General features: G+C 44.1%; 2 protein-coding genes across 2 annotated transcripts; one reads left to right on the forward strand and one right to left on the reverse strand.

The window, feature by feature from the left end:
- Positions 1 to 7676: 7676 nt before the first annotated feature.
- On the reverse strand, positions 7677 to 12695 carry LOC113461818 (probable leucine-rich repeat receptor-like protein kinase At1g35710). Its single transcript, XM_026801860.2, has 2 exons — positions 9569 to 12695; positions 7677 to 9020 (listed from the first exon to the last, which is right to left on the reverse strand). The coding sequence occupies exon 1, from the start codon at positions 12582 to 12584 to the stop codon at positions 9873 to 9875; it is 2712 nt and encodes a 903-aa protein (XP_026657661.2). The 5' UTR covers positions 12585 to 12695; the 3' UTR covers positions 7677 to 9020; positions 9569 to 9872.
- A 6277-nt stretch (positions 12696 to 18972) lies between these two features.
- LOC120106741 (L-ascorbate oxidase-like) lies at positions 18973 to 34836 on the forward strand. The gene is made up of 5 exons (XM_039119798.1): positions 18973 to 19335; positions 33383 to 33475; positions 33572 to 33784; positions 34122 to 34295; positions 34690 to 34836. The coding sequence occupies exons 1-5, from the start codon at positions 19048 to 19050 to the stop codon at positions 34834 to 34836; spliced, it is 915 nt and encodes a 304-aa protein (XP_038975726.1). The 5' UTR covers positions 18973 to 19047.
- Positions 34837 to 72089: the final 37253 nt, after the last annotated feature.

Genomic DNA, 72089 nt, shown 5'->3' on the forward strand with positions numbered 1-72089 from the left:
GGAGTCGACCTACCAACCATCGGAGTCGACTCGCATTCCACTGGAGTCGACTCGAATCTCAGACCCCGAAAACTGCTCTCTGACTTTTCTGCCTGTGACTCCTAGGAGTCGACTCATACTTCCCCGGAGTCGACTCGGTAAACATTGGAGTCGACTCGAATTCCTCAGGAGTCGACTCGAAGACTATTCTTTTGAATTTTTTTTCTTTGATTTTACTCCTCCAATTTGAATCCTTTGAACTTTAAGCTTGGGCCAATAAATTGTAGCTTTCTTCCAACTTGAGAGCTTTGGAGGCCTTCTTGTGTTCTCCCAACTTGCTATGTTCCTTTGCAAAATAAATATCTTTCTCCTTGCAACATAAACATTAGTATCTATACTTCAAGGTTTTGTGATCATCAAAATCAATCTATGAATCAATCTTTGGGTCATCAATCCTAACATATGGGACGGAGGCCGTCATTCCACTAGAGATTGGGCTTCCCTCTCCAAGAGTCGAGCACCACGACGCCAGCTCCAACTCTTCGCGGTTCAGAAGCAACCTCGACCTGATCGAGGAAACAAGGGAGGCCGTCCGAGTTCGTATGGCGAGGTACCAGCAAAGGACAGCTCAGTACTACAACGCCAGGGTCAAAGTCAAATCTTTCAGACCGGGGGACCTTGTCCTCAGGAGAGCTGAAGCCTCCCGACCAACTGAGCAAGGGAAGCTGGCCCCGAACTGGGAAGGACCATACCGAGTCACGCGCATCCGCCGACCCGGAACTTATCAATTGGAGTCTCTAGATGGGACTCCCATTCCGCGGAGCTGGAACTCTGAAAATCTCCGCGTGTACCATCAATAAAACCCCAAGGGTCCCCCATTGCTCAACTATGAATTTATTCTGTGAATTTCATTTTATGATGGTCTGTGTACTTATTTTGAGCTCACCGACACTCCTGATTATCTTATGGTGTCAGGTTTATTTCTCCTCCCCTGACCACGGTTGGGATGCCCCGATGCCTCGAGATGATGGAGTACCTGCGTGGACTCCCTGAAGATGTTCGTGAGTTCGTGGTGCGCTCTCCATCGACCAACGAGCTCGGCTCGTTTTCCTACCCTGACCACGGTCAGGATGCCCTGCCACAACGGGATGCCCCGATCCGTCGGGATGGCTCGAGACGTCGAGATATGAGTTGCGGTCCTCTCTGACCAGACGAGCTCGGCTCGTTCTCCATCGACTTCCACCGACGAGCTCGGCTCGTGCTCCATCAGCCAACGAGCTCGGCTCGTTCTCCTACCCTGGCCACGGTCAGGATGCCCCGAGACGTCGGGATGCCCCGGCTATAGGGAAGCTCGAGACGTCGAGATATGAGTTGCGGTCCTCTCTGACCAGACGAGCTCGGCTCGTTCTCCATCGACTTCCACCGACGAGCTCGGCTCGTGCTCCATCGGCCAACGAGCTCGGCTCGTTCTCCTACCCCGACCTCGGCCGGGATGCCTCGAGACGTCGAGATGCCCCGATTTATCGGGATGCCCCGATGCGTTGGGATGCGGTCTTCATTGACCAAGACGAGCTCGACTCGTTGTCCGCCGGCTTCAGCCAATGAGCTCGGCTCGCTCTCCATCGCTGGATTTCTCTGCCGACGTCCCCAAAAAACGGAGTCCGAGCAGAGAAGCGTCTTCAGTCGCCTCGGCGCCAGGACGCACACGGTACAAGGTACCCATTTACTTAATGTTTCTACATTAATGTCTCTATATTGTCTATTCCATCGCTGGATTTCTCTGCCGACGTTCCCAAAAAACGGAGTCCGAGCAGAGAAGCGTCTTCAGTCACCTCGGCGCCAGGACGCACACGGTACAAGGTACCCATTTACTTAATATTTCTACATTAATGTCTCTATATTGTCTATTCTATTTTTGGATTTCTCTGCCGACGTCCCCAAAGAACGGAGTCCGAGCAGAGAAGCGTCTTCAGTCGCCTCGGCGCAAGGACGCACACGGTACAAGGTACCTATTTATTTAATGTTTTTACATTATCTATTCTGCTTTTGGATTTCCCTCTGCCGACATCCTCAAAGAACGGACACCGAGCAGAGGAGCATTTTCTATCGCCTCAGTGAAGGGGAGCTCACGACACCAGCACAATTATACTAAGCCCGGTGAATCCCCGTCACGAGCTGACGAGTATTCAATCCATTCATTGGAAAAGAATCCGACCCGCCCCGGCAATGTGGGGCTCGGACCCAAGGTTTACTAACTTTGCTAAAAAGTTTAAGTCCCAGTGACCGCTTTAGGGCTTGGTCGAATTCTGGGCTAGGCTCAAAAAGACTCTCCGAGCCCAAATCCCTTAAGCACAAGCGTTGCTATACCACTGGTCGAAGGGTCGAGCAATGGAGCTCGGCAAGCCGAACCTAAAACCAAACCCTGTGGCGGGTAAAGCTGAGGCCCTAGAGCCCATATCCTCGGAACCTAAAATGGATCCGAGCAGAGAAACTTGGACTACAACAGACGAGTTTCCAAGAAAGTATATTCATTTCAAAAAAGGCCCGTAGGCTAAGTACAAAAATTCGGGTTTGGCCCTTACAAGTATGGGGGGCCATCCCGACTTTACAAAAAATAACAAAAATTACATCAAGCCTCGAGCTCGACTACTTCGGCTCCAGCAGCACCAGGAGTAGCTGGCTCACCAGTCGGGGCCTCTTCGGCGGCCTCGGCAGCAGCAGGAGCGACCTCGGAGGCGACCTCGGTGACTTCGGGGATCGCCTCGGCCGCATCACCCCTCTCGACCCTTGCTCCCGGTTGGAGCAGGTTCACGTCAAAATCCGGGAGGAGCCGCCGCAATTGATTGCGGAAATCCCGGAAGCCTTGGATTAGCCCATTCACGCCCTCCTCTGCTAGGAGGTCGTGAAACTCCTCCGACTCGCGGAAGAGCCTCACCGCGTTCTGAGCTTGCTCCCGGGCCTCGAGCTCCCGAGCCTCATGATATGCGGCCTTCCGCTCGAGGTTATTCAATCCCCGCTCGAGCTCTAAGTGGTGTAGGCGGGCGTTCTCCACCTCCTGCTCGCGGGAGGCCAGCGCCAGCTCGGCGGCAGCCAGACGAGCTTCTGCGGCACGCAGTTCGGACCTCGCCAACGTATGCGCGCCCTTTTCTTCATCGAGCTCGGCGGTGAGAGCTCGAACCCTTTCCTCGGATGCTCCTACTTTTTCCTGGAGCACCTGACGTTCGGCCTCGGAGGCCTGGTACCTCGCCTCGGCGGCCAGGTACCTCGCCCGGGCCTCGTCATACCCACGCTGATACCTCCGGGCCCGCTCCCGGTAGTCGTGGGTGATGTGTATCAGCATCTCCGTCTCGTGCAAATGCTGTAAAAGAGACGAAAAGAAAAACATAAGGCGCTGCGAGTAAAAATTTTACAAATTACACAGATGAAAAATTTTACATACCCGGACGGCGCTGCAGCGGGTAGAGTCCATGAAAGCATTGTAGCTCATGGACTGTATCAGGGCCCGGTCGGCCGGGAGCAGCGCGACCCGAAAAACTTCGCGCGCCACTCGAGGGTTTTCGAGGGCTGAATCGCCCTCGAACACCGACCAATTGAGTGCCAGAGGCACTCGCTCCTCCGAGCCCGATGGGCCCGGAAGGCCAGCATCGGCTGGCCTAGGCAGAGCCGACCCCGAGGCTCCCTGACTGCCCCCCGGCTCGGAGCTAGGGGGCTGGGGTCGAGCAAGCGGCCGATCTGACTGCCGCACGACTGGAGCAGGACGCGCAAGCGCGGGACCTGCGGAACTCCTCTCCTGGTCGGCAACTGGAGCATCCTGCCGACCAGGAATTTGCGCCAAGGGCGTCGGGCATGGGAGCGCCGCCGAAGCTCCCCGGGAGCCCGAGCCCCTGGAATCCGCGCCCTCCCCCCGACCAACCTCGGACTGCGCGAGGCGAGAAGGGCCCGCCTCAGAGTGCGAAGGGCGAGAAGGACCCGCCTCGGTCACTGCTGGCGCCGGGGGCGCTGGGGTCGCCGAGACCTTCTGCTTCTTTCTCGGCTCAGTGGGCTCGCCCGAGAGCTCGGCTGCCCTCTTCTGGAAGCGGGCGTAGAGGACTTCGCTTTTCGTCACCATCTTTGCGATATCTGCAAAGGCAAAAAGGATTAGAACATTAGAACAGTAAGGAAATAAATACACTTTGTAATTACTCTTACCGTGGGGACATGCCGAGCTCAAGCCCACGTTCACCAAAGCGTCCTCACATATAAGGCCGTTCAGTAAGATGCCGTCCCCGAGGCTGCGGATGGCGTCGAGGATCCCCTGCTCACGTGGAGAAAGTCTGGGGGGTTTGTTGATGGACTTGAGCTGAGCCGGTCCCCACCTGGGGTCAAACCCCCAGGACTGTGCAGAACCAAGGAAGAAGAATTTCTCCTTCCAGCCATGAATAGATGAGGGGGCACCATGAAAAAGTGGCCGACCCGCCCGAAGGGCGATATACAGCCACTCTCCGTCTCCCGGATTCGACTTAAAGATAAAAAGTCGCCGGAAAACGTTGACAGAGGTCGGAATCCCCTGCAGTAAGCACAGCGATAGGAAACCAACCACTGTCCTCCAGGCGTTCGGAGTGAGTTGCGCCGGAACCAACTGGCACACCGTTAGCAACTCATTCACGAAGCCGTGAAGAGGAAATCGGAGGCCGGCCCAGAGCGATTCCAGATGCACTCCGACCCGGCCTACCGGAGGATCGGCTATCCGATCCCTTCGCCTAGCGGGCTCCAAGCGGAACCCGTGAAGAGGGAAAAACCACTCTTCGGTCATTTCGACCTCCAGGACGCTCATGGTAGACTCGACCTCACTGGGGAGAGAACCCATTGTAAGGGAAGAAAGGGATTAAGAAAGAAAAAAGGACGACCTGGGGAAGACGCCGGAGAATAGAACTTCGGACCGTGAAAGGCTGAAGGAAGAAAAGCTGGAAGAAGGCGATAAGAATGGGACAGAAGGCCGGGGAGAGTTTATATAAACCTCCCCAACGGCCCTGATCGGCGAAAAGAAAAGCCGCATCCCGTTGAGATGACCACACGTGTCGGTCCAAAAGACAGAACGACGCATTTAATTAGGGCTAGCGCTTCGGACGCCGAAGCGCCCCATCGGATCGTGTGGCCCCATCATGAGCCCACGACGCAAGGACGCTTCGCAAAAAGTATCCCAATAATGAGACTTTTCGGGAAGGGAGAGACGCCGCCTATTAAAGGCACCTCGAAGCGCTCGATAATTCAAAATGCGCAATAAATTAGGATTTTCGGAATCCGTAATGACCCAACTACAGCTACTTCCCGCACTCCAGCTGGTAGCCAACTGGAACTCGGAAGTCGGGGGGTAGTGTTGGGAGAAAAACCCCAAGTCATACCGCCACGGAGGCGCTCGGCCAAAGAGCGCCGATCGGAAAGGCGCTCGGCCAAAGAGCGCTGACCGGAAAAGCGCTCGGCCAAAGAGCGCCGACCAGGAAGATGCTCGGCCAAAGAGTGCCGACCGGAAAGGCGCTCGACCGAAGAGTGCCGACCAGCAGGGTGCTCGGCTAGAGAGCGCCGACCAGAGAGAGCGCCAAGAAGAGGCGCCCAACCAAAATGACCAGAAAGAGTCGGCTAGAAAGAGTCGACCAGAAAGCGCCGACCAGGAAACCAACCGAAGAGCGCAAGACGCTCGCCCAAAGGGCCCCGAGCAGAAGTACTAGAAGCAACCCCACCACAGGGCGCCCCTCTGGGCGACCAGCTCGGCTCGGCACCCCTGCCGAGCCGATGCCTTGCCTAACCTTCTCGAAAGGTCTGGCGGCTATACACGCGACTCCACTACGACCTGCCACTATCTCCAAGCCATCAAGGCATAAGATCTCCGCAGGTATTCGGCACAACCTGCCATTAATGCATGAGACCCCCTCAAGTCTCCGATGCACTCAGTCATTTAATGAATACGACCCAAGACGATCTCCGGATCACTGAACCATCAGAGCGTATGGCTCTCCCTGACCGCCGGTTCACTCGGTAATAAATGCACTTACCATCCACGGACCCCAGGCCCACCACGGCCGGCGGTTCAACCACTCCAACAGGTCCGATCGACCGTGACAACTCCCTGACTCCGGTCCGAGTCGGCCTTATTCTCCACTACGCCATTAATGGGCCAAATCGTGCCCAATTATTACAAAACAGGACAAACCTCCTGTCACCTCCCAGGTAACAAAAATCCTTCTATAAAAGGAAACCTGGGGGAAAAGGGAGAGGGACGGGACCGGGATAAGAGAAAACAACACAGACACAACTGAGGACATCATCCTCTTCATCTTTATCTTATCCAAATATTCTTGCTGTTTTCTCCATATACTCTCTTCCTTGCTCTCTCCACATATTGGCCCCCTCTGACTTAAGCATCGGAGGGCCGGCGCCGGGGAGCCCGGCCACCGGCTTCTTTCTGCAGGAGAGGACAGGACGCCCTCTTCGTCGCTCATCCCACTCTCCACAGCCTTCGGAGGACGCGGCCGGCCGGCGCACCGCCGTCCGACCTCCCGGCAGCGGAGCTCCACCTTCCCCGGCTTCGTGGCGGCCCCCGGGTCCAATTTCCAGCAACATTGGGTAATAAAGAACTCACATTGTTTGGAGTTGAATACAAGAAATCAGCGATGCCTAAAACGCAGCTGCGCTTCTTCAAGTCTTCCTCTCCCTCCCTTCCAATCCCTTCAACATCCTTCGGCAAAATTACCGAAAGACCAAGAAACCCACTGGATATCAAAACAATCTGATCCGTTCTTGCGATCTGGCAGACCATGAAGCGTCAGCCATCGGATCGGGGCCAAGACAAACCGAGCAATCGAACGGTTGTGATTTGATTAATAGGGACGCGGAGAGAGAGGTGTAGGTGGGCCCACCCAAGACTAGTCGGGGTGTCTTCTAGAAACGAGACATCAGCGACCGTCGGGCCGATCGCTTAGAATTTTTTTTAACGTCGTTGCCCAAAAGAAACCTCCATACTAATCTTTTCTTTCTGTATTCTTTAGTCGATTGATTGAAGATTTCAAAACCTTTTTCTTGTTAGAGTAGCATGCAGCTAAAGAAGATTTGAAACTTTGAGATGGGTATTTCGTGAGGGGGAGACATTATATCAATGTCTGGTGTATTGAGCCTTGAGATAATCCTGTAAAGTTGCAATACTAGAATTGTGTTTTTACTAGTATTCATTTTAATTTTAGTACAACTTGAGTATTAATATTGGTGCATCATAATTTTATTAACTATGATTTCTACAAAAGATTTTGAACAATTACTTGAGTATAATACAACATTCTTTCTACATTGCTCTTTTTTTTTTCTGTTTTATTTTTCATTAAGGAAGTATGGTAGGAGTGCCACCTTCTAAGCAATGGTTGTCTTTTTCTTGGCTAACTTGGATGGTTGGGGAGAAGGAATACAAATGAGTCGAGTAATAGTAAACTAGTAAACTGCTTGGGTTTGTATACATACGTACATATACATATATATATATATATATATATATATATATATATAGAGAGAGAGAGAGAGAGAGAGAGAGAGAGAGAGAGAGAGAGAGAGAGAGAGATACACACACACCCCTATCTATTTATCTATCCATCTACCTAGCTATATATATGGAAATCCAAATTTGGCTTGTTTGTTCAATTGATTGGTTGTTACCAATCTGAGCCCAAACTTTTATTTAGTTTTGCAAGCTCAATTTTCTTTTTTAGCAAATTTTCAAGCTCAAATTGTTATACTCTTTTCTTTTCAACAAAAAAGTTTAACTATTAATTCATTAGCAAATATCGATGCATGTCCATCACTATAGTCACGTATGACTATATAGTTGAATCTCAAACTTCAAATCCTACATTACAAATATCATTATATTTTTTAGCAAATTAATAAAACCTATTATATTATTTTATTGATAAATAAAATGAAGTACAAATCCAAGCCAAGGCATGAGAAAGCAAAAAAAGAACGGAAAAAGCAAAGACAAACAAAGAAGACGAAGGGGGGACATGGGCTGTCCAAGCCCAAGAAACCATACAATCCAATACCTGTCCAATGAATAAAATCTGATCCAGTAGAATTCCAGTTTAAACAGAGCCTCGAGACAACAACTAGCCCAACCCAACTGGTCCAGTGCATTCTTTTTCACTGGTATTCTTGACAAAAACATGCTTGTTCTCATATTTTCTTGCTAAATGTGAGTGCCCGCTTACAAGTATATCGCTCCGTGAGAAACACAATTCCTATGGTTGGAAGGTGCATATTGTGCCAATGACAAGATATTATTACTTACACTGCATGCACCACGGTGCTCAGGCAGCCAATCATTGTCGTTGATTTCCGTGGGCTTTATTCATCAAATACGCCCATCATTATCATCATAGGAACCAACGATTGTGACTGGTTGCAAGCATGGCCATATTAGGCAATAATTTTTCCGGATTGACCTGGTCAATAAAATGCTTGAATATAAATTAATTGTTGTGACAACTCAGTGAAGATAACTTTACAATTTCCAATGATAAAAAAGCATGAAGGGATCTATCCGTTGGTAGATCTAAATCTACTGCATAAAGAATCAAGTTCTGCTAACTCTCTTAAACCAAAAAAAAGGAGATAAACTGTATATTAAATGATGGCTATTTTTGGCATAATATCTATTTTCTATCATACCTTAACATGGATTAGGGGACATGACTTAATCATGTCCAAAGATTGGGAGTTTGGTTGTGCCCTGATGGTAGACAACTGTTGAGATATATTTCGCATCGTCGGACGAGAATGCGGGTTGTTATCCAAACACTGAAATGCTGTCATAACTATTGCAACTAACTCATTTGTAGCTTGAGTTGTAGGAGGCGGTAGTCGCGGGTCTAATATATCTTTCAGAAAGATGTTTTCACAGACTGGAGAAGTTAAAGTAGAGATGAGATCTCCTGGATGCTTTCCCATTACAATCTCAAGTGCTACTACTCCAAAACTATATACATCACATTTCTCAGTTACCCTTATTGTGTATGCAAGCTCTGCAATGGATAAAAAAAAATATAAAATCAAATTTTTATTGTCAACCACTTCTAATAGAGCTAGTTTCGTCAATTTAATTAGCTCTGGAGTCCCCTTATAACTCCAACATAAGGTATCTGATTTAATGCAAAAAGTTTAGAGCATTCTCAATTATCTCAGTCCCTCACAAAAGCAAGCTAGCATATAATAAATAGTTTATAGTATAGTACAAATTATAGATTTGAAAATGTAATAGTATTAAAAGTTAAACAAACATATCAACTTGGTCGCATGAATGCCATGGAGAGTAACATGCAATTTGCTAATCCTAATAAGACCAAGAAAGAAACAATAACTCTTTTTGAGGTAAAAAAATTGTGTTTCTTTGATGAGCTTGGAAGTGTGTAATGCATTGCTAAGTACCATCGTCATAGCTATGTTATACCTTTTTTTTCTATAGAGGTAAACCTAAAGATGCTCTAAACATATCTTGAACAATGCATTAAAAAATATAAACAAATTTGTAAGGCCATTGTTCTTACATTACAAAAATGGAATTGCAGCATACCTGGGGCCAAATATCCTCGTGTGCCTGCAAGCATACTCTGATTAGATGAATCAGGCTTTACAAGTCTAGCAATACCGAAGTCCGAAATACAAGCCTTGTATTCTGAATCAAGTAAAATATTATTGCTTGTTATGTCTCGGTGCACTAATGGCGGAGCGCAATCATGGTGCATATATGATAGAGCATAAGCAATATGTTTTACAGCATCCACTCTCTTAGACCAATCCAATTCAGCAGCACCTTCACTTCGGAGAATATTTGCTAAGCTTCCTCTCTTCATGTATTCACAAACAAGAAAACTATGTCAACCATTGGAGCAAAAACCATAAAGCTTCACAATATTCCGATGTTGGATCTGGGTCAATGCCCATATTTCATTCCAAAAAGTTTGCTTGCTTGGCGAGTTTTCAATTTCTAATAGATGAAATTTCTTCACAGCTACCAACTTGCCGCTTGGCAATAGTGCTTTGTAAACACTGGAAAATCCTCCAGTGCCAATGCAATACTTGGCATCAAAATTCTCTGTTGCTTGAATGATGCCATTGTATGCACCTTCTCCATTGAAGTTCCAAATAGAGAATCCACCTTCTTCAATACTTGCATTATTTATCGCATATTTCTTCCTTCTCATAATTAGCAAAGCAAATACAACAAATAGAAATAAGAGACTAGGAACAGTAATTAACAAGAAAAGTTTGTGGTGCTTATTTGCATCATCTTTGCTAGTTGTAAACGAGCCACATGAAGGCAAACCTTTTACTGCACCACACAAGCCCTTGTTGTGGGCGAACCACTCTATTGGAGCATTCTGAAAAATTCTGTTGTTGGGCAGTGGGCCTTCTAATTCATTGAATGATAAGTCTACAGATAACAAGCTCATCATATCACTCAAAGAAGGTGGAAGAGGACCGGTCAGCTCATTGTGTGATAGATTCAGAACTTCTAGCATATTCAGTTTGCCAAATTGTGATGGTATCTTTCCGGTAAATGAGTTGTGGCTTAGATCCAGGAAGTCTTGCAAGTATACTAGATTTCCAAGTTGAAAGGGAATGCTTCCATTTAAATGATTGTTTCCAAGCTTCAGCAATTGAAGATTCATGCAGTTACCTAATTGTTCTGGTACCCTTCCTCTTAGTTGATTTGCTGACAGATCAAGAAACTGCAAATTATATAGTTCTCCGAATTCTAGATATACCTCTCCAACAAGTTGGTTGTTGCTCAAAGTCAAGTTATATAGATTAGTTAACTTGCTCAGATGCTTCGGAATCTCTCCTGATAGATAGTTTGAGGAAAGGTCAAGTTCTTGTAGTCTAGTCAACTTTCCGAGTTCTGCTGGTATGCTTCCTGTAACCTTGTTGCTGGAGATTCTTAAGAGCGACAAATTATGACATCCTCCCCAATTTGGTGAGAGCTTACCAGACAGTCTGTTGAAGCTTAAATCGATGTACCACAGATGTGGATACACTCCAAGATTTTCAGATATATCCCCAGAGAGTTGGTTGTGCTCAAGTCGGACTCTAACTAGGCTTGTACAGTTTTTCAAGCTTTTGGAAATTGGACCTTCAAAATGGTTGCTTTCCAAAGAAAGATAATATAGAACTCCTCCTTTGCATATGTCATGGGGTAAATGGCCAGAAAAATTGTTGTTCCCCAATTCGAGTTTTTTCAAATTTGTAATATTGTTAAATTCCTGAGGCAAAGAACCAGATAATTGATTGTTGAATAAGCGCAAATCAGTAAGGTTGGTTAAGCTTCCAAAAGATGGAGGGATCGAGCCAGAGATTTGATTATTGTACAGCAACAGCTCATTAAGCTTCCTCAAGTTTCCTAATTCATTAGGAATTGGTCCAGAGATTCGATTTTCATAGATGTGCAAGATTTCAAGCTTGGTTAAATTTCCGATACTACCAGGGATTGAACCATCTAAATGGTTGCTATCGATTTCCAAATCTGTCAAGCTTACCAGATTTTGTATTTCATGAGGAATTGGTCCAGAGATTCGATTTTCATAGAGGTGTAAGATTTCAAGCTTGATTAAATTTCTGATACTACTAGGGATTGAACCATCTAAATGGTTGCTATCGATTTCCAAATCTGTCAAGCTTACCAGATTTTGTATTTCATGAGGAATTGGTCCAGAGATTCGATTTTCATAGAGGTGCAAGATTTCAAGCTTGGTTAAATTTCCGATACTACTAGGGATTGAACCATCTAAATGGTTGCTATCGATTTCCAAATCTGTCAAGCTTACCATATTTTGTATTTGAAGAGGAATTGGTCCAGAGATCTGATTTTCAAAGAGGTACAAGAATTCAAGCTTGGTTAAATTTCCTAAGCTGGTGGGGAAGGAACCTACTAAACTATTTTGTTGGAGTGATAGCCCAGTTAACTTCACTAGATTTCCTATTTCATGAAGAATTGATCCAAAGAGATGATTATCCCAAAGGTACAAAATATTAAGCTTGGTTAAATTTCCTAACCAATTAGGGATGGAACCTGTTAAATTGTTTTGTGAGAGTTCTAGCATAGTTAACTCCGCTAGATTTCCTATTTCAGCAGGAATGGAGCTAGATATCCCGTTGTTGGAGCAATCCAATAATTGAAGCCGGGTTAAATTTCCCAAAGTGGGAGGGATGGAACCTGTTATCTGGTTGGTGTAGATTGTCAACTCTAAGAGGTTCCCAAGCCTTCCTAATTCCCTTGGGATGGTACCTGAAAGGTTATTGTCGGATAGGTATAAGAAGTTAAGCCTTGTCATATTACTTAGCCAAGGAGGGATGGAACCGCTTATCTGATTCTCACTAAGATTGAAGGAGTTGAGCTTTGTCAGAGAGCTGATCTGTAGTGGAATTGTCCCTGTGAAGTTATTAGTGCAGAGATCAAGAGAGGTGAGCTTCGAAAGAGCAGATATGGTGGGAGGGATGCTTCCATAGAGCTTGTTGAACGTGAGGTTGAGACTGGTAAGTGATGACAGGGGGGAGAAGTTGAGAGCATTCAGCATTCCTGCTAGACCCATATTGGGCAGATTCACCTCCGTGATCACATGTCGGCCTCGACGTGTGATGTTGCATGCGATTCCAGTCCAGTTGCATGGACTAGTGTCAAGGTTCCAAGATTCAAGTGATCCTTAGCTCTGGAGGTTGGCTTTCCACTGGAGGAGGGCCCTCCCTTGGGATGCAAGTGAAGCTGATGCCAAGGCAAGAAGAAATGAAAGGATTAGAAACAGAAGAAGGGTGGAGAGGAATTTTGGAGATGACATAGCTAAGGTTCTGATAGGCCCAAAGGTTATTGTGGTTGTTGAGAGAGAGTTCCGAGGCCTTTTATAGCCACCATCTAGTTGCATATTCCTTTGTATGTCTACCGTAAGGGACGGGTGATAGAAATTTTGTGATGCTTTGAATGTTTCAAGCTGAACAAGGGTTGGGAGATAGTGATTTTACCCAAATCGTACGGAACCGGTCTGGACTTTGCTAACATGTCATGCTCTTTTTCAACCAACAGGTGACTGGCTTGTTTTTGTTTTTGTTGGGCACTATGTTGCCATCCATCTACAGTTCTATCTCTTCTTCAACAAAAAGTCTTTGGTTATATCTCTCTTGAGTCTGGCCTCTCCCGTCCGCTAGTGCTATGGGCTTCAACTTATCCTTCAGTGGTTGCTGTCAGCTTATAACTATCTTCCATGATTGGAGTGGCACACTGCCACGTGGTGCACGTGGTGTGGAATTTAATTTCTTCCACTGCTGTCTCCATTCCATTTGAGAAATAGATGCATCACTAAAAGCCAAAAGGAAGGGATAGCATTTGATCCTTAAATTAAAATGAAGGGTGGGAGTTTTATCACCTATAAACATGCACCTATCGTAGCGAAGAAAGAGAGCATCCTCGAAATTAAAGAATCCAAGCTTAGCCACTCATCTTACATCACACCATGATCCTAGACAGATAGGGGATTAAGGCGATATCGCTACCGTTCCGTGTAAATATCTACAGTCTCGGATAGTATCCTAATTATTGTTAGGTCCAAAGCCTTTGTTGTGCATATTTTACACCGTGGAGAGCTGTGAATCAATTGGACACTCATCATAAAAAAAAAATTAATCATCCATCTTGAAAACATATGGCTATCATCCATCTCAAAAATAAAGTTTGGTGCCAAACAAAGTGGACAGAGAGATGAACCATAGCCCTTTATTCTCGAGATGGGTGATGTAGCACCTATCTAAGGATGCATGCTCTCTACCATGGAGAAGAGGCCACCTTGGATGATCATGGTTCATTATTGTCAATCTTGGATGCCGGATTGGTTAATTATAACCTAGTTACATGCATCTATTGATATAGCAGCAGAGATTAATTTAATTGAAAATATATCTGATATCAATTTTGAACTCTGAAAACTGCTTCCAATCACATGCTTCCATGTCAGCATGTGAAAGAAAAAAAGAGTCAAAATCAATCTATAAATATCATATTATACTTGGGGGTGTCAGATAGTACACTTGAAAATTTTTCTGGACCAACACAATGTTGGGTTAGCAAGCCTACATTCAACCATCGCACGTATATGGCGTCGGTATTGCAAGTTGCACAAATCCCCTCATGCAATATCTCGTAGAAAATGTTTCTCATGCAGAAAAAATGCAAAGTGTTTGACATATATTAATTGCATTTCAATCTTACACATCAACCCATTCTCCAATTTGGTTAAATTAACGAAAAGCTAACCCAATGCACAAGACTACTACCATTGCAGAGTCTAGGAGGTTAAATACATATGGCCTTATTCTTACGTAGGGAGAGCTTTTTTCCTGTGTTTGGAACCCATAACACACCCACCCAGGCTACAAGAAGGCAATTTTATGATCATGCCAAGCCTCACTCTCACTTGATTAAATTAAATTAATATTTTTCTGTGTCATCGAATCACCAAAACACTATTTAGCCATTAACCTATAGTTCTATGGCAGGCTAGTATTAGCTCATTTTGTTGGTATCTAACACTACTGCATAGAAGAGGCCCACAGTTTGAGACTGAGGTTGGTGACCTGGAATTGCAATTAGATGAACCAATCGCTGCAAAGTCAAGAAAAATGACGAAACTTCATGATTTTTTTGTAGATATGATTTTCCTTTTGCTGGTATTACTTTTTGATATGAAATTATTAGCAAACACTCTGAGTGGTCGAATACCAGAACACATTGGGGCTGCAATAAACTCTGCCTGCTTAAGATGACCAATAATGTTTTGAATGAAACTATTCCACATCAAATTGGTAACCTGTAAGAATTACTCAATCAAAGCAACAATTTCTTCATGGGTATAATATTCCATCACAACTAAGCAAGCTACTAATGCTAAAACACCTCGCATAACAAGTTAGGAGGTTCCATTTCATCATCTCTTCGAGGCATGGTTAGCTTGTCATCCATATATAGATTTATCATACCTCCTGGAGGGTCCTTTAATTTTATCTGATAACCAGTTCTTCCAAAATGCTCCAAGAGAGTTGTTTGTTCATGATAGAGGCTTGTGTGGTTATGTGCACAGTTTACCTCCACGTGACACGCTTTCAACAAAAAAATGCTAATCAACGCCATAAAGTCATGCTCCTGAAAATTATATCTATTCGAGGCTCGTTATTTCTTTTATTCTTGCTTCGCTAAAGTTGCTATAGCCTTCTTCAAGAAGCACAAAATACAATTTGAAACAAATGTGGCTAATGGAGGTTCAATCTTGGTTCGACATTTTGATGGGAAAGATGCATACAATGACATATCTTAGCTGCTGAAGATTTTGATAACATATTTTGCATTGGCAAGGAATTTGTGATCGTCTAAAACGGAGCCTGTATATATGCTTGGAGGCCAACACTGCCAACTTTTCCGACGATGAAATGATAGGGTTCAGGTTGTATCTTCTGATTGATCTTCTTTCACATCATCAGCTATTTGATCATGCTCCACACAGCTTTCAAAGCTCTCAGAACATCTTCATCCATCTGCTTGCATAAATCTCAAAAAAATGGCTACCGCATGATCCAAACATATCCTTCTTCATGCGAAAGGCCTGACAATTGTAGAGGTAGAGACCCGGCAACTCCTTCAAGTGCTTCGAATAAACTTACGAGAAGGCCAAAATTGGATTACAGAATAACAGAAAAGTTTGTAGATTAACTCATGTGAAATAAATCTAAGATTAAACCGATCATACAACATCAACTATCGGTCTTGGAACAAGCTATGACTAATTGACTGCACAAGAAGCATAAATTAGGAATCAATCTCATAGGTGATTAGCTCATATATAACTGTGGTCATGCATTCCGAAAAGGGCCCTTCGATTGGCATGTATGGATATTCTTTGTTTGCACTGACCGCTAACTGAATGGGTATGAAGGGTTTTTTTCTTTTCTTTTTTTTTCCTGGAGTACTACAATGAAATAATTAATTCAAAAGATCCACATCATGCATTCACCGCGTGCATGACGACGGAACTTCTTTTGCGTCCAAGTCCTCCATTGGCAGCTTCAAAGAAACGAACTCCAAGACCGGCGCCTCTCGACTCTCTTTGACATACCTTGTTTAGGTAATAATTTATTTTTCAAAAGATAGGGTATGGATCAAGATTTAACTAAAGCTATGGTCCCGCTATAATGCCCCTAGTTTTGGGGTACAGTGACTTTACCCAAACCCTAGGGAACCGGCCTGGATGTCATGCTCTATTCAACTAATGGGTGACGGGCATGTAATCAAAATCGGTGGGGAGATCATGTCTTCCTTATTTTTGTTGGGCACTACGTTGCCATCGATCTACAGTTCTATCTGGATCCTCCAACAAAAAGTCTTCGGTTCGGTTACATCTCCCTCGAGTCTGACCTCTACCGTCCGCGAGTGCTATGGGCTTCCAACTTATCCTTCTGCAGTTATTGCCAGCTTATAAATATCTTCGTGATTGGATAAATATTTCTTATTTTCAAAGCGATAAATAAAAAAGCAAGGCCTGCTTTTCTAAAACATACGCCACCACAAAAGAAAAGATCGATTCCTTGGCTTCTGGAGCTAAGTAATCGGATTAATGTTGTGTTATTGCCAAACCATGTTGTGTGGCACGAAAGGCATAGGTTTTCTTTTCTTGTTTGCTTACATGCTTGACATTATAGCAGTTGGAACGGGTAAGACCGCAAATAGTAGTAGTGGCTGGCACCAAGAACAAGTACACGCAAACATGCATAAAGGAAAAAAAAATACTTTCATTCACTTGCTGAGAAACTTCCCCATCCTCGTGGCTACACCACCGTGATGAAAACAGGCCAAATTTGTTGTACATTTGTCCAATTATTTTTCAAAATGTAACCTTTCATTTTTGCTTCTAGATTGGATACAATTCCAGTGATATTAGTTTAAATTCTTATGTTTCCATTCATAGGTCATTGCAAATCTATTTTCGTGAGCTTCCATGCAGGTGTGTATTTAGTCTTATATCAACTATGCACTAGGTAGATTTTGAATAAGGTTAAAGAACTCAAATAATCTTGTATTGTTATAAATAGTATCAGAACAGATCCAGTCTATAGCCTATGTGAATTAGGAGACATTACGACACAGGCTCCTTGAAGCTAACCGCAGGTCGATCATGATGCCTATGATTATATTTGAATAGATTTAGACCCTTAACTTGGCGAGTATGCTAGAGCTTAAATGGAAAAAGCATGTGAGGACTCATACGAGCATATATTTAGTCCCACATCGGCTATGCACTGGGTAGATCTTGGATAATTATATAGGGCCTAGAAATCCAAATAATACTATCCAACTAGCTTTTTTGATGAGATCTTAGGTTGTTATAATTTTCTTATCATAATATTCAGACCTAACAATTGTTTAGGCTCTCAATTTACTACTTTTGGGGTCTCTCTTTTCTCAATTATTGTTATAGTTAATTATATAAGTTGATTGTTATCAAAGATATTGTTGTTATCGTGCTACCTATACCCATCTCATCTAACTCCCAAGCGAGCTAGATCTGGTGAAACTAGGAGTTTACGAATAAAGGATTGAAATGAGAGATGTTGTCACTTGAACTAAACCCATATGTCCAAAGGATATAACAACCCAAGTCCTCACTCAAAATGACTAGCTAAAAGGTATTTTTGGATTTCTTAGTCCTGTATAAGTACCCAAGATCTTTCTGGCAAATAATCGATGTGGGACTAAACACACGCCCTGCATAGATCCTTACATATTCTTCTTGTTTAAGCACTGACATCCTTGTCAGGCTAAGGGTCCAAATCTATTCAAATCTAATCATAAATACCACGGTCGACCCGTGGTTAGTCTTAAGGAGCCTGTGCTGCAGGGTCCCCTAGTCCATATGGGCTATACATCAGGTCCGCTTTAATACTATTTGTAACAACCTAGGACCTCACCCAAAATAGCGAGCTGGAAGGCATTTTTTGGATTTCTTAGTTCTGTATAAGTACTCAAGATCTCTCCGGCATGAATGATGTAGAACTAAACACATGCCCGCACAAGTCCTCACAATAGATGATATCTGTGTTTGGTTGATATTTGTGCTGGGTCATCTGCAACTCTAGTAGCTCATCTTCCTTTCCTTATAGGTTCATTAGGTCCCCTATCCCTAAGAACTTTGAAGATCAACTTTGATAGCTCCCTCAAAAGTAATCAAGGTGCTGTTGGATTTCTCATTCGAGATCATTATGGCCACTTTATCTTTGCTGGTACGATTTCAGCTATTTCTGTTTGAAATTTAAGAGACTCGTAGAAAGGGTTTAGAGCTACAATTTTGACTCAAAAGTATTCTGCTTGACGATGACTCTAGTACTGGTATTAATTAGATCAAGGGAAAGATTCCTGCACCGTCAAGTCCTCTTCTTTTTGATATTCTCCATCTATATGCATCTTTGAATTTCTTCACTGCTAATCATATGTTTGGAGAGGCTAATTTTCCTACAGATTAGCTGACAAGTTGAGATTTCCATTACGATATTTTGTCAAATGATGTTATACAAATTGATTGTATGGGACTTTCATTTTTGCGGTCTAGTTTCCCATTTTACCCCCCCAAAAAATAAGAGAGCTTGATGAAAAAAAACAAATGTTTAGCCTTATTAGCGGTGGACCCGAGTAAACCATGTTTTTCCATGAAATCACCATCCATAAGAAATTTCTTTTTAGAAATTTGACAAGCATTCGTTAGAAATTTCTTTGTACCCCCGAACTACGACGTCTGTTCTTTCTATTTGACCAAGATTTTTTTTTTTTTTAAGAGAATGAGAGAAAGACTGGCCAAGGTCAATCCGTTTCATTAACAAAATGCTACTGACCAAAAGGTCATAAAAAACTAATATGGCTTCTTAGATTGCCACTTAGTAGTTCCAGATCCCCCTCGATAGATCCGCCAACTTTTGGGGTGACAGGAGCGCTTCTCGGAGCCGGAGGGAAGAGTTTCTTGGTCGAAGATGGACTTGTGGCCGGGCGGCGTTGGGTTGGCAGCTAAGCTGCCGCTGTTGTTTTTCCTCATCATCTCTGCGACCACAGGCTCTGTTCGAGCTAAAATCCACTATCAAAAATGGGAGGTGGCATACCAGTTCAAGTCCCCAGATTGCTTCCAGAAGTTGGCAATCACCATCAATGGGAGAACACCTGGCCCAACAATCATTGCCGAGCAGGGAGACACTGTGGTCATCGATGTCAAGAATGCGTTGCTCACTGAGAACTTAGCCATTCACTGGCATGGGATTAGGCAGGTGCTGATACAAAACTTAGAAGCAAGTTTGCAAACTTATGGTATCTGTTGCTGGAAATTGGACCCGGGGGCCGCCGCGAAGCCGGGGAAGGAGGAGCTCCGCTGCTACAGGGGGCGGACGGCGGTGCGCCGGCCGGCTGCGTCCTCTGCTGCGGGGGGGTGTGCAAGTCCTGCAAGGAAAACCGGTGGCCGGGCTCTCCGGCGCCGGCTCTCCGATGCCTAAGTCAGAGGGGGCAAGTATGTGGAGAGAGCAGGGAAGAGAGTATATGGAGAAGACAGCAAGAACATTTGGATAAGATAAAGAAGACGAAGAGGATGATGTCCTCAATTGTGTCTATGCTTCCCGGCGGGTTCAGTCCCGGAGATCTGTTTCCGTTTTTTGTTTGTTTTTTCCACCCCCCCTTGGTTCTCCCAGCTTCCCTTTTATAGGAGGGGATTACGTTACCTGGGAGGTAACCGGGGGATTTGTCCCTGTCTGTGATAATTGGGCACGATTTGGCCCATTTATGGCATAGTGGAGAACAGGGCCGAATCAGACCAGAATCAGGGAGTTGTCACGGTCGATCGGACCTGTTGGAGTGGTTGAACCGCCGGCCGTAGCGGGCCTGGGGTCTGTGGATGGTAAGTGCATTTATTACCGAATGAACCGGCGGTCAGGTAGAGCCATGCGCTCTGATGGTTCAGTGATCCGGAGATCGTCTTGGGCCGTGTTCATTAAATGACTGAGTGCATCGGAGACTTGAGAGAGTCTCGTGCATTAATGGCAGGTCGTGCCGAATACCTGCGAAGATCTTATGCCTTGATGGCTTGGAGATAGTGGCAGGTCGCAAGCCGTAGGAGTTGTCAGTCCCTTGGACTTTAGGCGAAGGTTGAACATTTGGTTAAGGCATCGGCTCGGCAAGAGTGCCGAGCCGAGCTGGTCGCCCAATGGGGCGCCCTGTGGCGGGGTTGCTTCAAGTACTCCTGGTCGGCGCCCTTTAGGCGAGCACCTTCTAGCAGAGCGCCTTGGCGCTGTCTTTGGTCGGCACTTTCTAACCGAGCAGCTTTGGGTGGGGCACCTCTTGGCGCGCGCTCTGGTCGACGCCCTCTAGTCGAGCGCCTTCCTGGTCGGCATCCTTTGGCCGAGCAGCTTTCCGGTCGGCGCTCTTCGGCCGAGCGGCTTTCCGGTCGGCACTCCTTGGCCGAGCAGCTTTCCGGTCGGCGCTCTTCGGCCGAGCGGCTTTCCGGTCGGCGCTCTTCGGCCGAGCGCCTCTGTGGATATATGACTTAGGGTTTTTCCCCTAACACTACCCCCCGACTTCCGAGCTCCAGTTGGCTATCAGCTGGAGCGCGGGAAGTAGCTTTAATTGGGTCATCACGAATTCCGAAAATTTTGATTTACTGTGCGTTTTGAGTTATCGAACGCTTCGAGGTGCCTTTAATAGGCGGCGTCTCTTCTTTCCCGAAGAACCTCATTATTGGGACACCTTTTGCGAAGCGTCCTCGCGTCGTGGGCTCATGATGGGGCCGCACGATCTTCGATTGCGGATGCCTTTCCGCACGATCCGATGGGGCGCTTCGACATTCGAAGCGCTAGCCCTAATTAAATGCGTCGTTCTGTCTTTTAGGCCGACACGTGTTATCATCTAACCAGGACGCAGCGCTTTCTTCGCTGATCCGAGCCGTTGGGGAGGTCTATATAAACTCTCCCCCGGCCCCCTGTCCTCTTTCTATTGCCTTCTGCTTCCAGCTTCCTATTCTCCCAGTCTTCCTCAGACCGAAGTCCCTTTTCTCCGGCATCTTTCCCAGGTCCCCCTTCTTTTTGATTTCCCTCTCTTGTAATGGGTTCTTTGCCTAGCGAAGTAGTATCCACCATGAGTGTCCTGGAGGTCGAGATGACCGAAGAGTGGTTTTTCCCTCTTCACGGGTTCCATTTGGAACCCGCCAGGCGAAGGGATCGGGTAACCGATCCTCCGGTAGGCCGGATCGGAGTGCACTCGGAGTCACTCTGGGCTGGCCTCCGATTTCCTCTTCACAGCTTTGTGAATGAGTTGCTGGCGGTATGCCAGTTGGTCCCGGCGCAACTCACTCCAAACGCTTGGAGGACAGTGATGGGTTTCCTATCACTGTGTTTACTACAGGGGATTCCTACCTCTGTCAATGTCTTCCGGCGACTTTTTATTTTTAAGTCGAACCCGGGAGACGGGGAGTGGCTCTACATCGCCCTCCGGGTGGGTCGTCTACTTTTTCATGGTGCCCCCTCATCCTGGGGGTTTGACCCCAGGTGGAGGCCGGCCCAACTTAAATCCATCAACAGGCTCCCCCAGCTTTCTCCGCGTGAGCAGGAGATCTTCGATACCATCCGCAGCCTTGGGGACGGGATTTTGCTGAACGGCCTCATTGGCGAGGACGCCCTGGTGAACGTGGGCTTGAGCTCGGCACGTCCTCAGGGTAAGGATAGTTACAGCAACTTCTTATTTCCTTATTGTTCTAATGTTCTAATTTTGCTCATCTTTGCAGACATCGCAAAAATGGTGACCAAGAGCGAAGTCCTTTACGCCCGCTTCCAGAAGAGGGCGGCCGAACTCTCAGGAGAACCGACCGAGCCGAGGAAGAAAGCAAAGACCTCGGCGAAGACCTCGACGACCACAACCGTTGAGGCGCGCGCTTCTCGCCCCGTGCGCCCTGAGGCTGGTCGGGGAGAGGGCGTGGGCTCTGGCGGAGCCACGATGGCACTTCCGTGTCCGGTGCCGATTTCGCAAGTCCCTGGTCGGCGGGAAGCTCCAAATTCCGACCAGGGAGGGAGGACCTCAACAGATCTGGCGCTCGCACGCCCCACCTCTACCACGCAGCGGTCCGGTCAGCCGTCTACTCGACCCCAATTCCCCAGCTCTGAGCCGGGGAATAGCCAAGAAGCAACGGGGTCGGCCGCACCCAGGCCAGCTGAGGCCGGTCTGGCGGGTTCTTCGGGTCCTCAGGAGCGGGTGCCTTACGCTCCTGGATGGGCTGTTTTCGAGGGCGACTCGGCCCTCGATAATGCACAAGTGGCGCGCGAAGTTCTTCGGGTCGCGCTGCTCCCGGCCGACCAGGCCAAAATTCGGTCCATGAACTACGGCGAGTTCATGGACTCCGCTATTTGCTCTTCCATCCGAGTAAGTCAGCTTTTATCTCTGTGCAAATTTGTGTTTCGGCTTAAAACTGTTTCTTACATGTCCCTCTTGCAGCGCCTCCACGAGACCGAGACGATGATTCACATCATCCAGGACTATCGGGACCGGGCCCGAAGGCATCAAAGGGGGCGCGAGGAGGCCGAAACAAAGTTCCTCGCGTCTGAGGCCGAGCAGAAAGTGCTTCAAGCGAAGCTAGGGGCGGCCGAAGACGAGGTTCGGACTCTGGTCGCCGAACTTGAAGAGGAGAAGGGCGCGCACTCTTTGACTAGGTCCGAAGTGCGCGCCGCGGAGGCCCGCCGGACGGAGGCCGAATCGTCGCTCGCTATACGCGAGCAGGAGGTGGGGGAGGCTCGAATAAAGGTCCGAGATCTCGAGATCCGTCTACTTGACGTGCAATCTCTGCTCGCGGATCGCGAAAGAGAAATAAAAATTTTGGAGCGGAAGGCCGCCTACCATGAGGCTCGGGAGAAGGAGGCCCGGGAGGAGGCCCGGGACGCCGTCAAGCTCTTCCGTGAATCGGAAGAGTTTCGCAACTTGATGGAAGAGGAAGGCGTCAATGGTCTCATCCAGGGCTTCAAGGACTTCCACAATCAGTTGCGGCGACTTCTCCCAGATTTCGACCTTAGCCTGCTTCAACCAGGCGCTGGGGTCGAAAACCCAGAAGCGGAGGCGGAGGTAGAGGTTCCAACCTCTGGTGGGACCGACCAGGAGGGTCAAGCTGAAGAAGGCGAGATCGTTCTCGAGGTCACCGAGGCAGCTCCTAAAGCCACCGTGGGGGCCTCGGCTGCAGTAGAGCCAGCTGTTCCTGAAGTCGCCGGGCCTGAGCCCTTGGTGTAGTTTCCCCTTTTTTCTATCTTCTTTTTCCTTTTTGTAAGCCGGAGCGGCCTCTATACTTTGTTAAGGCCGGGTCCGAGCTCTTGTACTAGGCCTCCGGGCTTTTTGAAATGAATATTCATGTGTGGAAACTTGTCTATTGTAGCTCAAGTTTCTCTGCTCGGATCTATTTTGGGTTCCGAGGATATGGGCTCTAGGGCCTGAGCTTAAGTTTTGGCTTGCCGAGCTCCATTGCTCGGTTCTTCGACCAATGGTATAGCAACGCATAGATAATGTAAAAAACATTAAATAAATGGGTACCTTGTACCGTATGCGTCCATGCGCCGAGGCGACTGAGGACGCTTCTCTGCTCGGACTCCGTTCTTCGAGGACGTCGGCAGAGAAATCCAGAAGCAGAATAGATAATGTAAAAAACATTAAATAAATGGGTACCTTGTATCGTATGCGTCCATGCGCCGAGGCGACTGAGGACACTTCTCTGCTCGGACTCCGTTCTTCGAAGACGTCGGCAGAGAAATCCAGAAGCAGAATAGATAATGTAAAAAACATTAAATAAATGGGTACCTTGTACCGTATGCGTCCATGCGCCGAGGCGACTGAGGACACTTCTCTGCTCGGACTCCGTTCTTCGAGGACGTCGGCAGAGAAATCCAGAAGCAGAATAGATAATGTAAAAAACATTAAATAAATGGGTACCTTGTACCGTATGCGTCCTTGCGCCGAGGCGACTGAAGACGCTTCTCTGCTCAGACTCCGTTCTTCGAGGACGTCGGCAGAGAAATCCAGAAGCAGAATGGGTACCTTGTACCGTATGCGTCCTTGCGCCGAGTCGACTGAGGACACTTCTCTGCTCGGACTCCGTTCTTCGAGGACGTCGGCAGAGAAATCCAGAAGCAGAATAGATAATGTAAAAAACATTAAATAAATGGGTACCTTGTACGGTATGCGTCCTTGCGCCGAGGCGACTGAAGACGCTTCTCTGCTCGGACTCCGTTCTTCGAGGACGTCGGCAGAGAAATCCAGAAGCAGAATGGGTACCTTGTACCGTATGCGTCCTTGCGCCAAGGCGACTGAGGACACTTTTCTGCTCGGACTCCGTTCTTCGAGGACGTCGGCAGAGAAATCCAGAAGCAGAATAGATAATGTAAAAAACATTAAATAAATGGGTACCTTGTACCGTATGCGTCCTTGCGCCGAGGCGACTGAAGACGCTTCTCTACTCGGACTCCGTTCTTCGAGGACGTCGGCAGAGAAATCCAGAAGCAGAATGGGTACCTTGTACCGTATGCGTCCTTGCGCCGAGGCGACTGAAGACGCTTCTCTGCTCGGACTCCGTTCTGGTACCGTATGCGTCCTTGCGCCGAGGCGACTGAAGACGCTTCTCTGCTCGGACTCCGTTCTTCGAGGACGTCGGCAGAGAAATCCAGAAGCAGAATGGGTACCTTGTACCGTATGCGTCCTTGCGCCGAGGCGACTGAAGACGCTTCTCTGCTCGGACTCCGTTCTGGTACCGTATGCGTCCTTGCGCCGAGGCGACTGAAGACGCTTCTCTGCTCGGACTCCGTTCTTCGAGGACGTCGGCAGAGAAATCCAAAAATGGAATAGCGGGCCGAGCTCGTTGGCTGAAGCCGGTAAAGAATGAGCCGAGCTCGCTTGGCCAATAAAGACAACATCCCAACGTATCGGGGCATCCCGATGAACCGGGGCATCTCGGCCGAGGTCGGAGTAGGAGCACGAGCCGAGCTCGTCCGGTCAGAGAGGACCGCTACTCAATAGTCGATGGAGCACGAGCCGAGCTCGTCCGGTCAGAGGACCGCTACTCAATAGTCGATGGAGCACGAGCCGAGCTCGTCCGGTCAGAGAGGACCGCTACTCAATAATCGATGGAGCACGAGCCGAGCTCGTCCGGTCAGAGAGGACCGCTACTCAATAATCGATGGAGCACGAGCCGAGCTCGTTCGGTCAGAGAGGACCGCTACTCAATAATCGATGGAGCACGAGCCGAGCTCGTCCGGTCAGAGAGGACCGCTACTCAATAATCGATGGAGCACGAGCCGAGCTCGTCCGGTCAGAGGACCGCTACTCAATAATCGATGGAGCACGAGCCGAGCTCGTCCGGTCAGAGAGGACCGCTACTCAATAATCGATGGAGCACGAGGCGAGCTCGTCCGTTCAGAGGACCGCTACTCAATAGTCGATGGAGCACGAGCCGAGCTCGTCCGGTCAGAGAGGACCGCTACTCAATAATCGATGGAGCACGAGCCGAGCTCGTCCGGTCAGAGAGGACCGCTACTCAATAATCGATGGAGCACGAGCCGAGCTCGTCCGGTCAGAGAGGACCGCTACTCAATAATCGATGGAGCACGAGCCGAGCTCGTCCGGTCAGAGGACCGCTACTCAATAGTCGATGGAGCACGAGCCGAGCTCGTCCGGTCAGAGAGGACCGCTACTCAATAATCGATGGAGCACGAGCCGAGCTCGTCCGGTCAGAGGACCGCTACTCAATAATCGATGGAGCACGAGCCGAGCTCGTCCGATCAGAGAGGACCGCTACTCAATAATCGATGGAGCACGAGCCAAGCTCGTCCGGTCAGAGGACCGCTACTCAATAGTCGATGGAGCACGAGCCGAGCTCGTCCATGGAGAGCGCACCATAAACTCATGGACATCTTCAGGGAGTCCACGCAGGTACTCCATCATCCCGAGGTATCAGGGCATCCCAACCGTGGTTAGGGAAGAATAAACCTGATGCCATGAGATAATCAAGAAAATTGGTGAGCTCGGAATAAGTTCGCAATCCATCAGTTTACCGTGAAATGAAATTTATAGAGTGAAATTCATAAGATGAAATTTAATGGTTGAATAATGAGGGACCCCTTAGGGTTCTACTGGTGGTACACGCGGAGATTTTCAGAGCTCCAGCTCCGCGGAATGGGAGTCCCATCTAGAGACTCCAATTGATAAGCTCCGGGTCGGCGAATACGCGTGACTCGGTATGGTCCTTCCCAATTCGGGGCCAGCTTTCCTCGCTCAGTTGGTCGGGAGGTTTCAGCTCTTCTTAGGACAAGGTCCCCTGGTCTGAAAGATTTGACTTTGACCCTGGCGTTGTAGTACTGAGCTGTCTTTTGTTGGTACCTCGCCATAACGCACTCGGGCGACCTCCCTTGTTTCCTCGATCAAGTCGAGGTTGCCTCTGAGCTGCGAAGAGTTGGAGCTAGCATCGTGGTGCTCGACTCTTGGAGAGGGGAGCCCAATCTCTAGTGGAATGACGGCCTCCGTCCCATATGTCAGGTTGAAGGGAGTCTCGCCGGTGGGGACGCGGAACGTAGTCCGGTAAGCCCACAGGACATTGTATAGGTCTTCGACCCATTGTCCTTTGGATTTGTCGAGCCTGGTTTTGAGACCCTGCAAAATAGTACGATTTGTTACCTCGGTTTCTCCGTTTGTCTGAGGATGCGCGACCGAGGTGAAGCGGTGGTCAATGCCAAGCTCGGAGCAGAACTCTCTGAAATGGATGTTGTCGAACTGGCGACCGTTGTCAGAGATAAGGATGCGGGGAAGCCCGAATCTGCAAATGATGGACTTCCAAACGAAATCCCGCATCTTCTGCTCGGTTATCCGGGCGAGGGGCTCAGCTTCCACCCACTTAGTGAAGTAGTCGATGGAGACGACCAGGAACTTTCTTTGCCCGGTGGCCAGAGGAAATGGCCCGAGGATGTCAATTCCCCACTGGGCAAAAGGCCAAGGGGAGCTGATAGAAGTCAAAAGAGCCGAGGGCCGGCGTTGAACGTTGGCGTTCCTTTGGCACCGGTCGCATCTCTTGACGAAATCCATAGCATCCTTCTGGAGTGTCGGCCAATAATACCCTTGGCGCAGAATTTTATGGGCCAAGGCTCGTCCTCCCAGATGGTTTCCACAAATTCCTTCGTGGACTTCGCGCAGGGCATAATTAGCTTCCGTTGGGCGAAGGCATCTGAGAAGGGGAGAGGTGAAGGATTTCCGATAGAGCTTTCCCTCGTATAGTATGTATCGGGTGGCGAGGCGCTTGATTCGGCGAGTCTCTCGTACATCAGCAGGGAGAGTTTCGTCTTGCAGATAGCTGATGAGTCCATCCATCCAGCTTGGCTCGAGCTCGGTGCAGAGGGTCTGCTCGGTCTCGTCCGTGCTGGGCTTTTGGAGATATTCCAGGACTGCCCCTTTGGGAAGCTCGCTCATGCGAGAGGACGCCAGCTTTGATAGCTGGTCGGCCCTGAGATTCTCCGACCTGGCAATATGTTGAATGTGGAAAGAGTCCAAGGTCGAGGCGAGATCCCGTACCTTCTGGAGATACTTCTGCATGGTCGGGTCTCTAGCTTCGAAGTCGCCCACAATTTGGTTGACGACGAGCTGAGAATCACTGAAGGCCTTCAAGTCCTTCACTCCTAACTCTTTGGCTAGCTTGAGCCCGGCGACGAGCGCTTCATACTCCGCCATATTATTGGAAGCAGGAAACTCGAGGCGCAGGGCCTGCTCGGCGACCACCCCCTCCGGGCTGGTGAGAATAAATCCTGCTCCACTACCCCCCGAGTTTGAAGAGCCATCGACATGTAGAGCCCATGTAAAACTCGGGGTCTGCTCCAGCGGTGGCTCAGGTTCAGGCTTGACCTCATCTGGTATAGTGCACTCGGCCATAAAGTCTGCGAGTGCTTGTGCTTTGATCGCCTGTCTGGGCCGGTACTCAATGTCGAATTCCCTGAGCTCAATGGCCCATTTAGTGATCCGACCCGCACGATCCGATCTTTGCAGGATCTGCTTGATCGGCTGGTCAGTCAGCACGGCCACTGTGTGAGCTTGGAAGTAGGGTCGGAGCCTCCGAGCTGAGATGACCAAAGCATAGGCGGTCTTCTCAAGCTTGGAGTATCGGGTCTCAGCGTCCCTTAAGACCCGGCTGGTGTAATACACCGGTTTCTGAAGTTTCCCCTCCTCTCGGATCAGGACCGAGCTTACTGCTACAGGGGAGACAGCTAAATACAAGTAGAGGAGCTCACCCTGTTGAGGCTTCGTGAGTAGGGGAGGGGAAGCCAGCAGGTGCTTGAGCTCTTCAAAAGATTGCTGGCACTCGTCCGACCACAAAAAGTTCTTCGGCTTCTTGAGGGCTGCAAAGAATGGAAGGCAGCGCTCGGCCGAGCGGGAGATAAACCTCCCGAGGGCTGCCACTCGGCCCGTGAGCCGCTGTACCTCCTTGACCGTCTTGGGAGGCGTCATCCTTTGGAGGGCTCGGATCTTCTCTGGATTGGCCTCGATTCCTCGTTGTGTAATGATGAAGCCGAGGAATTTGCCGGAGGTGACCCCGAATGCACATTTAGCTAGGTTGAGCTTCATCTGGTACTTTCGGAGTGTGGAGAATGCTTCATTGAGGTCGGCTATGTGGTCTTGCGCCGCCTTGCTTTTCACCAGCATGTCATCCACGTAGACCTCCATGTTTCGGCCTATTTGGTCTTTGAAGATCCGGCTGACCAGCCTTTGATAAGTCGCCCCGGCATTTTTTAGACCGAATGGCATCACTTTGTAGCAGTAGGTTCCTCCGTCGGTGATGAAGGCTGTCTTTTCCTCGTCTTCTGGCGCCATGCGGATCTGGTTATATCCGGAAAAGGCGTCCATGAATGCCAGCAACTCGTGACCCGAGGTGGAGTCCACGAGCTGGTCTATGCTGGGAAGTGGAAAGCTGTCCTTCGGGCAGGCTTTATTCAGGTCGGTGTAGTCCACGCACATACGCCACTTTCCGCTAGCTTTTTTGACGAGGACCACATTGGCGAGCCATTCCGGGTAGGATATCTCCCTGATGAAGCCGGCTTCAAGGAGCTTACCGACCTCCTCGGCTGCTGCTCGTTGTCGTTCAGGGGCGGCGCCTCGCTTCTTTTGTCGCACGGGCTTGCAGGTCGGCTTTACCTGAAGCCGGTGGACCATGACCTCCGGGTTTATTCCCGGCATGTCTATAGGCGACCAGGCGAAGACATCCATATTGTCCCGTAGGAAGTTGACGAGGCGACTCCTCCCGTTTTCGCCAAGGCCAGAGCCGATCTGCACGGTTAGCTCGGGAAAGTTCTCTCGCAAGGGAATTTGAATTAACAACTCACCAGGCTCTACCCGCTCTTTCTGGGGGTTGACCCGTGCCTCCATAGCTTCAGTTGAGGGCTGGTCAGTCGTTGGGGCGGGCACCTCGGCTGGTCGTCTTGCCTCGTGGGTCGCTAGGTAGCATCGCCTTGCCACCATTTGGTCCCCTCGGACTTCACCGACTCCCTGGCTGGTGGGGAATCGCATCAGCAGGTGGTGAGTTGAGACCGCTGCTCGGAGGGCGTTGAGTCCTGGTCTTCCAAGGATGGCGTTGTAAACCGAGGGCAGGCGTATCACAAGGAAGCTCATACCCATGGTACTTTCACGAGGGGCTAGCCCGGCTGTGACCAGAAGGTCGATCTCGCCCTCTACTGGGACTGAATCCCCAGTGAATCCAACTAGCGGAGCATTCATCCTCCGTAGCTGTTCTTTTGTCATCCCCATTTTACAATAAGCATCAAAATACAAAACATTCGCCGAGCTTCCATTATCAACCAGGATGCGTTTTACATCAAATTTATTTATGATCATGGAGATGACCATGGCATCATCATGGGGAGTTTCGACTCCTTCTAGATCGTCATCTGAGAAGGAGATAGCTTCAGATGTGCGCGGGCGCTTCGAGGAGGCTCCTTCCCCTGAGGCTTCTCCAGCCGAGGTCCCTCCTCGGATAGTGTTGATGACGCCGGCGATGGGCCTGTTGGCATTGGAACCTTCAGGCTGTGCTGCTCCTTCGGCTGGCTTCTTCCCTTCGCGCCGGCCTTGCACAAACCGATCGAGCACCCCTCGGCGAATGAGTGCTTCGATCTCATTTCGGAGCTGATAACAATCCTCGGTATCATGGCCGTGATCCCGGTGAAAACGGCAATACTTCCGGAGATCACGCCGGATTCTGGTGTCTGACTTTGGAGGGGGGAGCCGGATGCAATCCCGATTCTCAATCTCCATGAGGATTTCAGCCCGAGGAGCATTAAGGGGAGTATACTTTTCATACCTCCCTTCAGGTGCACGGGCCTGCAATGGGAACCTCGGGCGGAGTGACCTCTGCTGCAGCAGTCCTCTCAACCGGGGTGGACTCTTCGGGCGGGGCGGATTCTTAGCTCGTCGTGGAGACGAGCTTCTGGGTCGGCCGCGTTCCTCGCGGTGCCTCTTCTTGGGATTCTGCTCGGTCCCGCCCCGCCTGACGGCCACGGCTTCCTCAGCCTTGGCGTACTTCCGGGCCCGAGCGAACATTTCTGTAAGGTCCGCTGGGAAATTCTTCTCAATCGAGAAGAGGAATCTGTAGGACCGGGCTCCAGTCTTCAGCGCCGACATGGCGATTGACTGGTCAAGCTCCCGGACTTCCCATGTTGCGGCGGTGAATCGGTCCAGATATTCCCTTAAGGACTCTCCCTCCTTTTGTTTGATGTCGAGGAGGGAGTCGGATGTCCGCCGCTGAGGCTGGCTAGCGGCGAAGTTGCCGGCAAACTGTCTGCCGAGCTGTTCAAAGGAGGAGACAGTACTTGGCTTCAGCCCGGTGAACCAAAGCCGGGCTGGTCCTCGGAGTGTCGCCGGGAAAGCCTTGCACATCATGGCTTCCGAGGCTCCTTGTAGGGCCATTAAGACCCGGTAACTCTCTAGGTGGTCAAAGGGATCTGCCTTGCCGTTGTAAGGCTCCACTTGGGGCATCTTGAATCGGAGGGGAACCGGTTCATCTTCAATCTCCTGGGAGAAGGGCGACTTCGTATTGAACTCGAAGTCGCCGTTACATCCCGATTTTCTCCCGTGGAGTGCCTGGATTTGGCGCTCCAGCTTTTCGACCTTCTTGTCGAGTCCATCACTCTGGAGGATCGCTACAGCGGTTCCTCCGGGTGCAGGTTGCCCTGGAACCGACTCAGCTTCTGAAGGCTGTGGCCAGCCTTCGTGATCTCTGACTGGGTGCTCTCTCCAGAGGGAGGCCTGGACTTGAGGGTCCTGACCTCGAAGAGGAAGCCCGCTTGTAGGGGGCTCCGGTTGAACTGGAGCCGGGGGAGGCGGTGTTGCTGGGATGCCCCTGGGTTGCAAGCTTTGGACGGCGGTAGCCAACGCCTGCACTTGCTGCACCAGGGCATCAAATTGTTCCGGTTGAACTTGAGGTGCTGGCTCAACCGGGGGTGGTGAGTTCCGAACGGAACATTCTGGGCTTGGTGGAGGACGTCGAGAGGCGTTGGAAGCCCCTTTGCTTCTTAGCTTCATGGTAGCGAACTCGGGCCCTTCCTCTAGCGCCAACTGTTGCTGGAAATTGGACCCGGGGGCCGCCGCGAAGCCGGGGAAGGAGGAGCTCCGCTGCTACAGGGGGCGGACGGCGGTGCGCCGGCCGGCTGCGTCCTCCGCTGCGGGGGGGTGTGCAAGTCCTGCAAGAAAAACCGGTGGCCGGGCTCCCCGGCGCCGGCCCTCCGATGCCTAAGTCAGAGGGGGCAAGTATGTGGAGAGAGCAGGGAAGAGAGTATATGGAGAAGACAGCAAGAACATTTGGATAAGATAAAGAAGACGAAGAGGATGATGTCCTCAATTGTGTCTATGCTTCCCGGCGGGTTCAGTCCCGGGGATCTGTTTCCGTTTTTTGTTTGTTTTTCCCCCCCTTTGGTTCTCCCAGCTTCCCTTTTATAGGAGGGGATTACGTTACCTGGGAGGTAACCGGGGGATTTGTCCCTGTCTGTGATAATTGGGCACGATTTGGCCCATTTATGGCATAGTGGAGAACAGGGCCGAATCAGACCGGAATCAGGGAGTTGTCACGGTCGATCGGACCTGTTGGAGTGGTTGAACCGCCGGCCGTAGCGGGCCTGGGGTCTGTGGATGGTAAGTGCATTTATTACCGAATGAACCGGCGGTCAGGTAGAGCCATGCGCTCTGATGGTTCAGTGATCCGGAGATCGTCTTGGGCCGTGTTCATTAAATGACTGAGTGCATCGGAGACTTGAGAGAGTCTCGTGCATTAATGGCAGGTCGTGCCGAATACCTGCGAAGATCTTATGCCTTGATGGCTTGGAGATAGTGGCAGGTCGCAAGCCGTAGGAGTTGTCAGTCCCTTGGACTTTAGGCGGAGGTTGAACATTTGGTTAAGGCATCGGCTCGGCAAGAGTGCCGAGCCGAGCTGGTCGCCCAATGGGGCGCCCTGTGGCGGGGTTGCTTCAAGTACTCCTGGTCGGCGCCCTTTAGGCGAGCACCTTCTAGCAGAGCGCCTTGGCGCTGTCTTTGGTCGGCACTTTCTAACCGAGCAGCTTTGGGTGGGGCACCTCTTGGCGCGCGCTCTGGTCGACGCCCTCTAGTCGAGCGCCTTCCTGGTCGGCATCCTTTGGCCGAGCAGCTTTCCGGTCGGCGCTCTTCGGCCGAGCGGCTTTCCGGTCGGCACTCCTTGGCCGAGCAGCTTTCCGGTCGGCGCTCTTCGGCCGAGCGGCTTTCCGGTCGGCGCTCTTCGGCCGAGCGCCTCTGTGGATATATGACTTAGGGTTTTTCCCCTAACAGTATCAGACCTGTACTAACTTCTTGCCTTTATTTCATTTTGAATCATAGACAACATAAATATGTTTTCTTGCGAGAGACGACATAAATATGTTGGTCCCTTGTTTTCCTTTTGTTGGGAACAGGATTGGTGAAATCGCCCTGTGGGTGGGGCCAAATCTTTTCTCAACTTCACTCTCGTACCTATCTTTGCTCTCTCTCTCTCTCTCTCTCTCTCTCTCTGTGTGTGTGTGCGTGTGTGTGTGTGTGTGTGTTATTAGATTTCCTAACTAACAATGGAAGCACCACATAGTCGAATTATCTGTATCAAATACTTTGAAAACAAGACCTGGACTTTTTAACTTTTTATTTCATTTCGAAATAGAAGCAATATAAAAGTTATTAGTTATTATTATTTCTTGATCTTCCTCCTACTCCTAGCCCTCTGAAGATAGGAATGGAAATTACCAACATTTCTATTGCTATAATAATCATTATTTTGTTTTATAGATTGGCACTCCATGGTTTGATGGCACAGAGGGGGTGACACAGTGTCCGGTTGTGCCAAGGGATACTTTTACTTACAGATTTGTTGTTGATCGAGTAAGTTTTGGGAGTTGAAACAAAATTCAATAGAAATATAATTCAGTACAAATGTTAAAAGGCAATTAACTCATCAGTCTTTCGCTGAAATCCCAGTCGGGCACGTACATGTACCATGCACACTATGAGATGCAAAGGTCTGCTGGACTCTACGGTCTTATTCGAGTTCTGCCCCCTGCCGGTGTGGTCGAGCCGTTCATCTACGACTATGACCGGAGCATCATCCTTAATGACTGGTGGCACCAGAACACCTATGAACAGGCTGTTGGCCTGAACTCCAAAAACTTCACTTGGGTTGGAGAGCCTCAGGTATGGCAACTTCTGTGTCCCCCCTTCCCTTTTGGAGCAAAGAAATCCTAATTTTATAAGAAACTTTTGCTTTCCATTGTGTTGGAAAAATGTTTCTAGAATTCAGAAAAAATCATGATACTTCTAAGCGGATGCAATTGATTATTCATACTCCCAGTAGAATTTTCAGACCATGGTTTTCAGCCTTCCTCCTATACTAAGATTTCTATCTTTAACTTTGTCTTTCCTAAAGGATTTTTTCCCCCCACTAAGAATTTTTCGTCCAACAGACGATGGAACAGTACTTTCTTAGAGCCCTCTGAAGGTTGCACTAAGTGGGGTCTTCTTAATCTTGCAGTCACTTTTGATCAATGGAAGGGGGAAATTCAACTGCTCCAACGCAGGAAGCGGGGTGTGCCATCCAACCAATCCCGAGTGCTCGCCTTATGTGTTAACAGTCATCCCGGGGAAAACATACCGCCTTCAGATTGCAAGCATCACCTCTCTTTCGGCTCTAAATTTTGAAGTTGAGGTAATATCATGAACACTTTTCTTTAAAAAAAAACCCTTAATTCAAATTATATTATTTGAACATAAATATGGAAGCGCTATAAGCTAACTTTTTCCTACTTTGTCAGCATCTGATAAGAAACAATATGCAAATTTATGAACTTGGTAAACTATAGAATGCATGATTTATTGAGAAAATAGTGAATTGTTCCGCTACCATGAAATGGTCAGAGGGATCATTAGCGAAAGAAAAACTTATGTTTTGTCATAAGATTTTGTAGCACAAACAGTGTTGAACTCTGTTATGTTGAAGTTGTATGACTAGGTCGAAAAAATTCAAACATGATGTCACCAGGAGCACTTATAGTAGACTCAACCCTTAACTGATGCTAATATTGCCGTTATGATCATGCCAGGGACACAATTTGATGGTTGTCGAAGTAGATGGTCACTATGTGAAGCCCTTTATGGTGAAGAACCTGAATATCTACTCGGGCGAGACCTATTCAGTGCTTTTGAAAGCTGAACAAGACCCCTCTCGCAACTACTGGGCTGCTGTGTAAGGGCCCACATTTTTTTGGGGGGCTGGGATGGCCCGACACACATGAAACGGGAGGGAGACTCCCGAACAGAGTCTTCCCTCCCCTGTTTGAACTCCTCCCCGAATCCATCGGAAGGAAGAAGAAAAAAAAATAGAGGAAAAACTGGGATTAAATCTTACCTAAATTGAACCAATCCTCTTCTATAAAAGACCTATTTCCCCTCTTCCTAGGGCATCAACCGAGAGCCCTTCAAAAAAGAAAAAGGAAAGAAAAAAAGGGGGATCCGTGAGATGCTTGGATTGTTTGTCGTCGGCTTGCCGGAGGAGTTCACCGGAGGCAAGGTAAGCACCCTCTCCTCCTTCTCCTTTGTCTTTGGGCCACCGTCACCTTGGGGATCTGGCCGGCAAGCCGCAAGATCGATGTGAACTGAACTCCTATGTTTCGGTCTTTCACTCTTTCGTTTGGCCGACATCGCCGGGCATGGCGCGTGGCCGGCACCACGTTGGGCCGTCGACTGTTGGGGTCGTCGACCAAGGGCGGCCATTGCCGCCGAGCATGCCCACAGAGAGAAGATAGCAAGAAGGAAGGAAGAGAGGGAGAGAGAGAGAACCAACGCTCTCTCTTCTCTGTTATTTTATCTCCTTTCTCTAGTCTCTCTCTTATTGCTATGTTCCCTCTCTCTAAACTTGGATCTAGAGAGATCATTATTGTTGCCCAAGAAGACAACCCAAGAGGGGGGGTGAATTGGGTTATGACTTAAATTTCGACCAAGTAAAAACTATGTTTAATGATTAACTAATTCTATTTCAAGTATTCAGGTTAAGCAATTTAAAATGCAGTGAATGAGTAGAGAGAGTGTGAGAGACAAAGCAGCAACCAACACAAACACAAGCAGTTTTATAGTGGTTCGGAGCTAACTCTTTCTCCTACGTCCACTCCCCAAGCTTCACTTGGGAGTTCACTATAATCCCTTGGATTACAGCCGGTTGTTTTACAAGCTCACAACCCAACTTGTTGTTTTACGAGATCACAACGAACTCGGTCGGTTTTCACAGGCTCACCGACTAGAACCACCTGATTGTTTTTTCGAGATCACAATCGAACCCTTACACCGTTGGTTTTACCCTCGGCTCACCAACAAACCTTACAACCCTTGATATAATCCCCTGATTGAATCAAGTAAGAGAAAATAGTTTGGAAAAGTTACACGGTAAGCTTCTTAAAAAGCAAATATGAACACTATGAATAAAGTAGAGTTAGAAGCCCTCAAACAGATTTTGGAAGAGGAAGAAGGGGCTTCTCAAACTCTGAAACTTCTCTTTAAGTGTGCTGAAGATTTGCTCTCAGAAGGGGAGCCTTGAATGCGAAGGAAAGAGTTGTTGGATGGAGTTTAATGCACTTCTTCCTTCTTTCTCTTGTATTTACTCTTGAGAGCCTTTTGGTAGGTGAAAAAATCTTTTTGTTTGAATGAAATAGCTCTCTTAATGTCTACTACTGTTCACTTTGGCTATTTAAGCAGTCCACTTTGAAAACTAGCCGTTAGACACCAATTTGTGGCCGTTCTGCACAATCTGCAACTCCTGACAATGTGTTCGTTAGGATCGGAGTCGACTCGCTCGATCTGGAGTCGACTCGGCTGTTGCTGGAGTCGACTCATGCTTCACTGGAGACGACTCGCCCACTGTTCAAGATTTGAATTAAAGTGCTGTCCCGTTCTGGAGTCGACTCGGCCAAACTTGGAGTCGACTCCCCAGTATCCGGAGATGACTCGGCCCTCTAGAGACGACTCGTTCTCAGGATTCCAGAGATCTATTTTTCTGCATTTCTTTCTCGAGTCGACTCGAATCATCTTGGAGTCGACTCGGCTCTCAGAACCCAAAAATTGATCTTCTGTCTTTGGAGTTGAACTGCCTCGGAGTCGACTCGGATCGTCTTGGAGTCGACTCGGATCGTCTTGGAGTCGACTCGGCTCTCAGAGCCCAAAAACTAATCTTCTGTCTTTGGAGTTGAACTGCCTCGGAGTCAACTCGGATCGTCTTGGAGTCGACTCGGCTCTCAGAGCCCGAAGTTGGTTCTCTGACTTTTAGTCTTGCTTTCCTCTGAGAGTCGACTCTTGCTTGTTTAGGAGTTGACTCCCCAACCGTTGGAGTCGACTCGAATTCTTCTGGAGTCGACTCGGTAACAGGGTCCAGAAACCACTTCTCCGTCTTTCTATCTGTTACTCCTTGGAGTCGACTCGGAACTGTCGGGAGTCGACTCGGTAAGCATCGGAGTCGACTCGAATTCTTCTGGAGTCGACTCGGTAACAGGGTCCAGAAATTCATCTTTCTGTCCTGCTGTCTGTTCTCAGTCGGAGTCGACTCGCAGTGTGCCGGAGTCGACTCGAGCCTGTGCCAGAACATCTGAAACACTTGGAGTCGACTCGTAATTCTCCGGAGTCGACTCGAGTTTCAGCCTTTGACTTAAGCTGATTTCCACATGCACTCAAAAGAAGATTCTCACAAATTTTGCCTGAGATACTAGATTGAATTCATTAGTATAACATAAAATATACTCAAATGCTTTGGTCTCATCAAAATCAAATTGGGGTATTATCAATCACTCCACAATCTCCCCCTTTTTGATGATGACAAAACATTGAGTATTTGATGAGAGAAATGCCCATCTAAAAAGATGATTCATAATAAAATTTTGAAATGAATTCAAATGTCTAGTTATTTTAATCTATCCAGAATTGAAAGGTATGAATCAGTAAATCCTGAAATTAAAGCTCCCCCTTTCATTTGGAATTATATAAGCCTTCATATCATGCAATCAATTGTTTGGCTTATATGTGTTTAATGAATTTGCTTTCTTAAGATTTCAGATTCTCCCCCTCAACATATGCATTCAATTTTGTTTAGATTTTCTGAATTTTCTTTTAATGTCTTGAATCTTTTTAGCTAAAATTCTTACTTTCAGAGGAAAAATCTGACAATTTGTTCTTGAGTATGATTCAACTAATCTCCGAATATCCTTTGAATAGATTCTGGAGATTACTCCTTGAGGAGCCCCAACAGAGAGATAATGAGCATCGAGGTATCGAATCCACTTAGAACAAATTACATTTTGCTTTAAGGATTTTTTTTTTTGTGATTTCCTTTATATTTCAATTCATCATATTTTCTCCCCCTTTTTGTCATCATAGCAAAAAGACGGAAACCATACAAGTATAGAAACACAAGGGCACAGTCTTGAAAAAGAAATATCTACTCATTGTATTGATGTTCATTTAAATACAATTATAAATACATCAGACAAGTGTAAAAACAAATACATCATAAAGTGAGAAAAGAAGCTGCACTAGGGTTTCTTGGAGGATGTGGCTTCCAAACTTAGTCTTGTGTGTTTCAAGACCAAGCTGAGCCCCTCTGAAACATTCCCTAGTTGAGCTATGATCTCCGATGTAGCCCTAGACTGGATCGAGGTAAGCTCGGTCACACTCTCCTGGAGGGTGTTGAGCTTGAAGATCAGCGCATCAGCCAGCCGCTCTGCACCCTGACTCTGGCTGCCTAGCTCATGTCGGATGCTGTCTCGCATCTTCCTTGTGTTGTCCTTGACGTCACTCATGTTCCAGTATTGAGCTTGAACTAGGCTTCTTACATTTATATTTCCTCCTTCAGGTGTGCAGTCATCTCTGTCACGGCTGCCAAGGAGGGGACTATCTCGGTGGAGGGAGCAGTCCGAAGACCTCGTAGCTCCCTCAGTAGATCATCTCTCAGCTCCCTCACTATCTCCTGCCTCAACTCTCGGAGCTGCTCAGAAGATATCCGAACCTCCAGGGGCTGCTGCTGAGAAGGTGGGGCAGTGGAGGTGAAGGGCTCAGTATGGGTAGGACCAGAGGTGGAAGGAAAAGTGGGAAGATCTGTATAGTGCTCCTGGTCATGGTCAGGGCTAGGGGAGTGATGAGTGGTAGGGTCAGATGGTGTGGATGTGGATAGTTTCCGTACCCAGACTCCCCTGACCTTGTGGAATCCCATCCGATGAAAGGTCCCCTCACCCATGCGATCTATAAAACGCAGTGAGCGAGAGGGTTCCCCCTCAGGGATAGGGACCTCTAACTCCCTAACGATAAGGGTGAACAACATCCCATACGGAAGACTCAGCCTAGGTTTGTCTAGGGGTTCACAAAGGTATTTGTAAATGAGTTTAGGGAAGTGGATGGGAGTGTCTTGGAGGATGTGAAACATCAAAGCTAGGTCTCTCTCTGAGATGAAGTCAAACCTACCAGTTTTGGGGAAGAGAGTTCTAGAAATGATACTTAGGAGAAGCCGCATTTCAGCCAAAAGCTGATTTGCGAACACCTCCTCTATGGGGGACTGAGGTGGACTCACTAAGATGGCCGTAAGGGCCTCTGTCCTATCTGAGGGGTGTGTGGGAACGATCCCCTCTCTGGAGAGATGGAGGACTCGAGCAATGAAGTCCTCGGAGATGAAAACTGGGGCACCCGCTACAGTCCCCTGGATACCGCCGCTACCCCTTGCGACAGTACCGTAAAATTCCCTAACTAACCCTGGATAGGTAGGGAGGTCAAGAGAACAGAAGAACTCTAAGCCCTGGGCCCTAAGGTGATGCCCTAAGTTGAACCCTTTCCGAGAGAGGAAGTCAAAGTTGACTTGCCTCCCGGTAGAGACAACCTTCCCGGCGCATGAGCGCGAGGGAATCGGCCTAGGCAGGGAAGGAACCGGAGGTGGTGGCCTCGTGGGTTCGTTCCGAGCCTTGGACCGTCGCTCGGCCCCACTCGCGGAGAAGGGTCTCTTTTGGCTTGGGACAACGACTTTCCTAGGCATTTTGGACCTAAACACGGAGTGATGGACAAGAAAAATGGAGGAAACACCGAGGAAAGAACCTAGAATGGGTTGGAGACGAGGTCGGAGACGACTCTAGGGTTTTGGAACAGTGGCGGCTGAAAATAGAAGTGAAGAGAAAAACATTCCGCTTAGGGTTACAAATCGGATTCCCGACCTCGAGTCGACTTTGGTAAGTCGCGAGTCGACTCGACCTCGAGTCGACTCCCAAATATGCGCGAGTCGACTCGCCCACGAGCTGACTCTAAAATCTATTCGAGTCGACTCGAACTCTGGCACATAACCAAAAAATCTTTTTATTTCCGTGCCAAAAGAGAGAGTTATGGAACTATCAAAGATTTAAGAACTGATTTGATGACCATAGATAAGAAACCCTATGTCTAACATAAGCTAATCATCAAAATCAATGAATTAGAGGAGAGTATCACTAGAATGGATCAATCACTCCTAACCCTCTTCTAAGTATACAAAATCGATCTTCACTCAAAAGTTTTGTGAAGATGTCAGCAAGTTGATCATCAATACAAACAAATTGAAGTATCACATTACCATTCAGTACATGATCTCTTATGAAGTGATGTCTTATCTCAATGTGTTTAGTTCTCGAATGCTGAATTGGATTTTTAGTTAGAATAATTGCACTTGTATTAGCACAGTTAATGGAAATTTTATCTTGTTTAATGCCATAATCTTCAAGTTGTTGTTTAATCCACAAGATTTGAGCACAACAACTCCCAGCAGCTACATATTCGGCTTCAGCCGTAGATAGTGCAACCGAGTTTTGTTTCTTGCTAAACCAAGAGATTAAGTTTTCTCCTAAGAATTGACATGACCCGCTGGTGCTTTTTCTATCAAGTTTACAACCAGCGAAGTCTGAATCAGTGTACCCTATTAAGTTTATGCTTGATTCTTTAGAGTACCATAAACCTATGTTTTTTGTTCCTATTAGGTATTTAAAGATTCTCTTAACAGCAATTAAATGTGATTCCTTAGGATTAGATTGATATCTAGCACACATGCATACACTAAACATGATATCAGGTCTACTTGCAGTAAGATATAATAAAGTTCCTATCATACCTCTATACATCTTTTGATCTACTGATTTACCGGATTCATTTTTGTCTAGTTTGCATGATGAACTCATGGGTGTGCTGATTAACTTGTTTCCTTCCATATCAAACTTCTTAAGCATCTCCTTGATGTATTTTACTTGACAGATGAAGATGCCTTCTTTAGATTGTTTGATTTGGAGCCCGAGGAAATAGTTCAGCTCTTCCATCATGCTCATTTCAAATTCACTCTGCATTAAGTCAGCAAATTCTTCGCAGAGGCGATTGTTAGTAGCACCGAAAATAATATCATCTACATAAATCTGTACTACTAACATATCTTTGTTTTTCTTCTTTAAAAACAGTGTTGTATCAACGTTCCCTCTAGAGAATTCATGGTCTAATAGAAATTTGCTAAGTCTTTCATACCATGCTCTAGGAGCTTGTTTCAGACCATAAAGTGCTTTGTTTAGTTTATAAACATGATTGGGGTATTGATGATTTTCAAAACCAGGAGGTTGTTCTACATACACCTCCTCATTAATATACCCATTCAAAAAGGCACTTTTTACATCCATTTGAAATAGTTTGAAGTCTTTAGAGCATGCAAATGCTAGTAATAATCTAATTGCTTCAAGTCTAGCTACAGGAGCAAAAGTCTCATCAAAGTCTATACCTTCTTCTTGATTATAGCCCTTTGCTACTAGTCTAGCCTTGTTCCTAATCACGATTCCATTTTCATCAAGTTTATTTTTATATATCCATTTAGTTCCTATTATTGAGTATTCAGTGGGTCGTTCAACTAAGTTTCATACTTTGTTTCTAGTAAATTGGTTTAGCTCTTCTTGCATAGCATTTATCCAATTTACATCATTTTCAGCTTCTTCTATGTTTTTAGGTTCAAAGTGTGAGACAAATGCTAGATGATTGTTTAAGTTCCTAAGAGATGCTCTAGTTCTAACAGGTTGAGATGGTTCATCTAAAATTAATTCCTTAGAATGACCATGAGCATACCTCCAAGCCTTAGTAAGCCCATGATCAACAATTACCTCTTGGCTTGTTGAAGTTTCTCCAATTTGCTTCGGTTCATCCTCTTGTAATGTCATCTCATCTATCTTTTTCTCAAGTATTTCTGCATCATCATCAAGAGCTACTTTCTTGCTAGAAGAGATATCATTAGTATCATCAAAAACAACATGTATAGACTCTTCAATAACAAGGATTCTTTTGTTAAAGACTCTATAAGCTTTACTTGATGTAGAATATCCCAAAAAAATACCTTCATCAGATTTAGAATCAAATTTACCTAAGTTATCTTTGCCATTATTATGAATGAAACACCTACATCCAAAAACATGAAAATAGTTTACTTTGGGCTTTCTATCTCTCCAAAGTTCATAAGGTGTTTTCTTTATAATTGGTCTCAATAAAACTCTATTTAATATATGACATGATGTATTAATAGCTTCCCCCCAAAAATACTTAGGAAGGTTACTTTCATACAACATGGTTCTAGCCATTTCCTCTAGGGTTCTATTCTTTCTTTCTACAACTCCATTTTGTTGTGGTGTCCTAGGTGCAGAGAAATTATGAGTTATTCCCTTTTTACTATAGAATTCATCAAATAGATGATTTTCAAATTCCGTTCCATGATCACTCCTAATAGTTATAACTGAAGCATTTCTTGAATTAGTAACTTCCTTATGAAATTTTTTAAATACTGAAAATGCTTCATCTTTATGAGCTAAGAACATGACCCATGTGTATCTAGAAAAATCATCTACAATGACAAGGCCATACTTGTTTCCACCAAGACTTGTGGTTCTAGTTGGTCCAAATAGATCCATGTGTAGTAGTTCAAGGGGTCTAGTAGTAATGACACAATTTATGGATTTAAAAGAGCTCCTAGATTGTTTGCCATATTGACATGCTTCACAAATTTTATTTTTCTCAAATTTTAGTTTTGGCAAACCTATTACAGAATCTCTTTTAACTAGTTTTGATATTATATCCATACTAGCATGACCTAACTTACGGTGCCATAACCAACTTGCATCATTAACCTTAGTATCACTAGCTACTAAGCAAGGGTTATTTTTGGCAAGATCTTCAAGATCTACTACGTACACATTGCCACGTCTTATTCCTTTGAATACTAAGCTATTGTCAATTGAGTTGGTTATGATGCATAGAGTTGGCTTAAACAGAACATCAAAACCTCTATCACATAATTGACTTACGCTAAGTAAGTTATGCTTAAGACCATCTACAAATCGTACATTATCAACAAAGGTTGAAGAGGTGATTTGTACTTTACCTATACCAACGATGTGACCTTGGTTATTGTCTCCAAATGTCACATCACCTCCCTTTTTAGGCTCTAGGGTGAAGAATTGCTCCTTGTTATCCGTTATGTGTCTTGAGCAGCCACTATCCAAATACCGACAGTTTTTGTCGATTTTGGCTGCAAGACACTCCTACATAAGGAAATCATACAATTTTAGGTACCCAAGTTTTCTTGGGTCCTTCAAGGTTAGTAATGTTGGTTCCTTTTGGAACCCAAACCTTTTTAATTTTCCTTTTAGCTTCTACTTTCCTATGGTCACACACATTAGCTTTATGTCCTACTTTTCCACAGCAAAAACAGATTATATTCTTAGTTTTACTTTTTCCTGCTTTCACAAAAAAGTTTTTAAGGAGCTTTTGCTTATTCTTAGGTTTATACCCTAAACCAGCTCTATTAAACACAGCTCATTGATTATTAAGTATCATTTCCAATTTTTCAGAGCTATTTGTAAACTTTTCAACAATAGGTTTGTATTTTTCAAGTTCTTTTATTAGCTTTTGTTTTTCTGTTTTCAGTATGTTTAAGTCTTTTGTGAGATTATTTTTTATAGTTTGTTTACCATTTTTAAGTTCTGAAATTTTCTTGGTTAGTTTTTCGTTATCTTTAATTAAGGTATTAGTTTTTTGAATTAGCATTTGCTTGTTTGTTTTAAGTTCTAAATTTTTTTTAATGATAAAATCCTTGTTCTTAATTAATTTATCGTATTTATGGAAGTGAGATTGATTAGTTAGTTTTAGTTCTTTATTCTTAAAATTTATTGTCTTATATTCATCCATTAGTTCATTAAAAGCATTATACAATTCATCAAAGGTAAAATCTAAATGCGTTTCAGATGTTACCTCATTTTCATTCGCCATAAAACAAAAGTTGGCCTTTTCCTTTTGTTCCTCTTCCGATGATGATGATGATGAATCGGAGTCCGTCATAGTGGAGACGAGGACTTTCTTTTTCTTATATTTGCTGCCCTTCTTCAGCAAGGGACAGTCAATTCTGAAATGTCCCGGCTTCTTGCATTCATAGCATCTGATTCCTTCATTTTCCCTTTCCTTACCTTTATCCTTGTTGTAGGAACTTGAGGGACCTCTCCTCTGATGAAAGAACTTCTTTCGGTTGATGAATTTTCTGAACTTTCGCACGAGAAGAGCCTCATCATCGTCTCCCTCATTATCTTCTTCTTCGCTGCTGCTACTGCAAGATAGATCCTTGTTAGAAGAAGTAGATTTGAGGGTTATTACCTTTTTCTTATGAGAGGATTCTTCTTCGCTGTGTTGTTTCATTGTGAGCTCATGCGTCATCAGGGATCCAAGAAGCTCCTCAAGTGGCAGCTTGTTCAAGTCCTTGGCTTCTTGGATTGCCATTACCTTGGCTTCCCATGACCTTGGCAAACATCGAAAAATTTTCCTGACAAGGTCACTGTTAGTATAACTTTTGCCAAGACTTTTTAGGCCATTGACAATATCAGTAAATCTAGTAAACATGCAAGTGATAGTTTCATTAGATTCCATCTTAAATAGTTCATATTTATGAACTAGTATGTTTATTTTAGATTCTTTTACTTGATTCGTGCCCTCGTGGGTCACTTCAAGTCTATCCCATATCTCTTTTGCAGAATTGCAAGTAGAGACTCTATTGAATTCATTACGGTCTAAGGCACGATAAAGTATATTCATTGCTTTGGCATTTAGTTGTGCCTTCCTTCTATCATCGTCATCCCAATCTTTTTCAAGTTTGGGTATAGTAATATCATCTACAAAAATCGAAGGAACGTATGGTCCATTAACTATGGTGCTCCAAATCTCATAGTCTTGAGCTTGGATAAATATCCTCATCCTAGCCTTCCAATAGGTGTAGTCCGTTCCATTGAAAAATGGAGGTCTATGGGTGGATTGCCCCTCAATGAGAGAAGATCCAAATGGGGTTGTCATTTTGATCTTTTACTCTTTTAATATAAGAGTTCCCGCTCTGATACCACTTGTTGCCCAAGAAGACAACCCAAGAGGGGGGGTGAATTGGGTTATGACTTAAATTTCGACCAAGTAAAAACTATGTTTAATGATTAACTAATTCTATTTCAAGTATTCAGGTTAAGCAATTTAAAATGCAGTGAATGAGTAGAGAGAGTGTGAGAGACAAAGCAGCAACCAACACAAACACAAGCAGTTTTATAGTGGTTCGGAGCTAACTCTTTCTCCTACGTCCACTCCCCAAGCTTCACTTGGGAGTTCTGAGGATGATAGTGGTATTTTGATGATTAATACAATAATCAAGAGTATGTTACAAGTTAATTCGATACATCATTTATAAGTCTGTCACACTCAGTACATTAGTATAATAAGATAAAGATGCATTTCATTGTTTATATGGATGAATCTAACCTTAAGTTGCAGCAAAGTGTGGATTGAGTCGACCCCAAGATTGATTGAGTCGACCTCGGCACATCAAGAAACCATCTGGCACACTTCTGCAAAAATGGCACGGATGAACAGTAGTTGGGTCGACCCAAGTAAAGGATGAGTCGACCCAATCCTCAAGCCTCAAGAAAACAGTTCTCTGGAAACCCTGAGAGGGTCGACCCAAATGAAACTTGAGTCGACCCAAACTTGAGTCGACCCCAAGTTAACATGAGTCGACCCAAAGGCAATGACATTCAAAAATAGGTTCTCTGGAAACCCTGAGAGGGTCGACCCAAGTGGAAGTTGAGTCGACCCAACTGAACCTTGAGTCGACCCAAAAAGATGTTGAGTCGACCCAAGTGAAGGAAGGCTGAAATGCAAGGTTCTGTGGTTCTGAGAGGGTCGACCCTAGTAAATGTTGAGTCGACCCAAGTGAAAGTTGGGTCGACCCCAGTAAAAGTTGAGTCGACCCAAGCACGGGCAGAAGCATAACGGCTAGTTCTGCAGAAGTACTTTTTGACCTCCCAACAGTGAGTAACGGCTAGTTTTTGAATTCTAACCATTGGGGCTTGTCCAATGGATGAAGAAAACTATTTAAAATGACACTATTCATCAGAGGAAACATCCTTTTGCAAAATATCAAAGCTTACACAAGAAAGACAAGTGCCCTAATCTTCTTCATCCAAGTGCTTCATTCAAGAGTCAAAAGAAAGTGGTTGAGCAGATTCCAAGAGATATTAAGAGCTCCATCCACCCTTGAAGAGTGAAGCATTCTTGACAAAGAAGAGAGAAGTCTCATCAAGCGATAACTATTCTCTAAACTCTTCTTTATAGATTATAAATGTTATATTTGCTCATCTAGGAGCTTCAACTTTCTTCCTTCTTTTATTAATCACCTTGTAAAGGTTTGTTGGTGAGCCCGTAAAACCAACGGTGTAGGTTTATTGGTGAACCCGTAAAACCAATTGTGAAGGTTCGTTGGTGAGCCCGTAAAACCAACATAGGTTCGTTGGTGAGCCCGTAAAACCAACATAGGTTTTTGGTGATCCCGGAAAACCAAAGTGTAAAGGTTTTTGGATTGTGAGCCCGAAAAACAATCCAACTGTAATCCGCGGGATTATAGTGAATTCCCAAGGGGTCGCTTGGGAAGTGGACGTAGGTGCTTAGGAGAGCACCGAACCACTATACTTCTTGTGTGTTTGTATTGTGCATTGTTCTATTTCACTAACTCATCAATTGACATAAGTAAGATAGTAAAAATTAAGAGAAACCAATTCACCCCCCCCTCTTGGCTTGTCACCTTGGGCAACAAGTGGTATCAGAGCAAGGTGCTCCTATAGTATTTGTTGATCTCACAATCAAGAGTCAAAGATCATGACAACCCAAGTGGGATGTTCTATGAGTGAGGTGTTGGGAATTGTGTCCCAAAGCCAATTTATTAGTTGTAAGAAATTGAATTATGTATTTGTTTTATTAAAATGAATAAAAATTTATTCTGGCAATTTTCTATTCATCACAAGTGTTGCATCTTCAAATTGAACTCCTGTGTATTGTGATGAAGTCCTTAGGACTAATTTAGTGGATAAAAGAGGTTTTATCATTTAGTCCTTAATCCAGTTCGCGACCAAATGACGAGCTGTCAATTGGACGATAGCTATGTCAAGTATAGGTCGTTGTGTGCCATTTAGTTGGTTGTCCTCTTAAACCAAGGAGTGTGGAGACACTGTATGGCATACAGGTGAGATGTAGGAGTACATCGTCACTGAATAGTGACTCACCTGCGTAGCACTCCACTGTCGGGAGTTAGCTCGTAAAACGTATGGGCATAAGTACCCCTTAGACCTGAGACTGTCACGGTGACTTGCAAGCAACTCACTGTACTTAGGCACTGGATGACCTGAATTTCTAATTCAGGGATCGGAAGGATGCTGGGTGCAGTCAAGTACTCGCGAAGTCTGTGTATGAGTCAAGATGGGATTGACCGCTTCAGATTTTAGGAGTTGATGTCTCACTGTATTTCAATTCAGTAAAACCTTGGCCAGGGTAAACCAAGTGATAAGTCACTTGATTTGATTAATTGAAATACACTATGAATGACCGGACCCAGAGTTCGACAGTCCACTCTGAGGTCATCTTGAGCATCGAAGGTCATAGGGATGAATTATGCAACAACCATACGTCTAGGTTCTTGAATGTTGCTTTGCATATTTGACCTATCCGGACGTCGGGTATCATTGCTAGATGGTCACCTCGATTAGTGCATGGAGTAGTCCATGTACTACCGGCTTAGTGTTCGAACCTATCGGAGTCACGCACATTAGTCAAGCTAAGTAGGAAGGTCTTGACCCAATTTAATTAAGAATTAAATTATGGGTCATTTGGAATTTGGCTCTGTCTATGTTCAGCTAGCACTGAACATGAGGTACATGCTAAATTTTATGGATGAACAACTAATTAAGTCTGTATTTCGGGTCAATCAAGTTTTAATTAATATAATTGAACTTGATCAGGACTCAATTGTTGAGATTGGATTTGATTGGGTCTAAATTAGTGTAATTGGGCTCGATCATGATTTAATTGGAATTTAATTTCGTATTTGTTCTGATCTAAGTCGGACTTGGATCGAGCCGAAACTAGACCCAATTGAATTTCCTATGAGTCAGACTCATGTGGAATTTTTTCGGGTCAAAAATTCATTCAAATGGGCTGCAAATTTGGTTTAGAACCAAATAGACTAACTTATGATCAAATGGGCTAACCCATTTGTATCACAAGTTGACTTTTCCCATTTAGAGTGGTTGCTGACCGTGAATAAATCCCATGGACCCGTGGACCACTCCCTTCACATGGACCCTTAGCATTTTTTTTGTGAGCCGCGACTCACCTGGGACGCATGAAACAGAGCTTCTCTGTTTCACGCGTCCGCAACCCTTCCGACCGGCGATTGCGCGGCCAACCGGCCTCCGGCCAGACGGCCGACTGGACCGGAATGTGCGGTTTTGAACCGCCAACATTCCAGTCCAGTTTGATTTTTGAAATCCGGCAATAATTGACATTAATCACTGTTTTATTCCACGGTTGTTTTTGAAACAATCGTTATCAAATTCATTCATATTTGATAATGAATGAATTCAATAACGCTAGACCATTACGCCTCTTAACTCCTCTCAGCGTTGGCCTATTTGTAGGCCACCGTTTTCTCTCGAAGAGAGAGAGAGAAAAAATTTTCTTGGGAAGAAAATGTGAGACAGAGAGATAGGTTGATTCTGTGAAGAAGAAGAAGAGTGAGGAAGGAGTTTCTCTCTCTCTGGTGGTTTGGAATTCGGCCCAGGTCCGGCGTCCTCTCCTCCCTTCCATTCCTCTGTGATCAGGATCAAGAGACGGGTGTCTCTTCGGCCTAGGTGTGCTGTGAACAAACGGGAGAAAGAAACCGAAGAAAGAAAGAAAGAGAAGAAAGAAAGAAATAGGAAGGTCCTTTTTCTAGTTTTCCTTTCTTCCAAGGGTCCTTTTGCAAAAGATTGTTTTGCACGAGTAAAGACAGCATCCAACCTTTTTGCGAAGCTTGACGTGCGTGCGAAGTAGAGGGCTTGCAGATCCAGGCCTTGCAGAGCTACCTTCAGGGATCTAGATCCAGATCCAGATTCAAATTACCTCGACCAACTTCCGCTACGGGCTTGAGGTAATTTTACATAAAAGGTAAATTTAATATTTATAATTATTATAAATAAAATAAAAAATTTTAAAACTGATTTTTCATGCCTGGCGTTCGATTTTATCGGACAACTCGGGAAATGTTTCCTTCAATTGGTATCAGAGCCAGGTTGGCCGATGGAATTGGCCTATAATATCTAGAATTATGCATGATTTAATTTTTAAATTTAGATTAGATCTAGATTTATTGATAAAATATCAATCTTGTGCTGAATTATAAGGTTGTCCTGCTATAAGGTTAACCCCTTATAGTGAAAAGGTTGTCCTAGCACAAAATTGAGATAAATTTGTATCATAAAATAAATAGTTTATTTTTGTGAAATTATGCATAATTGATGTTTATGAAATTTCAGTTTTAAATTTATTATGGCCACAAAATTTAAATATAAATTGTTTATATTTGGAATAAATTGACACCTTGAATCCATGATCATAATGCATTTAATAAAGAATTAAATGTTGAATTTAAAATTTAAAATTTGAATTTCAAATAAAGATTTAAAATTCAAAATTTGAAATTCGAATTAAAATTTAAATTTGAACATGGAATTTGGGGATGGGTTAGCACAATCAGATTAGTTGACTAGGTTAGACCTAATCATGAAATCAAATTGAAATGGACTAACTTAAGAAACATGATTTAATCTAATCAATAGTTGAACTAGACTAAATCAAGATTTATAAAATGATCAAACTCAATAGTTGTAGTTTATCATATCCAAACATTTCAATTGGATCTGATTGTGGCTTAGTGGTCGAGCCCGAGTTCCCAAGGATAACCTAAATCAATTTGATAAACCAATTGGTGTCTAAGGTAAGTCGGCATTTGATCATGGTTTTTAATTGGGGCTACCTCTTACCTGGCCAACATAGTTGGTGTCTAGGAAAGAGGTTAATGGCGTAACCCTCCCATGATCTCTCTTACCTGGCCAATTTGGTCGATCAAGTTTTGATTAAGGTACCTTGAGACTTGGCACTCACCCATGCCATTAAGAAAAATCAGTGTGACTGATTTAGGTGTCTAATAGACCAATAAGAGCTAGTCCTCTATATGATTTGGTGAAGTCAGTGGGAGGATTTAGAATTATCGGTCAGTGTTACATATCATTTAAAATCCTCTAAATTATTAGGTCCTTAAAATGATAAAGTTATATAGATAACTAGATCATAGCCTCCCATTAAGGTGAATGATAATGGGTCCAATATTACAGTTGAACATGCAGGACGCTTCCGTCTGGTGTTCCTCTGAATACTGGAATTATCCTTCGTTATATGATAGCTTTTTGAGCTATCTAATTGTGATTAGGTTGGCCGAGCCTTCCTCGGGCCTGATCATACATTAGGTAGTGTCATCGAGTTAGTTCATTAATGGTTGGACCTAACCAGGATCTTCAGTGGAGGCCTCCGCCTACTGATTACCACCTAGGGCAAAATTGATTACTAGAAATTGGTTAGAGAAACAATTGGTAATAGACCTACCCTTAGATGCAAATGGGTTGGCCGAGCCTTCCTCGGGCCCGTATGCAGTCTATGCGGATTCTAGTACTCACTAGGGAATTAAAGTAATTCCTCGAATTAAAGGTAGAGGCTATTAATTCGATTAAAATAGTGGGAGAAAACTTTTGACTAAAGTCCAAGTCTTTAGGATTAAATAAATCATATACTGATTAGTTGGGTTTTTCCTTTATTTTTCAGATATGGCTAACTCATTGTCCATCCGAACACTATTAGACAATGATAAGCTTAATGGACCTAACTTCGATAGCTGGTATCGAAAGATGAAAATAGTATTAGAGCATGAGCGGATCCTGTATGTGATAACTGCACCTGAGGAACCTGCAGCCAATGCACCACGTGCAATCAGAGACGCTTATCAGAAGTGGCTCAACGATCGCACTACAGTGCGTTGCATCATGAGGGCCTCGATGAATGACGAGTTTAGTCGTAAATTCGAAGAAGCGCAGCCAGTGGAAATCCTTCAAATGTTGAAGGAGTCTTTCGGCACACCTGATGATGTTGAACGACATAAGACCTCCTGCGCTATATTCAATGCCCGCATGAGGGAAGGGGCATCGGTCACCGATCATGTATTGTATATGGTCGAACAAATCGATCGCCTAAGTAAACTTGGCTTTCCTTTGCACGAGCAATTGGGCAAGGACGCCATTTTGAACTCACTTCCCAAGTCCTACCTGACCTTCCTTAGTCATTATAGAATGACTAAACCTGAAGTATCCTATCATGGTTTGCTAGGTTTACTGCAGACCTATGAGAAGGATCACTAACTCAAAAAGGAGTCGGTGAATGTGGTAGGTGGGACTTCTACAGGACTTTCTTCCTTTAAGAAAGGAAAGAAGAAGAAGGTGCAAAAAGCTCGTGCTGGGGTCTCTAAGCCCAGCCAGACTAAGAAGCGTAAAGCCGATAAGAGCAAGGCAGAGTGCTTCTTCTGTAAGAAGATGGGTCATTGGAAGCGGAACTGTCCGGCTTACATAGCGTCCCTTGATCCAAACAGGCCTAAGAATAAAAAGCAGCAAACAGTTGCTGCACAAGGTAATTATATGATAACACCTTGTAATTTTTCTATTTATGATTCTACTGCTTGGGTATTGGATACCGGAAGTCCAATTAATATTTGCAATTCATTGCAGGGACTTCAAGTTAGTAGAAGATTCAAAAGTGGCGAAAGATTCCTGAACGTTGGAGATGGAAGATCAGTTCCAGTCCTAGCTTTAGGAGTCATTGAGCTTGTTTTTGAATCTAGAGTAGTCATATTAGATGATTGTCATTATTGTCCAACATTTTTAATGAATGTCATCTCTGTAGGCCTTTTGGCCAAAAATGGTTATTGCTTATCAATAAAAGAAAATTTTTGTGATATCATTTTGAATGGTATTAAAATTTTTCGTGGACAATTGAAATATGGCATTTATACTCTATCACTGCCTGTGAATGTAATGTACACCTCTAATAAACGCCCTAAGTTAGATAATGTCAATGAAGCCTATTTATGGCATTGCCGGCTAGGTCACATAAATAAAAACAGGATAAACAGGTTAGCCCAACAGGGCATTTTAGAAATCAATGATTGTGAACCATTGCCAACTTGTGAATCCTGTCTTCTGGGTAAGATGACCAAGTCACCTTTTTCTGGAAAGGGTGAACGAGCCAGCGATGTTCTTGGCCTCATACATACTGATGTATGTGGACCTATGAACGTAAGTGCCAAAGGTGGTTATGCCTACTTCATAACCTTCACAGATGACCTATCCAGGTATGGGTATGTCTATCTGATGAAGCATAAGTCGGAATCATTTGAAATGTTCAAACGATTTCGTAATGAAGTAGAAAAACAGACTGGAAAGAGTATTAAGATCCTTCGGTCAGACCGAGGAGGAGAATACCTTTCCGGTGATTTCTTGACTTATCTAGAGGAGAATGGGATTCTCTCACAATGGACCCCTCCAGGAACACCTCAGCACAATGGTGTATCCAAAAGGAGGAATCGAACTCTGTTAGACATGGTTCGATCCATGATGGGGTTTACTAGTCTGCCTCTATCTTTTTGGGGTTATGCTTTAGAGTCTGCGTGTATAATACTAAATAAGGTTCCAAGTAAGTCTGTTGAGAAGACTCCATATGAGATATGGACTGGGCGTAAGCCGACACTTTCATACCTTAGGGTTTGGGGATGTCCGGCTTATGTTAAACGTTCTCAAACTGACAAACTTGGTCCTAGGTCCGATAAGTGTTATTTTGTAGGGTACCCCAAGGAAACTAGGAGTTATTACTTCTACCTTCCTAATGAACAAAAGGTGTTCGTAGGACTTAAGACAACCTTTTTGGAAAGGGAATTCCTTAGTGAAGGAATTGTTGCCTCTAAGGTTGAACTTAGTGAAGTTCAGCAGGTGGAAGATTTAACACAATCTACTGAACCCACAGAACCGGATTCAATTAGATCAAACCCGGAGCCCAATGTAGAAGCACCATTAAGGCGATCAGGTAGAGTACTGCGTCAAGTGGATAGATACTATGGTTTCTTGGTTCAAGACGCAGATCCCATTGAGCTCGATGAGAACAATGAGGATCCGATCACCTATATGGATGCTATGCAGAGGTCCGACTCTGAGTTATGGCTTAACGCCATGAGATCCGAAATGGAATCCATGGAAATCAATAGTGTATGGACACTAGTTGATCCACCCGAAGGGATAAAACCCATAGGATGCAAATGGATCTTCAAAAGAAAGAGAGGCGCAGACAGAAAGGTGGAGACCTATAAAGCCCGTCTGGTTGCCAAGGGGTATCGTCAACGTTATGGCATCGACTATGACGAGACTTTTTCCCCTGTGGCAATGCTAAAATCTATTCGGATCATGCTTGCTATTGCAGCATATATGGATTATGAAATCTGGCAAATGGATGTGAAAACAGCTTTTCTAAATGGAGAGCTGGGAGAAGAGGTGTATATGATACAACCTGAGGGTTTCACATCCACAGACGAGTCCAAAGTATGCAAGCTACAAAAGTCTATTTATGGACTTAAGCAAGCTTCTCGAAGTTGAAACTGTTAGATGTATGCCCTAGAAGCCAATCTGGCGGACACATTATTAATTCTAGGACATAAATTTGTACTTGACTTTATTATTATTGAATAATAAATGGGCATCTTTTTCATTCATATTGTTTATGTGTCTATGAATCGTCCAAGGAATTAATAAGATGATAATACATATTCTCAAGAGTTGAGAATTTGAGCCATGTATCATTGGTGATTAATTTCTAAATGCTCCTGATCAATGGATCATCACGAGGACGGTGATCGATCCGATCAGTGCACAGATCACTTTTCTTCTGGATGGACGAGACTCGAGTCCACAGTGTAGGGACACTGAAGTGATAGTGCAGGTGCTTGTTAGAGAATAAGGGTACTAAGCGTGACCAAGACAAGAAGTCACTTGGATGTCTATCCACTCGTCAGTGACTTGCTTGATGTTGCAGTAGTATGACTGGTCCTTTGACCTGCGGTGCTTCGGCTACTCATAGTGAGGTTATTGTAGTTTGACTACACGTATACATGGTCTCTAGCCATATGGGTCCTTGTAGTGTAGATTGGCTGCAGTAAGTTCACTGTAGGAGTAGGGTATGCACTTACATGGAATCTATCGACCTTGATAGAAGAGGAGTGATCCTATGTGATTTGTTAGACTGAGTTCTAAGACCTTGGCCAGGGCAGAAATATAAAGTGGAGAAAGAGTTTTTCACTATCGAACTCAAGTCAAATAAATCTAGACATATGACAGACGACGGGGTTTGACGAGTTTTCCATGACCTCCGATCTGTAGGGATCCACGATAGAAGGACTGTATCATACGATTGCTGCACCTAGAGGTTCATCATTCTATTCTGCTGGGTGGCCACTACATACTGCTAGGTGTCACTGGTGGATGGTGAGACTCACAGGGATCATCTCGATGGTCGATAATCCCTGGTGAGTTGAGTTGGAATTGTTTCAACCCATTGAAAGGAGTTTTCAATGATATTGTGATAGAGATCATAATATATCTCACTACCAGTCAGAATGGAACCTATGGGGTCACACACATTAGAGGTATTGACCGATCCAATGGTTGAATGTGATTAGGAATCACAAATAATCAATTAGATTGATAAATGAAAACCCGCTAAGAGTTAGTGGCTAGAAGAAGGAATAATTGCAATCGGATTGTAATTTAATTTAATTAATTAGATTTAATTAATTGGACTTGATCATGAGTCCTACTTAGAGTAGGATCTTTGGAGTCCTAATTGGATTAGGATTTCAAATTAAATTAGAATCCTATTTGGAATAGGATTTCTAAAGTCCAAATTGTCTTAGGGCTGAAAATAGAACAAGTCCTGATTAGATTAGGATTTTCTTAAGTCCTAATTAATTTTAAATTTAATCTAATTAATTTCATGACTCCTAATTGGATTAGGATTGAAGAGTTCAATAGAGTCATGGCTCAATTAAATTCTAATTGGATTAGAAATTGGAGGAAATTGAAATGGGTTCACAAAAATCCTATTTTGACTAGGATTGGACTCATGCAATGGATCCAAATTAAAACCCCCTTTAATTTATTTAAATAGCAGATTTAAATGAACTTGAGGGAGGGGCCCACGCCCCTCCCCTTGGGGTGTGCGTGGGAGAAAGAGGAGGGGCGCACGCCCCTCCTTGTTAGCCAAAAGAAGAGATAAAGATGAGTTCCTAAAAAATAGGAACTCATCCTTATCTCTTAACTAATTAAAAGGGAGCATGGAATTTCGGCCAAAATGAAGGTTTTTCTCCTCATTCCAGCCGTGAGCACCCTCCTCCATCTTCCTCCTTTGAGCCACAATCAAGAGAAGAAAAAGAAAAGCTTGGGACGCCCTCTTCCTTCTTCATCTTGGTTCCAAAAGGAAGAAAAAGAGAAAGGCTGCGGGTCTTGTTTTCTTCTTCCTAAATCCATCCTTCTTCTTCTTCCTCTCAAGCCAATCAAAGGTTGATTCAAAGGAGAGGACTTCAGCCATCCATAGCCATCTCTGCAAGGGAGCTAGCACCCCGGTGAGATCCAAAGGCTTCGATCGAGTCAGTATTTCGTGTGGATACCTGTAGAGGCCGGATGCGTGTGCGGCTTCCATCGAACCTTCTACAAATCCACGTGAATCAGATTTGCGGAGACCATCTACCCGCACAAGGTGAAGATCTGATCTTCTTAATGATTTTAAAATAGTTTAAAATAATTTAATTCTAATCTATCTACAAACGATTGGTTTTAAAATACATTCATGCGATGAACGGATCCCGCATATGTTTTTCCGCTGCAATCTGAAAATTATTTCGAAATTTTCATAGCATATGTGGGATGCTAACAGTGGTATCAGAGCCATGGTTATGTAGATTAAGATTAGAATTAAATTTTTGAAGGCATTTTAGATCTGAAATTTAAGGGATTATGCTTGCTGAAAATTAAGTATGCAGAATTTTCAGCTTGCTGTTTTTTCTGCATACTAATTAATGGATGCTTAGATTAATGATTCTAATGCATTAATAATGTGATTACAAATGTTTAGAATCAAATCATGCATGATCAGCAAGTCATGAGATGATATAATCAGTTAAATTACAGATCTGAAAATAATTTTTTTTATGCATGTGATGCGTATGGTGATGATCATGGATGGACCCTTTAAATGTGCTGAAATGTTCTGCGATGTTCTGTGATGCATGTAATTTTAATTTTTAGATGCCTGCGTGCATCTTAAATTTATGTATTAGAGACCTGCGTGTCTCAATGAAAAGGGTTGTAATTTTATTTTTATTTTTATTTAATTTTTAAAGCAATCTGGGATGCAATCTGTGATGTGTGTTGCACGTCGATGGTTGATCGATATGTACATCAACAAGCTCAACATGCGCGGATCAAGATCAAGGGTTGATTGAAGATGGATCAAGGAGTTGATCACAATTGGACCTAGAGGATCAAGATCGAGTCAAGAGTTGAAGACGATCAAACCAATTGACGTGCATGTGCTTGTAAAATGACCCCATCCTGGATCCATGATCATCACCATTTAATTTTATTTTTGATAAATGCCTGGATGTTTAATGCTTATGATTATGCGGGTAGACTTATATTTGCATGAGATGTGAATACGCGATCGAGTGAGACCTAAATCGAAACCTCCCTAATCAGTCGAGGGTGAACCAACATGAGTTAGTCATATTAGATTAATTGATCTAATTGGTGTCTAGGCAAGCCTATAAGGTGGTTACTTAATTAGGACCTTACTCACTGAGTAAGGGGAGCCTCCCACCTGCTTACCTGGCCAATTGTTCGATTACCTCTTATGAAGAACTCAAATTGCAAACACTAAGACTTGATTATGCAATATTAAGTCCATAGGTCTTCCACCGTAGTAGAGCTGCTAAGGTCTTTTCGGTGTTGATTTGTCTCGGCTGGACACAGTGGGCAAGTTGCATCGGGGGACTGGACCTCTCTATTAGACATGAGATGTTGTGGGGTAAAGGTGGGGTTGGGCACCAATAACTGTTAGGTGAGGACCCAATGACGACTTTATTTCCGCGGTTATACGGTGGGTCTGACTTAACTAAGTAATGGGACCAATAACTGTTAGGTGAGGTCTTCATCACTTAGAGACCAAGTACCACTGCAATATGCTTGAGAAGCATTGTACAAGAGTTGTACACTCATCCATTTATATGTCACCAATAACTGTTAGGTGAGGCGGCATGTAAATCGGTGAGACCGCAGTACCCACTAAAAATCCTAGTCGCGTAGGGTTTTCGTTTCTCCATCAGGGGAGTATGAGGGATTCGAGAAAATAGTGGGAGCATATTTGTTTTAAAAGTCCCTAGAACAAATTAAGTTCAAGTACAAAGTCTAACTAGAATCTTTACTCTCTACAGATCACAATGTCAGCTTCAAACCCTTTGACCCAAATCCTTGAGACCAACAGACTGACCGGAACCAACTATAAAGACTGGCTTAGAAACCTTAAAATCGTTCTGAATTGTGAGAAAATAGGGTATGTGCTCGAGAATGATATCCCTAGGCTACCAGCACGTCCTACTGATGATCAGCGTGAGACGCATCAGAAGTGGACTGATGACGACATTAGGGTCAAGTGCTATATCATGGCATCCATGACTAACGAACTTAAATGCCAGCATGAGAACATAAAGACTGCTAGGGAAATACTGGCTCACCTGCAAGAGTTGTATGGTGAGCAGAGCCGCACTGCACGCTTTGAAGTGTCCAAGAGGCTCTTCAAGGCAAAGATGCGTGAGGGGCAGTCTGTCCATGATCATTGTCTGACTATGATCAAGGACCTCGAGGAGCTTGAGAAGCTCGGTATGTCCATGCATAAGGAACTGCAGATAGATCTGATCCTGCAATCCCTTCCTGATTCATTTGGTCAGTTTATAGTAAACTACCATATGAATAAAATTGAATGCACAAAGACCGAATTGTTGAATATGTTGGTAACTGCTGAAGGGGCCTTGAAAGGTTCAAGGGGCTCTATTCTGGCTGCTGAGCTGACTTCTGGTTCCAAGAGAAAGTCTACTTGGAAGAAAAAGAAGCCTGCTAAGAAGCAAAAGAAAGACAAGAAGCCTAAGAAGGAAGTTCACAAGAAAAGGGCTAATGACAAAGGAAAATATTTCCACTGCAACGTCGACGGCCACTGGAAAAGGAACTGCCCTTCATACCTCGAGAGCTTGAAGAACAAAAGGGACACACCTTCTGAAGGTATGCTAGACTTGCTCGTGATTGAAACTAACCTTACGGTTTCTTCTACTTCTAGTTGGGTTATAGATTCTGGTTCTAGTGCTCATTTGTGCACTACTATGCGGGGTCTAAAGGAAAGTAGGAGGCTGGCGGAAGGTGCAGTGACCCTTCGGGTTGGCAACGGGGCAAGAGTTGCTGCTGTAGCTGTGGGCACCTACCCTCTGCAATTACCGTCTGGATTTAGTTTATTGCTTAGAGACTGTTATTATGTCCCTGCTGCTAGCAGGAATTTGATTTCTGTTTCGTGTTTAGCACAGGATGGTCATGTTTTGACCTTTGACAAAGACTGCTGTTCTATTTATTTCAGAAATAAATTAGTTGCACGTGGTTTCATGATTGATAGTCTCTATCACTTGCATATTAATGTGTCTGTGAATGTGTCTGAGCAAGTAGTGAGTGCCATAGGATCTAAAAGATTCAGAGAAGAGATAAACTAGAAGTATTTGTGGCACCTCAGGCTTGGCCATATTGGAGAGGACAGAATGAACAAAATGGAGAAAGATGGGCTTCTTGGCCCATTGACTTCGAGTCATATCCATTTTGTGAGTCCTGTCTTCAAGGAAAAATGGCTAGATTACCCTTTGTAGGACATGGGGAGAGGACCACTGAAATACTTACCCTGGTACACACTGATGTGTGTGGCCCATTCAATGTGCTAGCCAGGGGTCGTTATTCATACTTCATTACCTTTACCGATGACTATTCACGATATGGGTATGTGTATCTTATGAGATACAAATCTGAGTCTTTTGAAAAGTTCAAAGAGTTCAGAAATGAAGTAGAAAAACAGACAGGAAAAACCCTTAAGGTTCTTCGATCAGATCGAGGAGGAGAATACCTTAGTGGGAAATTCCGGGACTATCTCAAGGAGAATGGCATAGTCTCACAATGGATATCTCCGGGTACACCTCAACTCAACGGGGTGTCAGAAAGGAGGAATCGGACTCTATTGGATATGGTCCGATCCATGATGAGCTTCACAGATCTGCCTATGTTTCTTTGGGGAGATGCCTTATTATCCGCGATTTATTTATTGAATAGAGTTCCCTCTAAATCCGTTCCTACCACACCGTATGAGATATGGCATGGTAAGAAGCCGAGTCTTGGTCATCTCAAGATTTGGGGATGTCCGGCCCATGTCAAAAGAATGCAGGCGGACAAGTTAGAGCCTAGGACCATAAGTGCTCGTTTGATTGGATATCCTAAAGAGTCATTAGGATACAATTTTTACGTCTCAGAGGATCACAATGTGTTTGTGAGCCGACATGCCGTCTTCTTGGAAAAACAGTTTATCCTTGATAGAGGCAGTGGGAGGAAAATTGAGCTTGAAGAGAGAGTCTCTGAAAAGCAACAAGTAATGGATCCTATAGAACCTATTCACATAGAGCCAGTACACGTTGTACCTCCTCCACCTCGTAGATCAAGTAGGGTCTCCCATCCTCCCGATAGATACTTAGGTATACTAGTAGAGGATACAGAGGAAATGTTCCTCATGGGAGATAGGGAATATATACAAGATCCCAATACCTACAACGAGGCGATATCTAATATCGATTCCGAGAAATGGCTGGAAGCCATGAAGTCAGAAATAGACTCCATGTATTCCAACCAAGTTTGGACCTTAGTAGATCCACTAGAAGGTATAGTACCTATTGGATGTAAATGGATCTATAAAAGGAAGATAGGTTCGGATGGAAAGGTAGAGACCTATAAGGCAAGGCTAGTAGCGAAAGGGTATAATCAGCGCGAAGGCATTGACTATCAGGAGACCTTTTCACCTGTAGCCATGCTGAAATCCATTCGAACATTGCTTGCCATTGCAGCATTTCATGATTATGAAATATGGCAGATGGATGTGAAAACTGCTTTCCTGAATGGATATCTTGATGAAGATATCTATATGGAGCAGCCTTTTGGTTTCACTTCCAGTGATGGTGATCACAAGGTCTGCAAGCTGCAAAGGTCCATCTATGGACTAAAGCAAGCATCTCGGAGTTGGAACACTCGTTTTAATGATGCAATCAAATCGTTTGATTTCATCAAGAACGAAGAGGAACTGTGTGTTTACAAGAAGGTTAGTGGGAGTGCTGTCGTGTTCCTCGTACTGTACGTGGATGACATCCTCTTGATTGGGAATGATGTTCCCATGCTAACCTCGGTCAAGGTCTGGTTGTCAAAAGAGTTCTCCATGAAAGACCTTGGGGAAGCATCCTACATTTTGGGGATTAAGATCTATAGAGATAGATCTAAGAGGTTGCTTGGCCTATCACAGAAGATGTACATAGAGGAGGTACTGAAGAGGTTCAGTATGGAAAACTCCAAGAGGGGTCTATTACCCCTTAGGCATGGGATTCATCTCTCCAAAAAGATGTGCCCCAACACATCTGAAGAGATTCAACGCATGAGCAGGATTCCTTATGCTTCTGCAATAGGAAGCCTCATGTATGCCATGCTGTGTACACGACCTGATATAGCCCTTGCTGTGAGTGTCACTAGCAGATATCAGTCGAATCCAGGTGAAGAGCACTGGACAACTGTGAAGAACATTCTTAAGTACTTGAGAAGAACTAAAGATTTGTTCTTGGTTTTTGGAGGATCATCAGAGTTAAAGGTAGAAGGATACACAGATTCAGATTTTATGACTGATATTGATGATAGAAAGTCTACATCTGGATATATGTTCTTGTGCAATGGTGGTACGGTAAATTGGAAGAGTTCCAAACAACCAATCATTGCTGATTCTACCATGGAAGCTGAGTATATCGCCGCCTCTGAAGCTGCAAAGGAAGCCTTCTGGTTCAACAAATTCATTGCAGAGCTAGATGTAATGCCATCGGATGCCATCACACTCTACTGCGATAATAATGGCGCCATAGCTCTTGCTAAGGAGCCAAGGTCTCATCAGAAGTCCAAGCACATAGAGCGGCGCTTTCACCTCATACGCGAATACCTCGAGAAGAAATATGTCGAGGTGCAGAGAGTAGACTCCGCGGACAACGTGGCAGACCCGCTCACTAAGCAGTTAAATCAGCTGAAGACAGAAGCCCACCTTGAGAAGATGGGACTTAGATATATGTCTGATTGGCTTTAGTGCAAGTGGGAGATTGTTAGATGTATGCCCTAGAAGCCAATCTGGCGGACACATTATTAATTCTAGGACATAAATTTGTACTTGACTTTATTATTATTGAATAATAAATGGGCATCTTTTTCATTCATATTGTTTATGTGTCTATGAATTGTCCAAGGAATTAATAAGATGATGATACATATTCTCAAGAGTTGAGAATTTGAGCCATGTATCATTGGTGATTAATTTCTAAATGCTCCTGATCAATGGATCATCACGAGGACGGTGATCGATCCGATCAGTGCACAGATCACTTTTCTTCTGGATGGACGAGACTCGAGTCCACAGTGTAGGGACACTGAAGTGATAGTGCAGGTGCTTGTTAGAGAACAAGGGTACTGAGCGTGACCAAGACAAGAAGTCACTTGGATGTCTATCCACTCGTCAGTGACTTGCTTGATGTTGCAGTAGTATGACTGGTCCTTTGACCTGCGGTGCTTCGGCTACTCACAGTGAGGTTATTGTAGTTTGACTACACGTATACATGGTCTCTAGCCATATGGGTCCTTGTAGTGTAGATTGGCTGCAGTAAGTTCACTGTAGGAGTAGGGTATGCACTTACATGGAATCTATCGACCTTGATAAAAGAGGAGTGATCCTATGTGATTTGTTAGACTGAGTTCTAAGACCTTGGCCAGGGCAGAAATATAAAGTGGAGAAAGAGTTTTTCACTATCGAACTCAAGTCAAATAAATCTAGACATATGACAGACGACGGGGTTTGACGAGTTTTCCATGACCTCCGATCTGTAGAGATCCACGATAGAAGGACTGTATCATACGATTGCTGCACCTAGAGGTTCATCATTCTATTCTGCTGGGTGGCCACTACATACTGCTAGGTGTCACTGGTGGATGGTGAGACTCACAAGGATCATCTCGATGGTCGATAATCCCTGGTGAGTTGAGTTGGAATTGTTTCAACCCATTGAAAGGAGTTTTCAATGATATTGTGATAGAGATCATAATATATCTCACTACCAGTCAGAATGGAACCTATGGGGTCACACACATTAGAGGTATTGACCGATCCAATGGTTGAATGTGATTAGGAATCACAAATAATCAATTAGATTGATAAATGAAAACCCGCTAAGAGTTAGTGGCTAGAAGAAGGAATAATTGCAATCGGATTGTAATTTAATTTAATTAATTAGATTTAATTAATTGGACTTGATCATGAGTCCTACTTGGAGTAGGATCTTTGGAGTCCTAATTGGATTAGGATTTCAAATTAAATTAGAATCCTATTTGGAATAGGATTTCTAAAGTCCAAATTGTCTTAGGGCTGAAAATAGAACAAGTCCTGATTAGATTAGGATTTTCTTAAGTCCTAATTAATTTTAAATTTAATCTAATTAATTTCATGACTCCTAATTGGATTAGGATTGAAGAGTTCAATAGAGTCATGGCTCAATTAAATTCTAATTGGATTAGGAATTGGAGGAAATTGAAATGGGTTCATAAAAATCCTATTTTGACTAGGATTGGACTCATGCAATGGATCCAAATTAAAACCCCCTTTAATTTATTTAAATAGCAGATTTAAATAAACTTGAGGGAGGGGCCCACGCCCCTCCCCTTGGGGTGTGCGTGGGAGAAAGAGGAGGGGCGCACGCCCCTCCTTGTTAGCCAAAAGAAGAGATAAAGATGAGTTCCTAAAAAATAGGAACTCATCCTTATCTCTTAACTAATTAAAAGGGAGCATGGAATTTCGGCCAAAATGAAGGTTTTTCTCCTCATTCCAGCCGTGAGCACCCTCCTCCATCTTCCTCCTTTGAGCCACAATCAAGAGAAGAAAAAGAAAAGCTTGGGACGCCCTCTTCCTTCTTCATCTTGGTTCCAAAAGGAAGAAAAAGAGAAAGGCTGCGGGTCTTGTTTTCTTCTTCCTAAATCCATCCTTCTTCTTCTTCCTCTCAAGCCAATCAAAGGTTGATTCAAAGGAGAGGACTTCAGCCATCCATAGCCATCTCTGCAAGGGAGCTAGCACCCCGGTGAGATCCAAAGGCTTCGATCGAGTCAGTACTTCGTGTGGATACCTGTAGAGGCCGGACGCGTGTGCGGCTTCCATCGAACCTTCTACAAATCCACGTAAATCAGATTTGCGGAGACCATCTACCCGCACAAGGTGAAGATCTGATCTTCTTAATGATTTTAAAATAGTTTAAAATAATTTAATTCTAATCTATCTACAAACGATTGGTTTTAAAATATGTTCATGCGATGAACGGATCCCGCATATGTTTTTCCGCTGCAATCTGAAAATTATTTCGAAATTTTCTTGGCATATGTGGGATGCTAACAGGAACATACGTTTCGATAAAACTATCAAAATGTATGGCTTCGCTAAGAACGAAGAAGAACCTTGTGTCTACAAGTGGACTAACGGTTCAGTGATCACATTCCTTGTCTTGTATGTGGATGACATTCTCTTAATTGGAAATGACATTCCTGCATTACAGAATGTGAAACTCTGGTTGTCATCACAGTTCTCCATGAAGGATTTGGGAGAAGCATCCTACATCCTAGGGATGAAGATCTATAGAGATAGATCTAAGAGGTTGCTTGGATTGTCCCAATCCACGTACATCGACACTATGTTGAAGCGGTTCAACATGGAGAATTCCAAGAAGGGCTATCTTCCGATAGGCCAAGGAATTTCTCTCTAAGAAAGATTGTCCGACAACTTCCGAAGAGAGAGAGAGCGTATGAGTAGAATCCCATATGCTTCTGCAGTAGGTTCTATTATGTACGCCATGACATGTACAAGACCGGATGTTGCTTACTCACTAGCAGTAGCGAGTAGGTATCAGTCTGATCCGGGTGAAAACCATTGGAAGGTGGTGAAAACCATCCTTAAGTATTTAAGAAATACTAAGGACCAATGGTTAATCTGTGGAGAATCTGACTTAAAACTTGTGGGGTTTACAGACTCTAGTTTTCAGTCAGACCATGATGACAGTAAGAGTATGTCTGGATTTGTGTTTACCCTGAATGGAGGAGCAGTCTGCTGGAAAAGTTCCAAGCAGCATTCAGTAGCCGATTCTGTATGCGAAGCAGAGTATGTTGCTGCATCAGATGCGGCAAAGGAAGCTGTTTGGATCAAGAAGTTTGTAAATCAACTTGGTGTTGCTCCCTCAATCAACGGTCCAGTTCTTTTGTATTGTGACAATACTGGAGCCATTGCACAAGCAAAGGAGCCAAAGTCTCACCACAGGACCAAGCACATTCTGCGTCGCTACCACCTTGTACGAGAGATCGTGGAACGAGGTGACGTCAATCTTCAGAAGATCGATGGAAAGGAGAACCTAGCTGACCCATTCACTAAAGCCCTTTCTGTAAAGGAGTTCGATTATCACAAATCGAAGATGGGTATAAGATACTGTACAAATTGGTTTTAGTCCAAATGGGAGTTGTTGGGAATTGTGTCCCAAAGCCAATTTATTAGTTGTAAGAAATTGAATTATGTATATGTTTTATTAAAATGAATAAAAATTTATTCTGGCAATTTTTCATTCATCACAAGTGTTGCATCTTCAAATTGAACTCCTGTGTATTGTGATGAAGTCCTTAGGACTAATTTAGTAGATAAAAGAGGTTTTATCATTTAGTCCTTAAACCAGTTCGCGACCAAATGACGAGCTGTCAATTGGACGATAGCTATGTCAAGTATAGGTCGTTGTGTGCTTTAGTTGGTTGTCCTCTTAAACCAAGGAGTGTGGAGACACTGTATGGCATACAGGTGAGATGTAGGAGTACATCGTCACTGAATAGTGACTCACCTGCGTAGCACTCCACTGTCGGGAGTTAGCTCGTAAAACGTATGGGCATAAGTACCCCTTAGACCTGAGACTGTCACGGTGACTTGCAAGCAACTCACTGTACTTAGGCACTGGATGACCTGAATTTCTAATTCAGGGATTGGAAGGATGCTGGGTGCAGTCAAGTACTCACGAAGTCTGTGTATGAGTCAAGATGGGATTGACCGCTTCAGATTTTAGGAGTTGATGTCTCACTGTATTTCAATTCAGTAAAACCTTGGCCAGGGTAAACCAAGTGATAAGTCACTTGATTTGATTAATTGAAATACACTATGAATGACCGGACCCAGAGTTCGACAGTCCACTCTGAGGTCATCTTGAGCATCGAAGGTCATAGGGATGAATTATGCAACAACCATACGTCTAGGTTCTTGAATGTTGCTTTGCATATTTGACCTGTCCGGACGTCGGGTATCATTGCTAGATGGTCACCTCGATTAGTGCATGGAGTAGTCCATGTACTACCAGCTTAGTGTTCGAACCTATCGGAGTCACGCACATTAGTCAAGCTAAGTAGGAAGGTCTTGACCCAATTTAATTAAGAATTAAATTATGGGTCATTTGGAATTTGGCTCTGTCTATGTTCAGCTAGCACTGAACATGAGGTACATGCTAAATTTCATGGATGAACAACTAATTAAGTCTGTATTTCGGGTCAATCAAGCTTTAATTAATATAATTGAACTTGATCAGGACTCAATTGTTGAGATTGGATTTGATTGGGTCTAAATTAGTGTAATTGGGCTCGATCATGATTTAATTGGGATTTAATTTCGTATTTGTTCTGATCTAAGTCCGACTTGGATCGAGCCGAAACTAGACCCAATTGAATCTCCTATGAGTCAGACTCATGTGGAATTTTTTCGGATCAAAAATTCATTCAAATGGGCTGCAAATTTGGTTTAGAACCAAATAGACTAACTTATGATCAAATGGGCTAACCCATTTGTATCACAAGTTGACTTTTCCCATTTAGAGTGGTTGCTGACCGTGAATAAATCCCATGGACCCGTGGACCACTCCCTTCACATGGACCCTTAGCATTTTTTTTTGTGAGCCGCGACTCACCTGGGACGCATGAAACAGAGCTTCTCTGTTTCACGCGTCCGCAACCCTTCCGACCGGCGATTGCGCGGCCAACCGGCCTCCGGCCAGACGGCCGACTGGACCGGAATGTGCGGTTTTGAACCGCCAACATTCCAGTCCAGTTTGATTTTTGAAATCCGGCAATAATTGACATTAATCACTGTTTTATTCCACGGTTGTTTTTGAAACAATCGTTATCAAATTCATTCATATTTGATAATGAATGAATTCAATAATGCTAGACCATTACGCCTCTTAACTCCTCTCAGCGTTGGCCTATTTGTAGGCCACCGTTTCCTCTCGAAGAGAGAGAGAGAAAAAATTTTCTTGGGAAGAAAACGTGAGACAGAGAGATAGGTTGATTCTGTGAAGAAGAAGAAGAGTGAGGAAGGAGTTTCTCTTTCTCTGGTGGTTTGGAGTTCGGCCCAGGTCCGGCGTCCTCTCCTCCCTTCCATTCCTCTGTGATCAGGATCAAGAGACGGGTGTCTCTTCGGCCTAGGCGTGCTGTGAACAAACGGGAGAAAGAAACCGAAGAAAAAAAGAAAGAGAAGAAAGAAAGAAATAGGAAGGTCCTTTTTCTAGTTTTCCTTTCTTCCAAGGGTCCTTTTGCAAAAGATTGTTTTGCACGAGTAAAGACATCATCCCACCTTTTTGCGAAGCTTGACGTGCGTGCGAAGTAGAGGGCTTGCAGATCCAGGCCTTGCAGAGCTACCTTCAGGGATCTAGATCCAGATCCAGATTCAAATTACCTCGACCAACTTCCGCTACGGGCTTGAGGTAATTTTACATAAAAGTTAAATTTAATATTTATAATTATTATAAATAAAATAAAAAATTTTAAAACTGATTTTTCATGCCTGGCGTTCGATTTTATCGGACAACTCGGGAAATGTTTCCTTCATGAGGGGCAATCCACAAATAGACCTCCTCTATTTAATGACACAAATTACACATACTGAAAAGCTAGGATGAGGATATTCATTCAAGCTCTAGACTATGAATTGTGGTATATTATAACTAGAGGACCTCACACACCCACAATTAGTATAGAGGGCATTATTATACCCATACCAGAAATGGATTGGAATGAAAGTGATAGAAAACTAGCACAACTAAATGCTAAAGCGATTAATGTACTTTACTGTTCACTAGATGTAAGTGAATTCAATAGAATATCTACATGCATCTCTGCAAAAGAAATTTGGGATAAACTTGAGGTCACACATGAAGGAACTAATCAAGTTAAGGAGTCAAAAATAAACATATTAGTACATAAGTATGAATTGTTTAAAATGGAATCCACTGAGTCCATAACTGAAATGTTTACTCGTTTCACTGAAATCATAAATGGGCTAAAGAGTTTAGGAAAGTCTTATACTAACTCTGAATTGGTGCGAAAAATTCTCAGGTCTCTACCAAGAATTTGGGAGGCCAAGGTAACAGCAATTCAGGAAGCAAAAGACCTCAATACACTGCAATTGGAGGAACTTCTAGGATCACTCATGACCCATGAGTTGACCATGAGGCAAAATTCAGAAGATGAGGTCAAGAGAAGAAAGACCATTGCCCTAAAGTCTACCACTCCAAAACAAGAAACTGAATCGGAAGAATCTGATGATGATGATGAATTTGATGAAGAAGGAATGGCTATGCTTGGAAGAAAATTCAGAAAATTTATGAGAGGTAATGTTGCCCAAGGTGACAAGCCAAGAGGGGGGGTGAATTGGTTTTTCTAACTTTTTGATTCCTTAATCGAGTTAATTGATGAGTAAGTAATTGTAGTAAAGTAAAACAATACACAATGCAAACACACAAGAAATATAGTGGTTCGGTGCTCTTCTAAGCACCTACGTCCACTCCCCAAGCGACCCCTTGGGAATTCACTATAATCCCGCGGATTACAGTTGGATTGTTTTCCGGGCTCACAATCCAAAAACCTTTACACTTTGGTTTTCCGGGATCACCAAAAACCTATGTTGGTTTTACGGGCTCACCAACGAACCTTCACAATTGGTTTTACGGGTTCACCAACAACCTACATTGGTTTTACGGGCTTACCAACAACCTATGTTGGTTTTACGGGCTTACCAACAACCTATGTTGGTTTTACGGGCTTACCAACAACCTACGTTGGTTTTACGGGCTTACCAACAACCTACAATATTGGTTTTACGGGCTTACCAACAAACCTTACAACAAGAATAAAGAACAAGGAACTAAAGCTCCTAAATGAGCAAATAAAACAATTATGAGCTACAAAGAAGAGTTTAGAATATAGTTATCCCTTTAATAAGGCTCTTCTCTTCTTTGTCACGATTGCTTCACTCTTCAAGGGTTGGTGGAGCTCTTAATGTCTCTTGGAATCTGCTCAACCACTTCCTTTTGGCTCTTTGAATGAAGCAATTGAATGAAGCTTGCCTTGCTAGGGTTCTCTCTTGAATGCACTTGATGTATTTTCCAAAGCTTACTTCCTCTGATGAATACTCCCTCTTAAATACTTCTCCAACCTCAAAATAGTCCTTCTTGACCGATGGATTGAAGAAACTAGCCGTTTATAGCCGTTGGGAGTCCAAAAAGCACTTCTGCACAACTAGCCGTTATGCTTCTGCCCGTGCTTGGGTCGACCCAAACTTTTCTTGGGTCGACCCAAACCACTGTTCATCAGACTTGGGTCAGCTCAAGCTTTTCTTGGGTCGGCCCTCTTAGAAAATACAGAACCTTGTATTTCAGCCTTCCTTCACTTGGGTCGACTCAACTCTTTTTGGGTCGACTCAAGGTTGGGTCGACCCAAGGTTGGGTCTACTCAAGGTCGGTTAGGGTCGACCCTCTTACTTTGTGCCAAGTGTTCCAAAGGCGTGCCAAACGTATCGGGGTCGACTCCAAACTAATTGGGGTCGACTCTAACCATGTTTTTCTGCACTTTGAAGGTTAGTTATACTCATTGAAACAACAATATGATATTCCAAGCAAATTATGATGCATGGCACAATAAAGTTTCATACCCTTAACAGTTGAAATTACCGAATTGCCCTTTTAGGTATTTTTAACGTGAAACTTTGTCAAAATGAATTCTTGAGCTTTCTACCATTCTCTATTACAAATTTTATGTCGTTTATCAATCTTGAGAGTGGTTTTGACCATATAATCCTAATGTATCATGAGTGTATCGAGGGTGTGCCATTTATCAATGATGTATCAAGTTAATTTGCATTTCTAATTTGATATAGCCTCAATGGTTGTGTTAATCATCAAAATAACATTATCATCCTCAATCTCCCCCTTTTTGATGATTACAAAACATTAAGTGTAAGCAAATTGGAATTCATATGAAAAGTTAGATTTAACATTCATAAAGTACTTTTGGTTCAAGAGTTTCAAAGTAGTCTTATTTCGAGTTTGTATAAATGAACCAAGAGCTCCCCCTATCCTATCCAAATGGATGCCAAATGAGTTTTAGCTTTGCTCCCCCTTACTCTTGTATTTCATTAAGACAAAATTTTCAAAAGTTTGTGTCAAAGCAAGAGTTTCAAGTCATGAATCGAGGCAAGAAAAATCTCTATGATTATGTGCCAGATTTAGATTTTCTCTTTGTCAAATGTCTCCCCCTTAAGTGTATAATACATGTCTCCCCCTTAAATATGCAATATATACCTTTTATATTTTCTCCCCTATTATATTTTCTCCCCTATACTGTTTTTCTTATAGAATTTGCTTCTAGTTTCTCCCTTATATTTTCTCCCCCTTTTTGTTATCATCAAAAAGAATGAATAACAATGAAATGGATAGCATTGTAATGACAATCACAAAGATCATAACTCAAGAGAAACATTGTCTATGCCAAAAGCACTATGTTTTAGAGAAGAAATACAAACTACCACAAAGAGCAAATGTAAGTCAAAACAAATACAAAATCTGGGAGATACTTTAAGAACATACTTCATGATAATGCTTTAGAGTTAATCAGCTTTAACATAATCAACATATTTCAATCTAAGCTGATTGATATTCAATTCAAAACATAAAGCATTATGAGCATATACTCAGATATTTCTTTTTCTTTTTGACAATATCAAAACGATTGCAAAATAATGAAATATTAAGCACAAGACAATATTTCATTCAGTGCATGCCAAATTATTGCAAGAATATGAATTATGTGACTCAAGGCAATACTGTCAGGGCAAGATAATGAGTATAGATCAGAGCCAATTACTATAGTTTTAAAATTATGATTGGATCACATCAAAATCAAGGATGAAAAGTTTGGCTTTAAAAATGAGACATTTAAGATGTGAGCCAGAAGAGATCTCTAAATATAGATTCCAAAGATAGTTTTCAAATCAAGTGTAGATGGAATCTTTTTCAAGTTATTTCAAGGAGTATCAAGAAGAATATTCAAAGAAGGCACGAATGAAAATCCAACATTTTTTTTTTATAAATATATTAAGTATATAGCAAAATGAGAGCAATCTAATTAATTTTCAGAGTATAGTATAAGAGCAGATAAAGATCAAAACTTATATACTCGAAAAATATAAGATTATGTTGAATCCTTAATTCTTAATGACTTCAAAGTTCTTTCATGATATAAAAGTATTGGGGCATAGATACCAAAACATGAATTTATGCAATGTAGGATACATAAAATTCAAGACTTTGAAAGTTCTTTTAGAGCTCTTTTAAAGACTTTATTTTACTCCTTTAAAGATCATAGCATCAAAATCAATTAAAATGGATTGGTTCAGGATTGAAACACTAAAGTGCAACCCAATAAGAACTCATAAGTAGATTCCAAGATAAATTTTTGATACTAAGACAGATGGAATCCTTTTCAACTAATTTTCAGAAATAAATGATTTACCGATGAATATAGATGGAAATCCAACTTTCAAAAGATATTCAATGAAGCACAAAGTTTAATACCACTTTACATTTAGTATTCGTTGTCTCATCTTTAGATGTGAATTTACACGATTAAGTTCTAAATGATCTCTCCCTCTGAAATTTTCTTTCTCCCCCTTAATTAATTATCCCATTTGAGAGTTTAGAGTTTGAAGATAATTTTCAATAAAGAGATTGAGTATTTAAAGCTCCCCCTCAAAAGATGCATTTTCTTTTAAACTTTCTTTTCTTCTTTAATATCAAGAATGTAGAGTGATCCAGAATTTTTTTAAAAAAATTTATAGCAATCACTCTTTTTAATCTTTCAAGAATAATTATATTTCTTCTTAATTTTTTTTAAAAAATATGTATAGAAATATTAATCAGAAAATAATTCTTTTGAAGCTCAAATTTCTTTCAAAAGTAATTACATTTTCTTTCCTATAAGAATTATTGGAGTGAGTTGAAATATTTTAAACTTTAGGATCATTAACTCTCTTCTTAAGAATAGCTTTTCTTTTTAATGATAGAAGCATTTAATAATGCAGGAGTGTATATTCAAAATATTAATTTCTTAGTCATAGTTTTTCAGCAATGTATATATGAAGCACGATAAATTTTTTTAATATCAAAATAACATCATATGTTTAGAAACATTTGTTCGCAATCAAGATTATT

This window comes from Phoenix dactylifera, unplaced genomic scaffold (assembly GCF_009389715.1).
Source record: "Phoenix dactylifera cultivar Barhee BC4 unplaced genomic scaffold, palm_55x_up_171113_PBpolish2nd_filt_p 000616F, whole genome shotgun sequence".
NCBI lineage: Eukaryota > Viridiplantae > Streptophyta > Magnoliopsida > Arecales > Arecaceae > Phoenix > Phoenix dactylifera.

Excerpts from the sequence above, each read along its gene's own strand:
- LOC113461818 (XM_026801860.2), bottom strand. The coding sequence starts at position 12,584 with ATGGGTCTAGCAGGAATGCTGAATGCTCTCAACTTCTCCCCCCTGTCA.
- LOC120106741 (XM_039119798.1), top strand. The coding sequence starts at position 19,048 with ATGGACTTGTGGCCGGGCGGCGTTGGGTTGGCAGCTAAGCTGCCGCTG. Across the intron at positions 33,476-33,571 it reads ACAGATTTGTTGTTGATCGA|TCGGGCACGTACATGTACCA; the intron begins GTAAGTTTTGGG and ends CTGAAATCCCAG. Across the intron at positions 33,785-34,121 it reads CTTGGGTTGGAGAGCCTCAG|TCACTTTTGATCAATGGAAG; the intron begins GTATGGCAACTT and ends TTAATCTTGCAG.